Source organism: Malania oleifera, chromosome 5 (assembly GCF_029873635.1).
Source record: "Malania oleifera isolate guangnan ecotype guangnan chromosome 5, ASM2987363v1, whole genome shotgun sequence".
Taxonomy (NCBI): Eukaryota; Viridiplantae; Streptophyta; class Magnoliopsida; order Santalales; family Ximeniaceae; genus Malania; species Malania oleifera.
In genome coordinates, this window is record NC_080421.1 from 100717901 (window position 1) to 100789989 (window position 72089).

Genomic DNA, 72089 nt, shown 5'->3' on the forward strand with positions numbered 1-72089 from the left:
AGAAGGAGGAAGTCAACTTTATCGACGAACGCTTAGTGTTCGTTGACGACATTGCACTTTGGAAGGGATAACCGAGGGGGGGATCATCAGGGCTTTGTTGACGAATACAGGGAATTCGTTGATGAGGGCTTAAGAAAATTCATTGACGAAGACTGAATTTCGTTGACGAAATTAATGAAGGATTCGTCGACGAATGACGTGGCTCGTCGACGAATCTAGTTCTATAAATAGAAAAATCCGAATTTTTAACTTCACAACTAAGTAAACTATCTTCTCTTTCTCTCCCCTTTGGCCCAATCTCTCTCTCTCTCATCAATTTTGGGCTAGAGCTATGTCGGATCAACAATCGGAAGTCACCACGATGCTCCTGGGGAAGTTCTCTCCAAATCTGCCGGAGCGGATCGTTGGTGAAACAAGTTAATAATCATCCCTAAGTTGAGGTAAGACTTTTTAAGCCAAATTTGATATTATGACAGTTATAGGAAATGATGTACACGTGAGAATACTGAAGTTTAATACTGGAAGTTTTGAGTTTCAGGGTATTGATCAGGAAATCCTATGAGAGTTAGGTTAGGATATTTTAGGGGCTTTCTTAATAGTCAGGTAAGGGAATAAACTAAAGCAGTTATTTTCCATGCAAATTACTACTATGTATGAGTAAGTTTATTTTCAGAAAAACATATATTACTTATGAATATTATTGAGAAAATGTATGTTATTGGGACAATACTGCTGTATTACAGGAATGTGATTTTAGAATGAAACGTACGGATTTACTCAGCTTTGTGTGGCATGAATATTATTTTTGCATAAATGTATTATGATATGAAAATTTTACGAGAAAAGCATGTTTTTAGGAATCACGAAATAATGTAGACTTTGAATTGCATGATAATTGATTTATTTTCAGAATATTATATATGATATGTTCAGCATGAGGCCATAATTATGTTATGTTCGGCACGAGGCCATAATTACATTATGTTCGGCACGAGGCCGTAATTATGTTATGTTCGGCACGAGGCCGTAATTATAAAAGATGATATAATATCATGTATTATATGTTATCAGAACCCGGATATTAGTTTAGTTCAGTTCAGGAGCACGATACCGTAGCTTATAGATTAGATGTTTATGATCTAATTAGTGCAAACCACCCCACGAGGGGGTGAGAGAGGGATAGTCGATGTGGCTTTTAGTGTAGAGTTGTAGATGTCCACCTGGTAGTCCGAACCAGGGTGTGGCGGGCCCATTGTACTTACAGACATATTTGACTCGGCAGTGGTCGGCTAGCCATTGTCGGGTTCTGCCTTCAGGCTGCACAACCCGTCATGGGGGATAATACATGATATCAGCTAGTTATTCATCCTGAGTATGTTTTTAGTATTATCAGATATAACATACGATTTATGAATGATATGAGTTACTAGAACAATATGAAAGTATATGATGATTCAGTATGTTTTGACGTATGTTCACTAATATATGAAATATATTGTATATGTATAACTGCGTTATTTATATATATATATATATTCATGTTGCCACACAGCTGTATTTAGTTTATTTTCCCTTACTGAGAAGTATCTCACCCCCGAATATTAAATGATTTTCAAAAAACCCAGAGGGACCGGCGGGTCAAGGCCGCCGTTGAGTGGGTTTAGCTTCCTTACTAGAAGGGTAAGCGTTGCACTAGGATCAGGAGGTTTTTGTTGTATGTTCCTAGTGTTATTTTGACTTTTTGTAGATTGTATATACGTACAGTATTTTGATGATGTAGTAAACTCTGGTATTATGTTCTATGGTTGGATGATTGAGATTTTATTTTTACTGCTGCTTAGGTTTTCACTGTTTATGTTAGACTATCCTCGCTACCCACGAGTTCGAGTTGAGATTGTTATTATTTATGTTTCATTTATGTTAAATTAAGCAGGGCGTTACACTTATATACACAGTAAAAATATTTATTCTCATGCCACACAATTTGAGTAATAATTCATAATATAAAATCTGTATAGGATAACTATATTTTCCTGTTGAAAATAATGGTATAATAAACTCTAGGGTTTTACTTAACCTCATAATACATGTTTCCTAAAAATATAACTATAATAATAATTATCCAAAATTCCTATATACCTAACCATCCAGATAATCACGTAAAACATTTCTACACTTAAAACCTCAATTTTAAACGGTTAAATTTTATAAAATAAGCTGACCTAATTTATTCCCCTTACCTTATTACTGAAATATACTTGTGAGGAACCTAACCCTGTATTCATATACCTAAGTTTAATTAGCTCAACCCCAAAATTATAATTATTTTAACTTTTCCTATGCCCACGTACTCCAATTAACCAGTTATTTTTTAAAACAAAAGACATATTTTGTACTCCTTACATTAGCCTTGGAGTGGTGCCTAGGATCCCAAAATAAAAAAATTGTTCCAATTAACTTGCTAAAGATCGAAGCTAAAACCCTGTGATGGTGTACGATCGTCAATTCGACTGAATATTAGGGAGAAATTAAAGAGAGAGAAAGAGAGAGAGTGAATTTACCTTATCCTATGAGTGGTGTCTATGACGTCCTAGTCAAAATCCACTCCAATTAAAGTGTTGGTAGCTGAGATAGGAACCTAATGGTATTTTCCATTATTCAATCGGCCGAGAATTCACCAAGAAAATGAAGAGAGAGAGAGATGAGAGTGGCAAGGAGAAAAAGAGTCCATCTCTCTGGCGCAGGGCAATTGCAAGATTGCAATTCAATTTTCATGATTGTTTAGGAAGATTGAATTCATTACATATATATATGTGACGCCTCGAACCCGCCAAGTGGGGCTCGGGTGCCACGTGTTCCAATCACCTGTATCTGATACCATAATTAATATGCACGCAGTGGAATATAAATAAATAACCTCAAACAAATACCAGAATTCTATATAATAACCCAAAAACGAACACTACAACATCCAGACATCTGTATCCACAACCAGTATTTAAAACATAACCCAGTACAAATATATCTGTATATATATACACCAGTATCTCACAATACCCAAAAAAAAAAAAAAAAAACCATGAAAAACAATCCCAGCCTAGGCCTTCAAACCTGATCTCCAGAAGAACCTGAAAAATTGTTAATCCACTAGGGTGAGACACTTCTCAGTAAGGGTGGAATAAATTATAACAATGTGTGACAACTAAGTTTTAATATTTACATATCAAAATAAACTGCTTCTCACATAATATCAATAACAACTGAAAAAATGTACCATTAAGAACATCCCCGACATCTAATATCATACACACATCCAATATGCATAAGTACATAATTTTTATGCAAGCGAAAGTCCCCAAGGATAGGGAAGATTACCCGCTCATACAAGTAAGTTCCCTCTGCTCTGGTACCTAAAAGATACTTACCAGAGCACTCACCTTACTCAATAAGCCCTCATGTGGAGAATTATCTCGCCGTCAGTATACACATCTTTATTATTTTAAAGGCAAAGGTTTCCGAGGATTGGGACGTCTACTCACCCATACAAGTAGCATCCCTTTGCACTGATACCAAGAAACTACCTAGCAGAGCACTTGCCTTTCTCAGCAAGCCCCCGATGGTATGTTTACCTCGCCGCATGCACACACATGTATTCACAATATGCTATCCCATTATTTTTATGCTATAATTAAATTCACATGTGCACAACACATCCACACAGGAATCATGCATCTCATACTTCATCTTCCAATGTCCTCAGTATGTGGCCCACACAGAGCAACTGCGTACATGTTAGTACGTGGCCCACACAAGCACTTATGTACTTCTTATCTACACGTGGTCCACACAGGCACCACTACCCACACAGGGTACATAACATGGTCCACACAGGTGCCACCATCCACATAGGATGCATAACTTGATCCACACGGGCGCCATTATCCACTAGTATCAAATCCCCATGACCTATCCGTCGTACATCAGTACAACAAGCTCTTCGACCTGCCAATGTCCTACCCCATATAAATGACAATATGACGAGCTCCTCGACTTGCCAACGTCATATTATGATTTATATCTAGGCAATCTAACAACCTCCTCATGCCAACGTTATATTGAGATGCATACGAATAACCACACCAGTTAGTTCACACAGATGCATCAATACACTACCACACATGTATCCAACATATCAATACATTCCCACATAGGAGTCAAACTTAAAAATTCATTCATCATGTCATAATCATTCTAAACAACCCCTTATGTAAGCCCAAATACCACAGAAATTTATATTTAATTTATTAGAAAGAAATTGTTCTCATGCCACACGGTTTTAATATCATAAGCAATTATTCCCAAAATCATCATTTTTCCAGTAATCAGGCTATTATGAAAATCATATAGATAAATAATAAATTTCATATGTTCGTAAATAACTGGTTCACCTTAATAAAATACTGATATAATTTTATTCCCCCTTACCTGATTTCCTGAACCACGCCTGCAGGGCTCCCAAGATTATACCTCAGCGCTCACCCGAACCCTAATTCAATCAAATTTACCCTAATAAAATATTATTTTAACCTTTCCCCAGTTACAATAATTAAATACCAATTAATTTCTAAATAACCCATTTATTCTAGTTTTGGGGCTATTCCTACAACGATCCCACGAGAAATCCGCTCCGCTAGATTTGTAGAGAATCATCCCTAGATTCTCATGGTGGTGTTCAATCGTCAATTTGACTTAAAATTTAAGAAAAATTAAGGTAAGAAGGAGAATTTGCCTTACCCCAGGAGATATGCCCACATTACTCCTACAACAAATCCACTTTGGTAAATATGTCGGTGGCGGAGAATTGAGTCTAGTGGTGTTTTCGGATTTTCAATTGGGTGAGAATCCGCCGCGAAATCGTAAAAAGAAGAGGAGTGGAGAGTGTGAGCTGAGAGAATTTTTTTTTTACTCTTCTTTTTCCTTTCTGTTCTACGCAGCGTGAGAGGTTCTTTTTTTTTTTTTTCCTTTTCCTGTTTCTGTTTTGTTCCCAGTGGTTCCAGGGGAAGCTAAACACTAATTTTTTTTTTCTTTACTTCTTTCCTTTCCTACTTTGTTCAAGACTTAAGCACTAAGTCTTCCTTTTTTTTTTTTCTTTCCTTTATCCCTTTATACTTTTATATATACTTATATATATATATATAACCACAATCCTCAAATTTCCTAATTTAATTAATTTTCTTAATAATAATAATAATTAATTAATTAATTATTATTATTAGGTTGTTACAATATATATATATATATATATTATAATATCAATTAATTAATTTTTTTTTAATTTTTGGATCACTATATCTAAATATTTTTTTGGGTCGTTATACTTTGGATATTTGATGTTCATTAGTTTTGTTTCGGAATTGCTTTCTGAGTGTGCCGAATTGTGATGCATTGCTAATAATATCCTCTTCCTCATTATACCGCCTCCTCCTTTGCATTTAGCTTCTTCCTCCGCCCTTAACCATCCTCAATGACCATATTTGGTTTTGCTCCATCACATTATTGCACTATTGACGCCCTTTTTTGCCTTTCTCCCACATCACGCCATTGCCTCAACTCTTCCATATTCGTTGTTCTTCATCGGATTCTCCTCTCCCTCTTTATACAAATTTCTCGATTAAATAGTTAATGAGAAAATACTTAAAATTTTAATGATTGTTAATTAAAAGTTTTAAAATCTTTTAAACAAAATTTTTAATTAGAAAAAATATTTAAATGTTAATTAAAAATATTAATTAAAATAAGTTTTATTCAAATTGTAAACTAGAAAAAAAATACTTAAAATTAAAAATAAAATTAAACAATATTAAAAATTTAAATTTAAGATATTATTTATAAAATATTCACTTAATATTTTATTATATATTGTAACATATTAGTTATTGGTGCATTATAAGAAATATAAATTCACACGAGATATTAATAAAATGAATATTCAAACACCACTTATTTTATTAACACTTATAATCAATATTCATTTTTAGATGCAATACTTACAATTTTAGCACTTATTAAGGTTTTGTTTGGTATGGTTTTTGTTTTTTATTTTCAGTTTCTAATTTGCATAGTAAAGAAACAGATGATAAAAACGTGTTTGCTTATATTGTCGGTTTTTTATTTTTATTACGATTTTAAGTAATTTGTAAAAAAAATTAAATTAAATTTTATGATTTTCAATCATTTTGATAACCAATTGTTAGAAATTTTAACATCAAGAAATATTTTTTTTGGATTAAACCATTTATTTTATATACTTTTAAATAAAAATAAAAATAAAATAAATTTAAATATAATTAAAATGAAAATTTACAAAAATTTCAAATAAGAATAATAAAGCCAATCACAAAATATTTTTACTAATTTTAAATTATCTTGTCCAATAAAATATTTATTGTAAATTAAAATTTAAAAGTATTACAATTAAGTAAAATAATTATAATAATTTTTATTTTTATTATAATATTTTTTAATATGTATTATTTGTAATTTTATTATTTTAATCATATTTTTATAATATTACAAAAATACAAAACGACCAACCCGCGGGGTCAAGTTCCCCCAAACTTCGCTTCTGATTGGTCCACGTCGAAACAGGTCACACGGAAGACGAATTAACTTTGACTCCTGCTGAGAAAAAGCTCACTTTGGCTCGCTCATGAGTCACTTTACTCATTTCCAATCACAAACCCGGAATTCCCCGGACCGGAAAAGCACCGAGGCGGGAGAACCTCCGGGCCAAAGCGAAAAGATACTCTTCCTTCCTGTCTATTCTTTCCAGCAGAGACGTCCGAAGAGCAGAGACAGGGGAAGGAGCGAGCGAGGGGTTCGTTAATGGCGTCGAGTCCCACTTCTTCTTGCAGCTCTTCGTACTCGTCGCCATTTTCATCTTCCAAGTTCTCGCATCTTCCCGTGATGGCTCTCAAGGACAAGATTGTAGAGAAGATTCTGGAGAATCGCGTCACCTTGATCGTTGGCGAGACCGGCTGCGGTACCCCTTCTTCTGTGTCTCTTCCTCTGCTTTAATGCTTACTTTTCGAGTTTAATGCTCTACTTGGAGTTAAAATTTTGGTTGCTTTGAGTGTTGGAACAGTGATTCTTTCCGTTTGATTTTTAATTTTAGCGATTCTGTTTGCTGGCCGAGAAAACAGGGAAATGGAAAAGGAATGGGTAATTAGTCTTGCATTTCCGTTGATTTTTTCGAAGAAGGTGGAAAATTGAAGTTGATAGAGATAACGCTTGTCATCTTGTCGGGTTTTACTCGTGGATAATTCAACATTTCAAATTGTTTCATTATGTGCTTTTCTATATGTTGCTTCCACGGAGTGTATCGAGCTAAGGTTTTGATTAGTGTCCTTTTGGTTCCGGAGAACTTATTATATATGAGAGGTGAAAATAATATGGGAGTTTGAAATTTTAGGCTTTTGACCACTTGGAAGGATATATGACCAGAGTTGCACTTAAACGAGTCTCTTACAATCTAATCTCTTTACTGTGGTGATATATTTATATATTTTTTTGCTAAGCATGCTGTGGTGATATTTAGTTATGCATTATATTAATGTGCTTCTGACATGAAGGATTGATTGTATTGATTGGAAGTCTTGACACATATTTGTTTTAACTTGTTTTCTGGAGATGAATATCCAACTTATGTTATCCTTGTTGCATTAATAAGAAGTGGTGCAGTGAAAATGCAAGATTTGTTCTGTAAGAAATTGAAAGATTTGTTGCCCTCTTCTGTCATGCTAGTTTTTATTTGCAGTTGTATGGATGATTATTTGTCTTATTTTGGTGTAAATGCTTTCATTCCCTGTTCTTCAAGTGTTATGTTTGTTTTGATATTTAAGGGAAGAGCTCGCAAATTCCCCAGTTTCTTTTGGAAGAAAATATAGAACCTATACTATGTACACAGCCAAGGAGATTTGCTGTTATTGCTGTTGCTAGAATGGTTGCAAAATCTCGTCAATGTGAAGTGGGGGATGAGGTTGGGTATCATATTGGACATTCAAAGGTTGTGTCAGCAAGGTATGGTCAATACACTGAAAAAATCAAATATTTGCAGGCTTCTTAGTGCTTTAAGTTTTGCAGTTTCATTATTTTGCCCTTCTATCTTTCCCTCGTAATTGAATGCTGCTTCTATCCTGCTGTAGTTGGTGTGATTAGAAAATTGTAGTATTAGTTTTCTTTAAATTTTTATCTTGCCTATTTTGGGTTCAGCCAAATGGAATGATATGACTTACTTTTTCTGGCTACCATTGCTTTCTTAATATTCTTTGTGTTTCATTTTGTTTTTGTTTTTTTAATTATAGGTTTTAATTATGAGGTCTAGGCATGGTATTTTTGTATGTATAACACTTACATAATGAGTAGTGTTTTTTTAGTTTTTTGTGTTTAGCTGAGATTCTGAGCCTTAGACTTTATTTATTTATCCATTTTATTTATGAATTAAAGATGTAGCTCAAGCCAAGAAGAGTGTTCAAGAATGAACTGAGAATTATTTGAAACGGACACTTGGAGATGGAGTGTTTATTTTTTGAACTCTTGCAAAGTAGGTCGAAGGTAGAGCTTAGAGTCAGGTCTTTTAAAATTGGGTGGCAAGAGTATTATTATAATCATTGTTGTTATTATTAGAACTTCTTAGAGGCTGTTTGGTATCACTGTCAAAAATTAGAGAAATGAAAGCCAAAACCTAGAAACAAAAACTAAAAATTAGAAACTAGCAACCTGTTTGGTTAACATTTATAAAACTAGTACACATTAAAAACTTAATTAAAAAATGTTCATTTTCATCTTTAAATCAAAATATTATAAAAATATGATTAAAAAAATAAAATTACAAATAATAAAAATTAAAAAATTACTATAATAAAAATAAATTTATTATAATTATTTTACTTAATTGTTCTACTTTCAAATTTTACTTTATAATAAAAATTTTATTGGACATGACAATTGGAAAAATAGTAAAATTATTTTGTAATTGGCTTTATTATTATTTTTTTTTGGAAATTTATGTATATTTTTCAAGTAATTATATTTAAATTCATATAATCATTTAAATTTGATTTTAATTTAAACATGTATAAAATGAATAATTTAATTAAAAAAAGACATTTATGGATATTAAAATTTCTGGCAACAGGATGCTAGAAAACTAAAAACCATATACAATTGAAAATCATAAATAAAATATGGTTTTCAGTTTTTTGGCAAACAGCTGAAAATCGGCATTAGAAACACAAAAAGTGACAATAGAAACAAACGTGTTTTTATAATTTGTTTTTTTCACCGTGGATAAGTAGAAACAAAAAATAGAAAATAGCAACGGTACCAAACATACTCTTTGTTGTTGGAATAGTATTTCGTAGACATGTCTTTTCCTTTTCAGCAAGAATACACGAGCGTGCGAGCACACACACTCACAGACTCTCTCCCCCCCTTCCCCCATTTCTCTCTCCTTTTCATTGATTTGATTCTTTAACTTAATAAAGCATATCAGGGTTTTTTTTTATATGTTCATTCTATTTCTAATGCTGATTTTGGGAATAATTGCCATTATAATTTTCATCAAGAAGGGTGTTATACAGCTCTCACAATTGTTAGGTCTTTGCGCTCACTTTCTCCATATTATATTGCAGGTCAAAAATTGTTTTCAAAACTGCTGGCGTCTTGTTGGAAGAAATGCGAGAGAAGGGCTTGAATGCACTTAAATACAAAGTTATCATTCTTGATGAAGTACATGAAAGATCTGTAGAGTCTGATCTTGTCCTTGTTTGTGTGAAGCAATTTATGTTGAAAAATAATGACCTGAGGTTGACGATCATCTCTTTTTTACTTTTTCATTATTTCTTTTCTTCTGTATTCTCTGTCATTGTTGTTGTTCATAATATTGTCTAATGTTAGTTGAGTCTTATGAGAATGACAGATCTTTTGTATGTTTCTCATGTTATGAACATTTTTTGAGGTAATTGTTGCTTGTGTTTCTAAAGATGCTATGATTTTTCAGGGTGGTGTTAATGTCTGCTACTGCTGATATTGGAAGATACAGGGATTACTTCAAGGACCTTGGAAGAGGTGAAAGAGTAGAAGTGATAGCAATCTCTAGCTCTGGTCAGCACACCAATTTTCAGCGAAGGGTTTCCTATTTGGAGCAGGTGGTTTATTGCTCGTTTTAGCATAATATCTTAAAAGAAGAAACTTTCTGTTTTAATATATATACCCAGCCCCACATTGCATTAATATTGATCATACATTATGCCTTGCTCTTAGAAAATTTCCAGACATATTGATACAGAACTTTTAACACCCATAGTTCTTTTAGTTGCATTCCTGATTTGGTGCATGTGGATGGCTTATTGTTTACTGAATGTAGTGCTCCCACTGTTATAGTCCCATTAACTTGTGTTGCCATTGATGCATCTCCAAAGGATGATGGTATAGAAACTCAAACCAGGATGTTTCAGATAACCTTGAATTTGAGATTCTGGAAAAAAAAAAGCAATTATATTCAATGTATTCATGCTTATACTTGAAGAAGAAGGAAATAGGTTACCTATGGCATATCAGCTGATACTGTGGCTGCAAGCTATCAAACACTTCTTGATACTTCACGGTTTTGTGGCATAAGTTGTGGGCATCTTAAATTAGATTGTTTAGTAGGGGAAAACCTTGTCATATCTCACGTTTAAAACACAACTTTCTGGGATACAAATTAAGGTCATGTGGAAAGTCATGGTGCACCCAGAGCCAATTTTATGGTTCACTGTGGGGAAAAAAAATGATTTTGACTTTCTCCAACTTCTTTTTTCCCCCCTGCAACTTTGTAATTTCTATATTTTTTGATTTTTTATTGCACTGGAAAATTACCTTGTTTTTCTTATCTTCCGCGTCTAATCTGATGTGTTTGATGATTATTTGAGCTAAATGTTTGCTGAACAGGTAACTGAATTTCTTGGAATTAGTTCTGAGTCATTGTCTGACACATACTGTTCTGGGTCAAGCCCTTCCTTGTCTGATGCTGATATTAAGCCTGAGGTGCACAAACTAATTCATGATTTGGTGTTACACATTCATGATAATGAGCCAGACATTGAGAAAAGCATTTTGGTTTTCCTTCCAACCTACCATTCACTGGAGCAGCAATGGTACCTCTTGAGGCCTTTGTATTCTTCATTCAAAGTTCACATCTTACATTCCAGCATCGACACTGAGCAAGCTCTTATGGCTATGAAAATATGGAAGTCCCATCGTAAGGTATGCATGTGATTGCTCCTCATAATTGCACAAGCATTCCCTGTGTATAAATATTGCTTGATGTTTCTTGACTTCTTTTCTTTTTCGATTTTGGGTTTTTATTTTTTTAACTCCGCTGTTACTTCTTTTCACATGGAGTTGGTCCCAAGTATAGATGAAGGAGGAGGGTTGCATTAGGTAGCTGACAATGTTAAACTTGTTATATTTTTTTACAATGAATTCTCACATATCTTTTGTTGAGCTGTCCCCTAGGAGCGATGCATTGCACTTTCACCACTTGGGCGCAATGAAAATATTTAATGGTGGGCTCAGTTGTTGTGCTGAAGCCATACACTGCTGTGTTGCTCGGTTACAATGTCAAATATGTGGTGGGTTTCTCAGAACCATTTTGGACATGTGTGGGTAAAGAACCTAGTTCATGAGACTAGGGTTAGGATAGCAACTTAGAACATGGAAACCCTTGCAGTAAAATCCTTTTGAAGAAAAATTGACATAATTTGCCTTCAAGAAACTAATTGATAGGGGGAAAATCTAGAGAAATTGAAAAGCTACGGTTTAAACATTGGTACATCAAGAAAGTAATGTAATAATAGGGTAGGCATCATTGTAGACAAAGAGGCTTAAAAGATAGTGTTGTGGATGTTAAAAGAGTAGGGAATAGAATCATAAAAAGTAAGATGATAGGACAAGAGATAATAAAGTCATTAGTTTTTATGCTCCTAGGCTTAGCAAAAATCCACAATTTTGGGCAGACATGGATATTTATACTATATTGGACTGAGAAAACTTTTATAGGAGCACATTTAAATGGTCACATATGGGGCATGGATGTGGGGATAAAAATGTGTCCAATGACATGATTTTAGAGTGTGCTATGTTCTGTGATCTTATAACAGATGCTTTAAGAGAGTGAAGAGCATTTAATAAATTTCAGAAATGAACAAGATAAAATTTAAATGGATTTTTTCTTAACTAGGAGAATAGATCATCTATTATGTAAGGGTTATAAAGTTATATAGGTGAAATTTAACTACGAAATCTAGAGTGTTAGTGCTGGATATAGCAATTGAAAATGGAAGAGAAATGTTAACATGGATCAATGTAAGAGAACTAGGTGTTGGAACCTAAAGGGAGAACATTAAATAAAATTTAAAGATCAAATGATAGAAAGACGATAGACACAAAATTGCAATGTAGCAAAAAAAAAAAAAAAAGTCCTGTAGAAATATGAAGAAGTTTGGGAAGCTAGAGAACTGAGAAAAGATTCAGAAAAAGAATGTTAGTGAAAGCTAAACTTGGAGTCTATAATAATTTGTAGATCAGACTTTAGTAATAAAGATAAGAAAAATGATGTATCCAAAATTTCAAAGGAAGAGCAGAGACCTAAGCAATCAACCGTATATAAGATGCGGATGATAGTATTTTAGTTAAAGAAGAAGATCTATGAGAAAGATGGTGAACTTGTTTTTTTTAATAAGCTGCTTAATTAAAACCAGGCAGAAGGCCTAATTTTGAATTGACACATGAGGAGAAGACAAAAATTGAGATTTATTCGCAAAATTAGAGTACATGAAGTTAAGTTTACATTAAAGAAGATTAAAAATGAAAAAGCTATATAGGTTCAGATATTTGGAAATGCTTAGGAGATAGTAGAGTAATATGGTTAACTAGTTTATTTAGAAAAATTATAAGGACTAAGAAATTGAGAGTGAAGGAAAAACACTATAATGTTTATATACAAAAATAAAACTAGATATTCAAAGCTGTAATAGCTAGAATTGAACTTGTGAGTTGTACAATGAGATTTTTGAAAAGAGTAAATAAAGACTTGGGTGATTTCAGAAATTCAGTTTGGTTTTAAGCTGCACTGTTGGAATTCTTGTTGACCATGCTTGATTTTCATAAATCTAAGAGTGTCTGTTGGTGGTGTTTGGATTGCGGATCATCGAACATCATCACATCAGAGGAAAAGAGCGAGAGTAGAAGTTGTTCCAAAGACTTTTGCCCAAATATATCCCATGCTGACGCTGTCAGAGGAGGTTTAGTGTCAAGGACAGATTCTGGATTGGCAACAATCACAGGGGCTTTGGGGGGTGGGGTTTTCCTATTATGCATTCCATCTCGACACAAGAAAATCAATGGCCCAAGTCATTTGAGCAGAAGAGGACAAAAGATGTATGGGTCATTAAAAATAACGGCCCAGATGCTAAGAGCTCAACTTCAGAATTGCAGCAGACAAGACCTGGTTTTGAGATGGAGAAGGGCTGACCTCAACAAGGGAAACTAGAAGAGTTGGTCAGGACAGTCCATTTTTTTTTTTAATATAATAAATTTTAGGAAAACCTGTGGCAGAGTGCTCTGTTAAAGAAGTTTTCACTATCAGCAAAAGCCTTGAAGCTAACGGCAAATGAGTTGATCATTAACAGCAGCTCATGTAGAGAAGACGAACATGATTTGATAAGGGGATATGGAAGATGATTCGATGTATGATTCAGATGAAGATTTGGGTAGCATTGGCGAGTTTGAGAAGGAGCTTCTGGTTGATAAGATGAGAGCTGAATTTGATGAAGATGGATTGAATTAGTCATTTGAAGCTCCCGACAGAGATCTTGAAGAGGATGAGGTAGATAAGGAGGAAATTTTGGAATCAAATTCGCTGCAAATGGAAAGTGATAGTCTTCACTTGAATTCAGATCTTGCTCAAGCAGGTATGAATTCTTCTTAGCGTAATTGTGACTAGGTAAAAGCTTTAAATATTGCGAGAACTTTGCCTTCGACCTTGGTTGTGGGATGATTCCCTCCCTTTTATCTAAGTCAGTTGTTCCTTTATGTGGTGTTAGGGGAGATCATACTAGTTTCTTTTGGGGAGACCCTTGCACTTTTAAAAGCAGTAAAGACATTCTTCCCATCCCTATCCAACCTACGCCTTCTCTATAACTCTTTGTCATAGGGATGACTTTTCTAAGGGGGAGGGCTGTGATCATAGCTCTAATGGCAGTGAGAGAGACTGCCTAGACCCACAACAACTCCTCATTAGACATGGGTTTGGACTTGGTAGATCTGGTTGGGAAAGTGGTATGGTTGGGTTCAAGTCCGAGGATGCATGAGAGAAGGAAGAAGAAGGAAGTCCAGAAGGAGCTAAAAAATTTAGTGTCATTAATTAATTATGGGTTAGATTTTGAAGATAATCAGTTGGAATGTGAGAGGTTTAGGTAGCTTGAGGAGAGAACGAGTAGCTTGATTAAGGAGGTTTTGGATAAGAATTCCCTCGATATCATCCTTACCTAGGAAAAAAAAATTTGAATCAATAGATGGGGGCATAGTGAAGACTATTTTTTTTTGCCTTTGCGAGGTGCTTTAGGGGGTATTCTTGTCTTATGGGATTCATTCTATTTTAAAAATTGATACTTTGGTGGGGTTTTATTCTCGGTTTGTGTCATTCGTAGTGGGAGGGAGGGGGCAGTGGTGGGTATCTTTAGTTTACAGACCTTCTAGACTTACCTTGAGGAACTTTATTTGGATAGAGCTTTGCTCTATATTTGGCTTTTGTTCCCCTAGGTGGATCACGGGAAGTGATTTTTATCGTGGTTAGATTTTTTAGAGAGAAGGAAGTGGGGGGTAGACCTACCGCGAGCATGCTTAGGTGTGATTCATAATTAGGGATTTCGGCAAGTTTGATTCATTTAGTAGGGGTTGCGGGTTGAAAAATCTCTCTTTGGGAATGCTTCATTCACTTGGTTTGTATGCGGGCTATAGCAGTGGCAAGTAGATTGGATACTTTTCTGTTTTGTAGTGAGCGAGTGGTTGTGTTTCCCAACCTCTCTCATACCATTCTTCATAGGACTACTGCTGATCTCTTCCTTATTCTGTTGGAGTCTAGTAAGATGTCGTGGGGTCCTACCCCTTTCAAGTTTGAGAACATGTGGCTGTACCATGCGACTTTTAAACCTCTGGTTAGGATTCTTGGAGAGAGGAAGTGTAGAGAGGCTGGGGAGGGTTAAGATTCATGAGGAAATTAAAACGACTGAAGGAGAAATTGAAAACTAGGAATAAGGGGGAGTTTGGTGATGTTAGACTTAGAAAATCTAGTCCTTTAGGCAAGTTGGCAGTTTGGATAGAAAGGAGGAGGAGATAATGTTGTCCAAAAGCGAGGAGGCAAGAAGAGTATAAAAAATGAGTTGAAAGAGGTGATTTTTAAGGAAATGAGGAGTTGGAGGCAAAAGACCAAATTTAAATAGGTGAAAGATGGTGATTGTAATTTCGCTTTTTCCCACAGGTTAGCTAACAGTAATAGAAGGAAAAATTTGATTAGGGAGCTGGATTTGGGGGTTGGGAGGTGTAATGATCAACGTTCAATCGCATCTATTATTACTGTTTTCTTTCATGATTTGTATTCAAAGTAAATTCATAATAGACTGATGATTGAGGGTTTCATTCGGAATCCTATCTCCATTGATAAGATGTGTTGGGATGGATTGAGATAAGGCTCCAGGTCTGGACTGTTTTAACATGACTTTCTTTCAAGATTGTTGGGAGATTTTTGAGGCTGATTTGATGAAAATTTTCACTAACTTCTATGGGAATGGGATTTTGAGCAAGAGTATCAATTCCAATTTCATAGCCTTGGTGCCTAAGAAAGCTAGATCTTCTAAGGTTGAGGACTTTAGATCTATTAGTCTTGTCTCTTGTGTGTATGAGATCATCATTGAAGTCCTAGCTAATACGTTGAATGAGGTGCTCAATGACACTACTTCAATGGCCAAACTTTTTTTTTTTGGGGGGGTGGGTGACAAATGGTGGATACTATTTTGGTGGGAAATGAGGTGGCGGAGGACATCTGTAGGAATAAGAAGAGGGGGTTTATTTTCAAAGTAGATTTTGAGAAAACTTATAATAAAGGGAGGTGGAATTTCCTAGATTAGGTCTTTGTAAAAAAGGGTTTTGAGGAGCGTTGGTGTAGGTGGATTAGGGGTTGTTTGTCTAATGTGTGGTTTTTGGTTATTGGTAATGGTGAACCTAAATCTTGGTTTACTGCTTCGAGAGGCATTAAACAAGGAGACCCGTTATCTCCCTTTTTGTTCGTCCTTGTGGCTTATGTCTTAAGTAGGATGGTGGATAGGGTAATTGGTTGAGGGTTGGTTAAAGGGTTAGCTGTGGGGAATGAAGGGGTGGTGGTTTCTTATCTTCAATTTGCTAATGATACCATTTTTTTCTTTGATGATCATAACTTTATGTTTGGAAGAATTTTGGGTATTATACAGGTCTTTGAGAGGGTTACTAGGCTTAAAATTAATATGTGGAAGAGTGGTTTAGTAGCCTTAAATGGATTCATTGAGAGAATTAGTGATTGGGCTGTAGACATTGGGTGTGATTTATTGGATTGGCCCCAACTTATTTAGGGGTTCCATTAGGAGGGAATCCTAGAAGGGCAGATTTTTGGGATCCAATACAGGAAAGGGTAACGAAGAGTTTAGATGTTTGGAAGGGTGCCCTTTTTTCTCTTGGGGCAGAATTGCGCTTATGCAGGCTTGTCTTTCTAGCATCCCACTTTATTTTTTATTTGTTCTTAAAATTCCTATAGAGATCGCCAGCAAGCTTGAGAGAATCATGAGAGATTCCTTGTGGTCTAGTGAGGGTAGTTGTAGGGACCATTGAGTGAGCTGGGTGGAGGTTTGTAGGTCTAAAATGGAGAGTGGGGTTGGTAACTTGGTGTCTAAAAACACCACTCTTTAGCTAAATGGTTGTGGCGCTTCCCCTTTAGAAGATAATTACTTGTGGCATAGAGCTACATGTAGTAAGTTTGTGTTGGATGAGAATGGTTGGGATACCAATGCTGGTTTAAGATGTTCTTTGGGGAGGTCGTGGTGGTATATTTCCCAGATTTACTCTATTTTCACCCCTCACTAAATTTGAAATGGGGAGGGGTTCTCGGATTCGTTTTTGGACAGACCCATGGCTAGGGAAGGTTTCTTTTCCACATCTTTTCCTTGTCTTTTTAGATTGTGCTTTGAGCTGCACAAAGTTATTTATTTATTTATTTTTTGTGTGGACAATGTGAATAGCTTTCTAGTCTTTTGGAATCTTTTTATTTTAGGAGACCTCTAAATGATAGGGAGATGGTGGAGTTGTCTTCCTTGTTGTTTGTATTGAACAATTGCAGCCTATCTTTGGGAAGGGATGTTTGTTCTTGGTGTCTGGATCATTTGGGGGTGTCTTTTTGTAAATCATTCTTTGAATTTTTTACCTTTTCAAAATTTTCTTCTCCTCTTTATCCTGTTTCTTGGAAGGTTAAAGTTTCCTAAAATGTACAAGTGCTTACTTGGTTGGTTGTGCTTAACAAAATTAATACCAATAACTTGCTGCAGATTAGGAGACCTTTTAAGGCGCTCTCTCTCTAGATGTTGCATGCTCTGTTATAGGTAGGGGTGTAATCGGCTTTATTCGATTTGATTTTGCCCAAGACCAAAAATCGAATTGAATTTATCAGTTTTTAACTTTACAAACCGAAATCAAACCAAAATCCAACGGTTTAAAAAAATTGGAAACCAACTACTATTGGTTTGCTTCAGTTTTTAATCAATTTTTAATTTAGTTTAAAAAAGCCCAATGCAGGAGGGTGTAATTTAAAACTTTTAAAACTAAGGCCCAATGCAAAGGGCATGTTTTGAACAAGGTCCAATGCACAGGCCAAATAATCCAAGCCCATTAAATAAAGGCTTCATAAATGGCCAATTGCAAAAAATTCACCCTGGGCCCAACCTCCAGTGGCTTTAATAGCACAAATAAGTTGGGTAGCGAGTTGGATATATAAAAGGGGAGGAAGGGTCTTTCCTTCTTCCCTTAGTAGATGTGGGACAAAATACAAATTATTCCCACTTCCCAATAGCCACTACTCACGTTTCAAAGCAGAGCAAGCCTCGTTCACATTTCAAAGCAAAACAAGCCTTGTTCACTCTTTCCTAATCCCACATCGGAAAGGAGTAAAATCAAGGACCCTCCCCTTCTGTATAAAACTTCCTACCCTGTTGATTTTAGTCCATTTCAACAATTGATCTTATAATAATTGTATGATTACATTTATATTATAAATAATTATAATTATTATTTACATATAATATCTGACAAATTTATAACATTACTTTTAAGATTTTTAAAAGTAAAAATATAAGTAATTGGATTTTCAATTTTTTCGGTTAGGTTTTTTTTGTCAAACTAACAGAAACTAAAAATTGGTTTTTTATAAAACTAAAACCAAAACCGAAAATCAAAACCAGGAAAAATGAAACCAGAATGTTAAATGCTTCGGTTTTGGTCTGTTTTTCGGTTTCTTGGTAATTTTTGTACACCCCTAGTTATAGGAATTCCGAAGTAGCCTCCCATCTCTTTTTGCATTGTTACTTTGCGTGGAGGATTTGGAATAGATTGTTTGGTATTATGGGAGAGAGTTGGGTTTGCTCTTCTTCAGTGGAAGACTTGTTAGTCATCTCTTTCATTGGCTTCGTAAGAAGGAAGTGTAGCTAGTATGCAGTTTTATGGGGTTTATGGTTGGAATGTAACGCGTGGTTTTTTTCTAAGAAGAAGTTGAATTCATATTTGGTGTGGGAAAAGATTCAGTTTTTGACTTCTTTAAGGTGTGTTGGTTTTGGAATTTTCAAGCTAGTTTTCAAGATTTAAATAGGGATTGGAGGAATTGGTTGGCTTGATTTTTGTTGTTTTAGTTTTTATTTGGTTTGCACCAGATTTTTTTGGGGAGATCCCTTATTCTCACTCCTTGTAAATTCTTTCCTTATTGGTGAATTTTTTTTTTTTGCTATAAAAAAAAATTAATGGAAAGTTAGGAAAAAGAAGAGAGCTTGCACATGGTTTTTGTTACCCCACACAAAGCTTATGATATGGTACCAGGAAATTGTAGTGGTTTTTAGAAAAAGAAAATTAGGAAAGAGAGTAGGTAGTAGGTATATAGACGTCATTTGGGATATGTATAGTAAGATAGGGACTAGTGCTAAAATTCTAATCAAGGTTTTCCTTGAGTAGTTTGTTTGTTTGTTGTCTTGTTTTGTTTTTTTTTTTTTTATGGAGGAATTTACTTGACATATCCAAAATGAGGTTCCGTAATGCATGTTGTTTGTACATTATATTCTATTAGTTGATGTATTTAGAAATGGAGTTGAGTTTGAGCTGGAATTGTGGACAAAAGGTTTAGAATCTAGAGGTTTCAAGATAATTAGAAGCAAGACAAAGCACTTCAAATGAAATTTTGGTCATTCTAAAGGGGGATAGTAGGGAAAATGTTAAACTTGATGGTCAAGAAATTCCAAGTAGCGGTTTCGGTACTGTGTTATGGAAGTTAAGGGAGAATACATGTAGGTAAAATGGAGAAGTGTTTTGGATGTGTTGTGTGATTGTAGAATACCTTTAATGAAAGGGAAATTCTATGAGAAAGTCATAAGACCAGCCATATTATATGGATTAGCATGTTGGGCAGCTAAGAAACAAGATATCTAAGAATTAAAGCATGTAGAAATAAGAACGCTAAGATGGATGAGTGGTATACTTTTATGGCAAAAGATGCTGCCTTCTCCTGAGAGGTTTGGTAAAAAGACAAGGACCTCCCCTCAGGTTTCAAAAATCCACAAACCTCCCCTAACATTTCAAAAATCCCAGAGACTGCACCTAACATTTAACTGTTGGGACACTTATATCCCTAATTGAATTTGTCTTTTTGCCCCCTGTAAGGAGAGAACTGTGTCCTTTTGGCAACCTCAAGGGAGGTTTTTGAAAATTTTGAAATCTTAGGGGAGGTGTTGTATATTTTCGAATAAATTATTTCTTCTTTACTTTGGAAATGTTCAAGGGGGAATTAGATTCTAGAACTGTTTCTTTGTGAAACATGTTCATATAAATTTGATTCCAAATATCCAAGTAGTATGGGATATGTTAAATATGTAGAATGTATATTGGTTTTTTTATTTATCCTATGAATGTTCGCATGGTTTCTCACTCCTGTGCCATGAGCATGCATTCAAACACACTTTCTTCTGCATTTGGTGATTTTGACTCTTCTAAAAAAAAAAATTATAATTTGCACAGGTGATACTAGCCACAAATATTGCAGAATCATCAGTGACAATTCCCAAAGTAGCATTTGTCATTGATTCATGCCGTTCTTTACAAGTTTTTTGGGACAGTAATCGGAAAAAGGATTCTGCTCAGCTTGTCTGGGTTTCTAAATCTCAGGTATTGAGGGCATCCTGATTACTGGTTGAGTTTAAAGTTTTCCATACATTTGACAATTTCAATTCAATACTATGATGTAGGCTGAGCAGCGCAGAGGAAGAACTGGTCGAACTTGTGATGGCCAGGTCTATCGATTGATTACTGGATCATTTTTTAATCAGCTGCAGGATTTTGAATGTCCTGCTATACAGAAGTTGTCATTGAGGCTGCAAGTACTCCTGCTGTGCTGTGCAGAATCTAAAGCCATAAATGATCCCAAAGGTGTGGTGGTCTGATTCTGATTGTCATTACTTTATTTTCTGTTCCTTTTGTTGCTTATCAAAGAGCAAGCTGAAATTTCTTTTGATCTAACTAGTCTGGAGAACGCGCTTTGCATATAAATTAGTAAAATATGTGCTTCAAGATTGTTAAAATTATTTATTTAAAATTTTCTATTGAACAAATTATTATACATGCGCTCGGTAGAATAAAATTAATTCTAAAAAAGAAGTAAAATGGTATTGATTCATTGAATCAATGTTTTAAAAGGCGAAGGCGTAAGGCGAGGCGTTTTACCCTCTGGGAGGCGAGGCGTAAGCCTCAAGGCGTTGAGGTGTCAGCATTTTGGTACTCTATTTTTTAAAATAATTAATAAATAAAAAAATTTATATATAGTATAAAATTTATTTTAATTTTAAATATTTATCTAACAAATTGTTAAAAACATATATTTGCTACATTTCTTATATAAATGTTGAAACAACTGTAGAGTCAATTATTATTTTATAATTTAACAGAATTAAAAATTAAAATAAGAATTATTTTCTACAACATGCCTCAAGATTTTTAGTTGTAAAAAAAAATAATTTATATTTTGATTCCAATTTGTAATACAAAATATCACATCCTTTACAATTTCTTATATCTATATATACATTTAAAAGATATTTTCTTTTAAATTTGCTTTATATATGTTGGAAAGATAAAAAGTGAAATAGTAAAGGTAGGTAGTCGATGAAGCTAGCCAAGCTCTCTTGATGAAGCTTGGACGAATCATTGGAGGCAGTTGTTCGAGAGGGAGAAGAAGTTTCTCTGAGAGAGGAATCGTTGAGAGAGGATAATACATCGCTGGAGTAATCGTCAAGAGAGCAGAAGCTTCGTTGAGAGAGCTGAAGCTTCGTCTAGAGGAATCGTTGAGAGAGGAGAAGATTGGAGGCTTTGTCAAGAGAGCAAAAGCTATTGTCGAGGAGAAGACGTCGCTGGAGGCTTCGTTGAGAGAGGAGGCTTCGTTGAGAGAAGAAGCTTCGACGAAGAGAGGGAGGAAAGGGTTTTAGATTCATTTTGGGTTTTTTTTTTTTTTTTCAAATATATATATATTTTTAAATTTATGTTTTAAATCAAGCAGCCCAAAATCGTACGCCTTTACATTTGAGGCGTAAAAGGCGAGTATTTACACTTGAGGCATACGTCTTATCCCCTGAGGCGTACGCTTTTTGGATTTGCGCTAAGGCGTACGCCTTTTTGGATTTGCGCATTTCCACTTACGCCTTAGGGCGTTTTAAGCCCAAATCGCCTCAAGGCGTGCCTCAATAATGCCTTTTAAAACACTGCATTGAATTATACAAAAAACTTCAAAAAACCACAGAGAAAATCTCCAAAGTAAATCCTCGACATTTTTCAGAGATTGAGGAATTAACATGTATTTTCATCTTCATGTTTCACACTTAGATATCAGATTGCATGTGTAGACTCCTTGCCCCTTGCCCCCGCCACCCTTTTCTGAAGTATTGTATCTTCGTTGAACTGAAAACCTGCGATGATAGTGATGGTGATGGGAGACATTGCAGCATACTTGCACTCGAATTGCTTTAATGCTCACTAGTGTGTGATGTGAACAACTAGCAATTCTAATATCTTAGGCTCTCCTCCGGCATCAAAAGCTCCAAAAGTAATTGAGTGATTAGATGGCCAATGCTTTATTAAAAGGAGTATATTGGATTAGCATTCAACCATGCATACTGTTTTTTAATGAATTATTTCTTTATGATAATGTTTCTTTTCTTTGTTTTTCTTTTCCTTTTGATAAATAATTCACGGTTTGAGGTGTGGAAACAGTCTCTTGCAAAAATTTAAGGTAATGCTGCGTACTATGAACCCATCGTGGTCTGCCCCTTTCTTGGACCCCGCATACAGGGGAGCTTTGCGCACCGGGCTGCCTTTTTTATTTTTATTATTATTATTTTTTATTTTTATTTTTAATTTTTACATACTTTAATATTTGGCAATTGCCAGTTGACATAAATCAAGGCTTCTAAGCCATTTACCATAATGTCCAAGAATGAGATAAGTTAGGTTTAACTGTCTATATTCAAGTCCAAGTAAGAAACACACCCTAGTTTATAACAAATTACAGGCAAATAAATTTTCAATATATTTAGTTGGTATTCAAATTCCAGACTTTGGATGTCCTATTTGATAAGTTCTTCAGTCTTATAATATAAAATGCTTAAAAATAGGACTAAATATGCTTTAGTATAAATTAATGGATATTACTCCCCATCAAAATCAATTATAAAGCAATTCACAAATAATCAAATCAACTATTTTATTATTAAAACTAGGACTTCTACTAGTTCAATCTTGAATCAACTCCAAACAATGAATTGGCTTGTTGAAGCAAAGCATTATATAGAGGACTGCTAAGAACGGTTGCTCTATGCAGCCTCTTTGTACACTCTCGCTATGAGGCCACTTGGCATTTATTCCAAAAAACAATTGGTTACCTAGCTGAATTTCTCTTGTTTTGGGCTTCCAATCCCCATCTGCTTGTTCAATTTCTATTTTTATTTATTCTAAATGAAAGCATTTAAAATGATTGTTGGATATTATGCTTTGAGAAAATAGCAAGTGGCCCTCGGAGAGTGTATAAAGATATTGTATGGAGTAGTTGCTTCTAGCAGTCCCTACACACACATTTATATATGTACCTAGGTTAGTTTTTGAATTGTAATACACTCCGTGATAAAAGTCAAGGGACATCAAGTACATGTATCTTTGCCAATTAACCAATTTCTAAATGCTGGTGTATGTGTGGATTGGTATGCTGCCACATCATTCATTATTGAACTCTATGTGCAATTTCATCAATAAATTGCAAGTTAGAGAGGCTAGAGAGTCATAAGGGAAGGGATGTTCTTATCCACCACTGTTAAAGTGATTTCTTTTTCATGAAACAAATATTTACAATAGGTTTGCTATGATCAAAGACACAACTTTTAAAAAAGGTAATAGCATTTGAGAGGAGAATGGCAAGGAATTTAGTCCGTAGGAGTAAAAAGAGGAAAAAGTATTTGGAAGCATGAACATTTTTGGCTCCTGAAAAGCTAATTTTATCTTTGTGGCCTTAATCTGATGGTCGTCATTAAATCAAAGCCACTCTCTAGCAGCTCCATTGTCATGCTTAGGAGGACGTCCATGGCATGGCCATTGCCTCAAGCTGCTGGTGTTACGGTGTTGCTGATGGGAGCACCTTTGGAATTGAGCCTCACCATTTTCAGATCAGTGATGATGATCACACTGGACAATATAGACGATATAAGTTCAAGAATATTGAAGATAATGCAAATGGAAAGAAACCAACCATCCCTTTGGCCATGGGGACCAATGTTGGGATAAAATGTTAAAAACAAAAAATTATAGAAAAGTGACCAATGCTTGGATAAAATGTCAAGTTGTAGTGCAAGCATGATGTTGATGGTCTGGTTTTAGGTAATCATCATGCTAGAAAACATGGTAATGAAAGAGGCATGAGAATCAAAGGTACACGTGGAGTATGGAAGGGTGAAGAGTGATGAAAGAGATGCTAGTTTTCTTCTTTTATGTGGGTTAGCTCACATACTTGTGTGTGAGTGTGTGTGTGTGTTTTGAGAAAGAGGTGGTTTGCCTCTCCATGTTCCATTCTATTTGGACGATCAATTTGTTTTTTTCTCTGTCTCTCCATTACTCTATTAATTTCTCTAGATGCTCCATTTTCTTGTGTAGATTTCTTGATCTCTTCTAATCCCCATTCTCTTTCTCCCACCATCAAATAAAAAACGCGTGAATGACAGTATGCAAGCAAAATTTAGAAGTTTGTTTTTAAGGGTATTTTTGTCATCTTGCAATTTTTATTAGCAACTATTAAAAGGTATTATTATCTCCAAAATGCTGTTCACACTTTCACAAAATAAATAAATAAATTTGAATCCTCTTTTAGTAGTAGAATGTGTTCCATCTTTTTTGAATCTTGGAATCTAAATTCATAATTTGAAGAGATGCTCGAGTTAAAAGGCAAATGACTAAATAGTCTATTTTGACACGAATTGAGTGGTGATGATTGGAAGGTATTGACTGTTTTGGAGGCTTGGACCAACTTGGAGGCCTGGACTGAGTTGGAGGTTGTACATATTATTCAAGAATATATCTATATATATATATATATATTGATATGGAGATCTAGATTTTAAATTGGTTTTATGATTTAATTTTGAATTGATTATGATTTAGTTTGGGAAATAATTCTTTATAGCAAGTTAGGAAACTGATTTTTTTTTTTTTTTAATATATTGTGAGTCGTAAAGCCTTCGAGGACAGGTTGATTGTTGGATAAAAATTGGTTGTGTTTTCGGGTTGGCACCAGGAGAGTGTGTGCTTCTTAAGTGTGCCGTCCAACATGAACTTGGTATCAGAGCCAACCTATGTGTTGTATTCCCACTATGTGTCTTCCACCAAGGACATTGCTTCATCAATGAACAGTGGAACTCATCTACTTTTCATCGTCCTTTCGAGGACAACTATCATCATCGTCATTGTGATTCACGAAAGAACCCTCCAATAGTGCAGCCTCTGTTAGTGTGCTTCACTAGTGTTAGCCTCATAGTCACCTTTGCTCTATTAGCACACAACCTAAGCCCCAATTTGATTGTACGTACAAAACCATGGTGATGAAGGACTAGTTTGAGCCTGTGTGTCACTAGCCAAGCTTGTTTAGGGCATAGCCTGTGACTGCTTCTCTTGTACCTGAGATGGGTAATCATCATATAAATAATAGTATAAGTTTATTTTTTGTGTAGGAGAATGCCTTAGTCAGAAAATGGAGTATGACTCCTTGGTCAGTTTAATGTTTCCTAATAGCAGAGCTAGAATAACATAGAAAGCTCTTTAGGGGAAGGGTGAGTGCTCATCAATCATTGTAAAACTCACTAGCTATTGTAAACGTATTTAGCCTACTTGCCTCCCTTGCTAAAAGTGCGTTGCTCGCGGAGGTGTAAATAATGAATTGCATTGCTTTATGATTTATCACTTGACTCATATCTACATGCATGCTTGTTTGCTGGCCCTATTTAACTTTGTTTTCAATGGTTGTAAATTTATTCACATGGTGAGATAGAGTGTACTTTTGGCTGACTAGTTAAGCTAGTGTGTCATAAGCCCTTTACAAGGTGTGAAGTGTTTGAATTGTGACAATTGGTATTAGAGGTTGGTTAATTGCTTTATGATTTAGTTGTCTTTGAATTGTGGGATTGTGTGAAGCATTGGTAAGAGAACCATGCCACGCAAGAATACCAAGGGAATTGATGCTCTAGAGGCACATGTTGAGATAGCCAACAATATGGCCATAGAGATGCCCTGACTTGCGGAACGTGTTGTTGTATTGAAGAGATCCCAAAAACAGTATTAAGTTTGTGCTACAAATCCATTTATTGAGCTTATTACCAAGATGAACCTGATGGCTTGTGCTATCGGAAATTCCAATTCTATAGGGGTAGAATATGAAAGATCAAGGGTCCAAGAACCTAGAGTGTATGGGGGTGCCCATGATGATTAGAAGTTGGGGAACTTATTTGAGATGGAACAATACTTTTGTGTGTTAAGGACAATTTGTAGGAGGCAAAAGTATCCATGACAACAATATACTTGAGTGGAGATGCTAAGCTGTGGTTGCGTACAAAGTACGATGAGATTTAGAATGGACGGTGTGTAATTGGTAGTTGGACAAATTTGAAGAGAGCCTCAAGGCGCAATTCTTTTCTGAAAATGTTTAGTACAATATGCTCAATTCTTTTTTGAAAACTCCGATATCTTAACCATACTAGTTCACTAAAGGAGTGTGAAACAATTCTCTGATTTGATGTTGGATATCCAAGATATGTTAGAGAAAGACAAGCTGTTCGATTTCCTTGAAGAATTGAAATTGTGAGCAAGGTCTGAACTTCATTGACAAAAAGGTCAAGACTTGCCTGCTGCACAAGTTGTTGTGGAATGCTTTGACTACTTGTGCTGGAAAGAGTTCCACCACGTTCAAAGAAAGTGGTGCATTGAGTGGGAGTAATGGAAAGTCTTTCAAATGGGGCAAACCCGTATATGAGGGAGCCGACACCAAGGCATCGACTTCAAAGGTAGCTTCATTGTCTCAGTCTTCAAACACATCTAATGGTAAAAATAATTTGACGTGTTTCTTATGTCAAGGTCCTTATAGAGTTGTTGATTGCCCTTATAAGTCAATGCTTAATGCCTTGCAAGCTTCCATGCGAAGGGGACACAAGGACAAGATGATGATGATGAGGATACTCCGAGGATGGGTGCAAAGAGGTTACTTAATGCATTGGAAAGGAAGACAAAAGAATTAAAAGTTACCCATAGTAAAGGGTTAATGTTTGTGAGTTTACGGATCATGGGAAGTGCACCCTTACTATGGTGGATGCTAGGGCTACCCATAACTTTGCCTTATCGGGGAAGTGTTGAGGCTTAACTTTAACTTGGAGAAGGATTTAGGACACATTGAAGTGGTTAATTCTGCAGCTCAATCTTTTGGGAGTAGCCAAGCAAGTGACTGTGAATCTTGTACAACGGACAGGACATGCGAATCTCATAACAGTTTTGATGGATGATTTCCAAGTGATACTTGGAATGGTTTTTGTAAGGGAGATTAAGGCGGTACTAATCTTGTTTGTTGGTTCTTGTTTAGTGGGATGTCATCCTTATGTGGTGCAAGCCCTTGCGAAGAAAGGAGATGACAATAAGTTCCTTTCAGCCATGCAAATCAAGAATGGTCTGAGAAGGGGTAGGCCAACATATCTTGCCTTTTGGTGGTGGATGAAGTAGGACACGAGCGGGTGCTTATTATCATCCAAGATGTTTTGGAATACAAAGTTGTGATATTTGATAACCTACCACATTGCTTACCTTTGTGACAAGGTGTAGAGTACGAGATCGAGTTGTTATCAGGTGTGAAGTCCTCTGCTAAAGAGTCATACGGGATGGTGCCTCCATTATTAGGTGGAACTGGACGAAGGAGTGCTAGGGAGTCTTTGACAACTTGAAGGACGCCATGATGCAAGATGCGGTACTTGCTCTTTTGCATATTATGAAGCTCTTTGAGGTATAGACCAGTGTTTTAAAAGGCTCAATCGAGGCTCACCTCAAGGCAAGGCATGCTTAAAACGCCTTGAGGCTCAATCTAAAATACCAAATTCCAAAAAGGCTAACACATTACATGCTGAGGCTTACGCATTTTTACAAAAAGCACACTTTTTGCGCCTTTTTAGTTGAGGCTTACGCATTTTGGGTGTGTGATTCTCTAGTTATAATTGGTTTGAAAATTTTAACTACATGAAAGTCGTAAACGTAGTGAAAGCTAAGCAGAAGTATGGATCAAGAGGAGGAGAGTCTAGTTGTGGTTCATTATGTACACCTGTGGTAGCTTTACCTAATTGAGTCTAAGTACATGGTGAAAACAAATAACTCAACTATTAGTCATTTCTTTACATTGCCTAAGTTATCCCTCAAGCGGGCCCTTCGGCAAGAACTCTTGGCAAAATCTGATTTTTATTTATTTATTTATTTTTTGAGAAAGTGAGATGGAGGAATCAATTTGCAAATGCACTGAAGAGGTTTGACCTTCTAATTGGTACTTGATGGCAAGTAAGGTTACCACGACAATGCGGGAGTACGTAAGGGGAACCTTGCCAAAGATCCATTTGCCTAAAACCTCATGAAGTTGCTGGAAGAGGGCAAAGTGTAGAGTTTTGGTTAGAGGACAGATTACTATTGACCATGGCTGTTAAAATCATGATCTGGATTGTAGAATCGTACTATGATTCTACGATCCTGATTTACCCAAACGATCCAAGTCACAACAAAAATCGAAATCAAGTAGAATTGGAGTCCTAGAATCGTATGTATCCTATTTTGCTACCTGGATTAGGATTTTTTTTTCTCTTTGGGCTTTGATAATATGGCCCAATACATGTTTTTATTGGCCCAAAAGCCCCAAAAGGTTTATGTTTGGTCCAAAATCTTCAAAAACTGGGGCAAAATAGCCCTCAGCCTCCCATCAATGAACAGATTCAGCAAAATATGCACCTGACTTCCCTGGAGTTCGACACCTTATTCCTCTACTCATTGAAGTTCTGCAACCCAGCTCTTCAATTTCTCTCCTGTTCAACAACCAGAGGGGCCTCCATCTGGTGACTGGTGTTTGATCAGCAGCAGCTAGCAGTCTTGTTGTTTGATCAGCAGTTCTTTGGTCTTCAACAACCAGAGTTCTTGGGGTTTGACAAGAATTCAGTCCTCAGTCTCTTTTCTTCTTTGGTGTTAAAAAAGTACACCTCAGTTCTCTTCAACATATTTCTTGTTTGATCAGCAGCAACCAAGAAAAGAGCCAAGCCAGTAGGCCCAGCAGAGCTGCAGAAGTATGCTTCGTAACAGATCTGCTTCTTGAAAAGGCTCAACAGTGAGCACTGTTTTTCTTCTTCTTTTTCTTTTTTTATTGTTTGAACTTTTTAGTGTATTTTTAACTTCTTATAATTACTAAGTTACTAACCAAGTTTTTAGTTTTAAGACATGCCATAAAGTTCCACATATATAATTTTTTAATATTTATTTTACATTGAAAGTAGAATCTTACGATTCTCGATCCGATGCTACGATTCGGTCTTGTAGACCCCAACAACGATCCCTTTTCGAACCTTGATTCTAACAACCTTGCTATTGACATGCTAATTGATTCTTTGTACCTCGTGACTTAAGAAAGACTATTGCGAGAGTGTCATGATATGGGAGATCACCTAGGATGGTATCAGGCTTTGGCATTGTTCAAGTAGAGGCATTACTAGCCACACATGTGCAATAAGGTGGTTGAATTTATTGGCACCTGTGTTACCTGCTAGGAAGATAAGGTCGAGTGGAAGAAGATTGTGGGACTGTTGGAGCCTCTTCTAGTACCAAAGAGATTGTGGGAGGTGTCTTACTTGAGTTCATCACCAAGTTGCCTAGAGTTGGGGGCACAGGGTCTATATTTATGGTTATGGATAGGTTTTCAAAGTACAATATTTCATACTAACACTTTACTGAAGTACCCTCGGCAAGGATACATCACAAATGTTCTTGATGAAGTATTGGGGTGTTCTCGAGATATTGTCAGTGATGGAGACGTACACAACCTACTTTTTGATAGAACTTTTTACAATGCTCAGTTCACAACTTGACATCTCTTCAAGCCACCCACAAATAATGGGTAGATAAAGAGATTCAACAGGCTACTAGAGGAGTACTTGCACTGTTTCGTCATTGTCGGCAAAAATAATTGGGTGCACCTACTCAATGTGGCTTAGTTATGTTCAACACTCAAAAGAGCTTAATAACTAACTAGAGTCCTTTTGAGCTTGTAACATGCTAGCGATTGCTAACCTCACACAGTGGACAAGTTGTATGGAGGAAAGAGTCCAAGAGTGTACATCTTCACCAAAGTATGGAGACAATGCGAAAATTGCCTGAGTTGGAGAAAGCTTCCAAGCAAGGATGAAGAAGTGGGCAGATCAATGGAGAATACTGTTGCACTTCAACGTGGGTGACTTGGTGCTGGTTAAGCTCCATCTAGAATAGATCAAGTCATTACAAGGTTGAGATAGGAGATTATGCAAATATGAAGGAATAGTGTCCATCTTGGCCAAAATCAAGAAGTTCTCGTATGAGGTTGATCTTCCAACTAGGATGAAGGTGCATCTTGTGTTTCATATCAGCTGCCTCAATGCATTCATCGTAGACATTGAAGATCCAAGTAGAAGTTAATTAGCTAGAGCACCATTGAAGACATTGCAACCTGAGAAGTTGAAGATATCCTTGCATAAAGAGAGTTCACATCATCTAGGAAGAAGCGAGTTGTTAGTGAGGTGTAGGGCCTTGAAGACGGAAAAATCAGCTGGATGTTGGCGAAAGACTTGAAATTGTTTGTGGACAAAGTTAAGGAGTAGTTAGTGTTGAAGTCTAGAAGGACATTGGCCGCATAAAGGGGCTAGAATGTCCTAAGCCAAGCTTGTTGAAGGCATTATGCTTGTCTGTGACTACTTGTCTTATATAGGGATGGGTTTATTCTTTTGAGTTGGATAATGCAGTAGTGAAAGTAGTGCATATTACTCCTTGATCATTTTTATGTTTCCTAGTGACAGAGTAAGTATAGCATAGAAAGCTCTTTAGGGGAAGTGTGAGTGTTTGCCAATCATTGTAAAATTTTACTAGCTATTGTAAACGTGTTTAGCCCACTTCCCTCCCTGGTTGAGCACATGTTGCCTACGGAGGTGTCAATAGCGGATTGCATTGTTTCATAGTTTGCCATGTGACTCATTTACTTTCATGTATGCTTATTGCTTCCGCTTACTTTGTAATTGATGGATGTGAATTTGTTTGTGTGGTGAAATTGTGGTATATTATCGGTTGAGCAGTTAAGCTAGTGTCTCATTTACTTTCATGTTTGCTTATTGCTTCCCTTTACTTTTTAATTGATGGATGTGAATTTGTTTGTGTGGTGAAATTGTGGTATATTTTTGGTTGACCAGTTAGGCTAGTTTGCCATAAATAGTGCTAGGCCCTTCACAAGTTGTGAAGTGTTCAAGCGTCACTATGCAACGTGCAATGAGATTGTGGTCAATTTGAATGATTGGCAAGATCACGCCTATGATCATGACCTCATGTGGTTGTTCAACAAAATAGTAGGGGCATCGTAGGCCTTTGTAGAGACATCAAGGACATAGCCATTCAACTGACCGAAGTGTTGGCTTATTTGGAGGCTTAGATAGGAAAGGGAGCGAGTGAATGGGTGATAGTGGTGGTACCTCTTCTATGGCCGTCTTCACTGATGAGTGAACACTAGAAGTCACTAGAACCCCATGTGGGTAATTTCTCTATGCTTCAACTAAAAAAACAAGGTCACGTTGTCCGATTAAAATGGGAAAGGTGAGCATATGAACTTTATTATTGGTTTAACTAGTTAGAGAACTTCTTGTTTACGGTGGTGTTCGAGCTGAGGATAAGGTCAACCCCACCATAACCTATTTAAAGGATTATACCTGCATTTAGTGAGGTTATATAGAGCCATAGTGTTAGAATTGAATGTGTTGGAATTGAATGAAGGGTGTGATAGCTAGGCGGATTTGGATGGAGATGTTGATTCATAAGTCTGTGCCAATCAATTGTGCTCATGAAATCTAATCTGAATGTGTTCATTCATTCATGGCAAAGATGTTGACACATACACTTCGTAATTTTGTTGCCTCCTTGCCTGACATATATATTTGGTGAGAGTGACCATCAGAAAGTCCTCATGTACATAGGATGACTGCGGTACAACATCCGAATCAAGCTCATAGCCAACATTTTGAATCCTTTTATTTGGATGCATCCTGTGCCAGAGATGTAGATTCATCTTCTTGAAGATCAATTGAAAAAATTAGTCGGACATCGGGGAGCCAAAAGTTGAGGCAAATGAATGCTTTAAAGCTAGTGGAAGCTTGCTGTCCAAAAAGGCCTTTGGTAGAATGCTACGAATGTGGGGAGATGGGTACCATTGTATCTCTGCAGTGGCCTAGAAAGAAGTCCTTATTAGTGGAAGAGAAGAAGTCAAAGGAGACCAATTATCTCTACGAGCATTTGGACCTTCTTGGTGCACACAGTTTTGACAATGAATAGCTTGTGCATGTTTGTTCATTGAGGTGCGTTAAAGCCAAGCTCGAGACTATCTCCTAATTTGAATGAGCTTTTTAGATATGAGGGGTATGTCCAACATGAGGGATCCCGACGACTAGTAAGTGTTGTTGTCAACACATGAGTAGGAGATTAATTTGATAAGTTGATATCCACACATGCGATGTCGAGTTGAGATTACATGTTCTCAAGTTTTACGTAGTGAATGTTTTGTATTTTGAGCATGTTTCAGAAATAGCTTGTCCTCTTGATATTTTTGGGGGAGGGTGGCAAATGATCTTCAAGTTACGATTCTATGTTTGCAATATACTCATTTTTGACATAGTATTTGGGTAGCCTGGGCAATTTATGTATCACATGATCTAATGATGGTTGTGAGAACACTATGAGTGTCTAATGGTTGGAACTATTATGAGTTGCAATTTCAACCATTTTCTAACATGCTAGTGATATATGAAGATATGGAGTCGTCTTAGACTCATCCCCATTCTCCAAGTCCACCTTCTATTAATTTGGGCTCAAGGTCCAACTTTGTGTGGTGGGGGAGAATGATAGTGAGAGGGAGTGTTCATCATGGGGGCTTGGACTGGCTCAAGACCCTACATATCATTCAAGAAAAGAACTATATTTTGATTTGAAGATCCAAAATTTGAATTTATTTTGTGATTTGATTTTGAATTGATCGTATGACTTGATTTTGTGATTTTATTTTGAATCTTTGAGTTTATTTTTTATTAATTATGATTTAATGGCAATAATTCTTATATATTTTGAGTTGTAAGCCTTTGGAGGCAGGTTGATTATTGAATAAAACTTCGTTTTGTGTTTTGGGCTTGGTGACCATAGTGTGTGTGTTTCTTGAGTGTGCCTGCGCAGCATCAGGTATCTTTCCATTGAATTTGGTGGGCCAGAATCTGACTTTAACCAAGCCCAACCTGATAAATTAGTGAGAATGGTTCGAAGTCTTAATGCAATTAGTATTTATTTGAAATTTTTATTCAAGAGAGGCTGGGTGTGGCGCAAGTTGAAATCTTGGGGGTCCTGACATAAGTTGAGCTCCAGCTGATGAATTCTTACACTATTTAGCATGTAAAGTTGTTATATTTGTTGGTATTACTGTATTAATGTTAGATGTTTCAATTTAAAATAAAACTATCTATTTAATAAATATTATATAACAGTCCTCGGTTTTTATTTTAATTAAGTATACGTTAAATTTATATATTAGTTTAATGTTTTTAGAATATTAAGTACTACTTTAGCGGTTTCATATTTATGATGCTGGAAGTATTCTTAATTTTACCTATATAAACTGTGATCTAGCTTCATTTCATGATACATTTTTTTTCTTTAAAAATAATTTTATCTTCTAATCTTTCTTGAGGTTTATATTTTGTTGGGTAGCTAAACGACATTACATCTTCTATTGCTCTGGTGCTTGTGAGTGCTCACAAAACTGAGCCAGCTAAGTAATCTTGGAGGTTGTGCGCTATATGTACCGAGAAATCTTCTCCGTAGGCATAAAATCGTCTTTGATAGTGATCTTTCCACACCTTAAATTCTGATACGTATTTGTATTTTCATTTAATATTAATTTTATTAATAAATATTTTTCCTCCTATTACATTTCCAACAATCTTAAAGCTGGTTTCATTTTAGCACAATGAGAACAAGGCATGTAGTAACAAATTTTTCTTGCACGTGAAATTTACATTTGACCATCTTGTCCTAATTTGTTATGGTTGAGTTTTGGTGCTTTGGTCGGACCCTAAATTTCGTGTTGATCAAGGCAATTTGTTGATTGGTGCAATCATGATTTGCTGAAGTTGGCAAGAAATGTGTGGATCAAGTAGAGTGTCGATAAAGTAATGTGTTTGTTCCTTTGCTTAATACCATGATATAATCACCATCTCTTTCACTATTATTTAACTTAAACTAGCCTGTAGCAGTTTTGATTTTATTTTTGGTTTGAACGATATTACAATCCATTAAATTGATTTTATTTGTATTTGTTAGAAGTTTAAATGATATATTTTTTTTCCCAGTTGTGCGTTGCACAACTTTGGGGGAGCCAAACAGGAACATTGGAAAAATCAATTGCAAATGTTGTCACAAATATTGTAGAAATTTTAGATCATTAATTTGTAAAGCAATTTTAGTAAAATTGCGTTTAGTTTATTTATTTTGTTAAAAATGTTTTAATTTGGTGTTTGTTGGAAAATTTCATTTTATGCAAGTGATTTAGTTAAGCAAGAGTGTTTGACTTCTCCAATTTGCTTCATTGACATGTTCAATTTTTGATTGTTCCATCTCATATGCGTTTCACTCAATTCTTATGAATTGTTAGAACCTTCATACCTATCGTTTGGGTTGATTTATTTGAAAAATACTTGCATGATTTGTAAACCAAATCCAAGTTCATTTATGAAGACTTTCTATGGTAATAATGCTTTGAGAGCATCAAATAATTGTTGGTTATGTAAAAGAATTCCATCTATTACGGAGCATAGAGATAGTAATCCTCAAGCTCAAATATTATTTCCTTCAATGGGTGAAGCATGCATTTCAAGGGGCAGAAAATACGTTTATATAACTCTTGCGAGTTTCTTTACTTTTTTTAAAAAAAATTTCTTTTTGGGACCCTGTTTTTCTTTTTTAAACAGATGGTAAATTTGTTTATAAAATGGGAGAAAAAATTCTTGGGATTGTGAGGTTTTCTCTATAGATCTCAACCTAATTAATAGTGGCCTTCGCAGTAATATAAGAATTTAAGTGCTCCACACTATTTTTATGAATTGTTTTTAAGTGGAGGAAGCATGTGTGCATAAATGAGCTGACATTATTTTTGAATTGATTTTATTACGAATGCTTCAGCCATTTACATGAATAGGATATAGTAAGTAATTTCTTTAGTGATATCTAAATGTAAACCTTTTATTGTGGCATTAGCATTTTCAGTGGATCATTTTCTACTTTTTTGTAGTAGACAATATTGTAATTTTTTGTCTTTCAATTCTATTATATAAAATAGAATATTACCTATTTTTCCAATAATGAAGTGAATGAGTCACACAAATTTATTATCTTTAGCTGCAGGGTGTATCCAATGTGGTTTTTGGTATTCTTGTTCATTCATGAAAATGTGTGATGATGCATAAGCATGCAGATAAACATATGTATCCTCCATGATTGTTATTAATGATTTTATGTCTTTGAGAGGCAAATTAATAGGTGCAAATAAGGCATAGAGGATGAACTTGATTTGCCATAACATGACATGGATAAATTAAAGTGTAAACACACATAGGTGTGTAAATTATTTGTTTTTGTGGTGCATTATCGAAGTGGATAATAGATGCATAGCCATAGTATTAGCATTGGTTAGTGTATTTGTTATATTTGTGGACTAACCTGAACTAATTGAATAGTCAAATTGGGCTATTAATAATGTGATCACAAAAATGTGGGGGTACCTAATATCATTGTGATCAAAATATGATTATTGAGAAACAATTGTTGATTAATGATTTCCTTAACTAAAAGTCTAGCTAAAAAGCTAATAGAAAATAAACATCGAGGGGGGATGTTTCTGAAGCCCTTAACATAAAATGCTAGTGATGGCAACCCAACTTATGTGATTGGAGATTCCATGAATTAGGCTCAATGGGTAATAACAAGTCATTGAGTAGTTTGGTGAGCACTCTTATCTGTTTTGATCATCCCTATACTGTTTTGAATGGTGCAGCTGTAACGATTATGAGGTTGAGTTTATCTTGTAATAAATTCATATCCTTTGTTAGGTAGTGTGTTTAGTTACAATCACACACTTGATGGGTTTAGCTATGTGAGCGTGGAAGTGGGACCGCTTCCTATGAAAGTTTATTGGGCTAAAACTTTCTAGAGTACTCATGAATATCTAGGTATGGTGCATGGTCTATTCGTACCAACCCGCAGGAGTTTTTTGTCTAGAGATGTTATGTGAGTGATGTGTTTACATAGTGTTACGCTAAAAGAATTTGGTTCAAGAATTTTAATATCCACCAAGTTCTTGTAACCTGTAACATTTTTTCTCTAAGTGCAATTTAAACCGAAAGGTATTGTCACCCAATGCATTACATCTCGTAGTTACCCAACACTGGTTTTTTTTTTTTTTTATCTTTCTTCGATTTTTTTTTTTAAAATTTTGAACCATGTGGGGGATTGTTGGTATTACCTTATCAATGTTAGATGTTTCAAATTAAAATAAAACTATCTATTTAATAAATATTATATAACAATCACCAGTTTTTATTTTAATTAAGTACACGTTAAGTTTATATATTAGTTTAACATTTTTAGAATATTAACTACTACTTTAACGGTTTCGTATTTATGATGCTGGAAGTTATGCTTAATTTTACCTATATAAACTGTGATCCAACTTCATTTCAAGATACGGGTTTCTTCTTCAAATAACTTTATCTTCTAATCTTTCTTGAGATTTATATTTTGTTGGGTAACTAAACGACTCTACATCTCCTATTGCTTTGGTGTTTGTGAGTGCACGCAAGACTGAATCAGCCGAGTAATCCTGGAGGTCGTGTGCTATATATACTGAGAAATATTCTCCGTAGGGTGCGCAATCGACTTTAAGGACAGTGGTCTTTCCACGCCAGCTTCTGATAAACATTTGTATTTTTATCTAATATTAATTTTATTAGTAAATATTTTTCCTTCTATTATATTTCCAACAATATTTATATATGTAAGAAGGTGCATTAGCTTGGTCACTTCCTAAGTTCTGTGGAGTTCTCCGTGGTAATTTGCCATCAAACCATAATAATTTCAATTACATGTTAACAAAGTATGGTGAATATATAAATTGCTATAGGTTTGGGCATCACTCATGTTTGGCTTGCATCTTGAACTTGAGATACGTTTTGTTTAGGCATGTGCAGCGTGCTCATTGCTCAGTGTTGGCTAGTTACCAAGTTGCATTTGGTTTTTATTTAGCCAGTTTGTCGTAACTTCAATAATGTTTGTTGTTTAGGCAAATAACAGTTTGTAAAAATTTAAGTTTGATTTTTAATTTCCAAAAAAATTTAACAAGTGTTTTTTTTTTTTTTTTCTTTTATAGCAAAAGAAGGATATCATTAGTAGATTAAGAATGTACAACCAGGATAATAAGACATCTCCTTAGCAAAGTCTGGAAAAATTGAGACAAAAACAGAGAAAAACCCTGAAACTAAAAAGAACAAATAAAACCAGTGCAAACTAACAATTGAAAAAATAATAACAATTGCGCTGAATATCATAAAAGTTCACCCCCTTAAAATTCCCATGACCCACATACCAAAGAGAAGCCAAATAATGTATCTTCTGCCAAACCAGCAAATATGATGACTTCTTCCCTGGAAGAATTCTCATATTATGCTCTATCCACATCTCCCAAAAGACTGCAAAGACAACACATTTCCAGAGTGCTGCCCTTTCCTTTTTCCTGCCAAAAAGCTGACAAAAGAAACTGCCAAGAAGTCCTCCACTGCCTCAGAACTCACCCAAAATTCATTTAAAATACCAAATAACTTATTCCATACCCTCCAAGCATGATCACAATTTAACAAGTGATTTTATTTTATTATCAAAAAAGTCCTGCTGATTGACAATTTTTTTAGTTTTGTTTCATTGATAAGATGATTAGTAAGTGTTTTTGCCTGTTAAAGAGTTTCTTTTGTAAAAATCATGTTCCTGATCGAATGAGAAAATGTAAACCTAGTAGTCTCTTCTAAGATTGAAAAGGTTTGGTGGTTCAACTTACTGTCACCAGATGAGGAGAACTACAAGGTGTTAAACAGCATCTTCCATTTGATAATTTGCTATTTGTGGGGTCTTCATGCTTGCATTGGTTTTGTACATGTTATTACTTTGCAAACTGAAATGGGTTCTTATACATAGAGCTTTTGATGTTAGTCTTGTTGCAGAAGGCTTTGGATCCGCCAGATCCTGAAGTTGTTGAAGACGCATTGAGTTTACTTGTTTACATCCGAGCATTGGAGCAAACATCTGCTAGAGGCCGGTATGAGCCCACATTCTATGGACGACTTATTGCCAGTTTCTCATTGTCTTTTGATGCTTCTGTCCTTATTATTAAGTCTGGAGACATAGGAATGCTACGTGAAGGTATACTGCTTGGCATTTTGATGGACACACAGCCTCTTCCAATTATTCATCCATTTGGGCAAGAAATTTTGGTATCAACTTTCAAGTGTTTAAATCTTACAATTTTACATACTCACGATTGCTTGGACAAATGTTCTTTCTGTTTAATAACTTGTATTCTTCAGTTCACAGAGTACACCGACAGCTACCTTGGTGGATATGGTAACAAGGCCCTTAGTGGCAGAAAAGAGGTGATATTTATGGCGAACCTATCTGCATTTCATTTTTGGCAGCGAGTTTTCAAGGTACGGAAGCCTGTTCTGTGCAAATATACTGAAAGTTGTTCTTTACATTACATTTTTATCTTAATGGTATGTTTATGAATTTATCTAAATGGATTTGATGATTTATATTGTGTTCTTTCTCTGCAGGATAAGCACCGTCTTGAGCATTTGAAACAACTGCTGAATTTTGGTGAGATGAAAGCTACCCGAGCATTGGTCCCTAAGATTGAACAAGAATGGTGCTCCTTCCACAATCTTGTGCAATCATCTCTGCAGCATATCTCTGAAATATGTATGGTTCTTCAACATTATTATTTCAGCACATTATATCCAAATTTTCCTTGAAAGTTCAGGCATCTTCCTTTGCAGATGAGAATATATTAATTTCAGTGCACCGGTTTCGGCCTAAATTTTTGGTTAAATCAGACGGTCTACCTTTTTACTATGATCCTTATGAATTTGAGCATACGTGTCTTCTCAAAAGTGAGCCAAGTGTCGATGCAGACGCAATTGCTACTGATGATGAGAAATTTGAGAGAGTTAGTGGAACAATGAACTGCATTGCTGTGCCATTTGTTGCTTCCAGCCATTTTCGAAACAATGATGTTGCTGAAAATATGGCAACAATTATTAAAGAGGTAATATTTTTTTGCTTCCTTTGCATGTGTTTTCTCTGACATCAAGAATGAAGTTTCTTTCTTTTTGTGTTTGACAGATGAGAGCTCAGTATGCTGAAGACATACCTGGCAATCAGCAGAGTGATGTTAATGATAATGGTTTCGATGTGGTTGGTGAGCGTGCTTTATGTAGATTTTTTCTCAGTGGGTCTTGCAATAGGGGCAGTCAATGCTTATTCTCTCATTCACTTCAGGCCAGAAGACCTGTTTGCAAATTTTTCCTTTCTTTCCAGGTACTTGGTTTTCTGGTTGTTTCTGTTTAAAGTGCTCAACCTTTTTCCATAGGTTGCTGTAAAGTGATACACTATGCTACTTTTTTTGTGGGCTAGCACTCTATATTATGAGAATGTGTATACCTTTAAGAATAATTTCTTATGATTTTACTCTATTAACCAAGAAATATTTCTTCATTTTCTTTACTTATTTGTCGTTAAGCATGAGTATATTTATAATTATCTTATTTTCATTGTTCTAAACAAGAGCTATGCAGGTCTCTTTTTGTGTTCTTTCACATCCTGCTAGAGGATCTTTTGATGTCTCTTATCCTGAATCTCTGCCATGGGGAACATTATTTTTTTAAATTGAAGTAAACATTTTGATCCCCCATTTGCCCTTGTGCTATTTTTAGGAAATTAATCTGTTTTGCATATCTAGTGACATTTTTTAATGGCGGACAAGTTAATGGCATATTGAGTATTTGATGTTTTCTTACTTTGAAGCATTTCCATGCTGTGTAATTTGTTTTGTTTCTGATGACCGTATGTGCCTCTGCAGGGTTGTCGTTATGGAGATTCTTGTTTTTTCCTTCACGATCTAGGTGCATCTGGTTCTTCATATAATGAATCAAGTTTATGTGTGCCAGAAGATGGAGAAGCTGATGCTGCGTCATTTTTAAAATTGCTTCCTACTTCTGATGGATCCGTTCTTGTATTGGATGATACTGATTTGCATTTCTCCTCAAATCTCTCTCGTTATTGTGATCCTTCTAAGATAATCTGCACAACATGTCTGTCAGAAACATCCATATGCGAACCATCATTAACTAACATTAGAATTCTCTGGGGCCTCCATCACCCAGACAACTCAATCATGTCCCAAGGAAGGGAGAATCCAATCCCATGGGATGAAGTCAAATGTGTCTTATGGTTTCCTAACTTTGATAGTTGTGGTGAAAGTTTGGTAGAAAAGAGACGGCTCATGCAGAAATTCTTTGAGTATCTAACAATCCGAATGCTTGCAGATGCCTTATATGAAATGCAAGTTATTGTTACCATGAACAATCTCAGATTTTCACAATTAGAGGTATTAATTATCAGTGTTAAACTTTTCCCGCTGCATTAAGCACTGTTGAAATTATTCATCTAGGAAGCAATTGTCTGCATTGCATCAGATGCATGCCATATCTGTGCACAGATTGGTTAGGCTGTGGGAGATGGTTGTGTTATGCACCATGAACCTTCATTTAGGTTTCCAAGTTGTACCACTTGGGGAAGTTCTAAATATATTGGTAGCAAGGTAGTTGCTCATATTTCCAATTAATAGTAAGCTCTGCCTCTTATGTTGAAATTTAAGTATTATTAATGTGAGTGTATCTTATTGTGGCTTTTAGGAGTTAGTGTGGCTAAAAGGCCTTTATGTCTAGGGCTGCAAATGAGCGCGGCTAAAAGGCCTTTATGTATAGGACTGCAAATGTTCACCTATCAACCCCCAGTGTGATTGGGGCAGGGGAAGGAATAATGAGAAAGGAACACTAAGGCCCTATCTCTTATGGAAAACGATTTTATTTTCAATTCTCAGTGCTTCAAATAATTATGAAAATTACCGTCTTATTTTCTAGTTTTCAAATTTGTATAGGGAAGTTGAGAAACATGTTTTTATCTTTTTCTAGATTTTCTTTAAATCTTGTAAAGCTGGAAAATAAAGTGGCATTTTGTACTTATTTGGAAATTTTGGAAATGGATAACAGGCCATACTTTATGACTCACGTTGTTTTTGGTTATGCATTTAGTTTTAATTAACATGTTACATTCATAATGCCCATATTATTATGTTTTCTAAGTTTATTACGCGGGGATGGGAAAACCAATCTATTATTTATGACCATTGGAAAAGAATGCCACCCAGCCTCGAAATAATTTAAAGAGAGAGTAATGGTTGTTTCTATTATGGTGGCTGTCTTTTTATTATATGCTTGTTCGTTTATTAACTTGTGATTATTGTCTTTTAGGTGGAAAAGCTGGGCAGAGATTGCTTCTTCTACCTGACAGAGTCATTTCCATTTGATGAATCAAACTTGGGGGAGCTGTCGGACACAGTGGAAACTAAAAAACCGATGTTAGCATCAAGAGCTATCTCATATGTTTTTGATTTGCACCCTCCTACTGACATTCAGTTTGGTGATTACACCACCATTTTTCACAAATGCATGCATGCATGATATCCAGTAGGATGCATAGAAGGTTTTTTGGCCTGTGCCTTTGAAGTCATTGTTTATTTATTATGTCTTAAGAAGTACAGGTGTAGATGTTAGTTGTGTCATTTGGAGGACTGCCTTCGGCCTTTTGTCTTTCCCTATGATGAGCATAGGGATTGCTGTCACACACAGTGCGTATTATAGGGATTTGTCTTCATGTGTGACCAATCTAGTGGGTTATTTATTATTATGATTTAGAGCTTTTGATTTGTAAATTTATGTCTTTGTTAATTGTAAGGTGTTTAAATGTCAGGTAGCTGGGTTGTGAAACATTGGGTGGTTGGCTTTTGAATCAAATCAATATTGCCCTTTCCATTTCTTCTCTGCCTACGTCCCTTTTTCCTATCATCTTCCATTTCTCTTCTTCCCTTTCTCGTTCTTTCCTGTTTTCTTCCATCTCCATGCTTGTCCTACATGAAGTTTGGTATTGGGTATTAATTATTCACTCCTACATTCATTCTTGCCTTCGTTCCAATCGGCGCATTCTATCATCTCTTGATAAGAGATTTTGATATTAGTTATGCCCTATTTGAAACTTGGAAAATATGACTGAAAGGAAAGAAAACATAAAGGAATTCAAAATTTTTTTTTTTTCATGTTTGTTTATCAAGGAAATTAAAAAAAATAAAATAAAAAATATATCAAATGAACAAAAATTTGGCTTCACAAACTATTTACATTCAATTTTTTTTTTCTAAATTTTAATTATATTAGAACATATTTTTATTTTTAATAGTATTTGACATAAAGAGAAAATAAAATAAAAAATGAGTTTCCCTCTCATTTTCTGTTTTTTTTACTTCACTTTCTTAATCCAAACGGGTGTTGTCGAAACTATGTTGCGATGAGATTTTTGCGGGAGTCAAAAAGGTTCCTTTTTTTTTTTTTTTTTTTTTTTCTGTTTTTGGTTTTTTGGTTGAGAAATTCAAGTTCTTTCATTGCTTGTTTGAATCAAGAATTTTACTTGGAGAAAGGAAAGGATAAGGAAATAAGAACAAAGTTCATTTCCCACTATATTTTTTTTCTATATCAAATACTTTTTAAAATAAAAAATTAATAAGAATGTGTAAAATTAAAATTTTGTTCATTAATTTAATATATTTTTAATTTTCTTTCTCATATTTCTTAATAACCAAACAAGAGAAAGTAGAATCTTTTTTATTTTCCTTTTCTTTTCTCAATATTTTCTAAATTTCAAAGCAAAACTTGATTAATTTTTAGATGATTAGGAATATTAGTATAATTGTATATGTTCTTGCTTCTAATTATTAAAAAACGTTTTGTCCCTTTTTTGTATAAATATCTTTGATTACTTATTCAACAGCTACTTGATTGTTGCATAATGTACGACCATGACAAATCATTTAAACGTAATCCATTAGTTCATGTATGTTTGCATTTCATGATTTATATTAACTGTAATAAAATGTTTAGCATTCACATATGATGGAAAATTAGGTTCCAATACCATCAAATAAAAGAAAATAGACTCTTTTTTGAGTGACATTGTGACACTATGACGAGATAAAGTTCATTTTACCAAAATAAAAGTTAGTTGAACCAATTCATATTTATGAAAACTCAAAACTTTTTTAGAATGACACTTTCCCCTCAAGACCTTTTAAAAATTGTCAGCGAAATTTTCAAAGGTTTCATTTTATTGAACCTTCTTGTTAACTTTTTGAGTTTGATTCCTGTATTGATACTGACAAAGGATGCTAGTCTTCACACTTATATTAGATATGATGATTGGTCTTGTAAGTTAGTTATTGATGATGGTAATATGAATATTACATTTAAACCTAATTTGATTAGCCTTCTAAATGAATTTCTAAGTTGCCACCTATGCAAAAAATTCAACATGGTAGCCCAAAGTTTCATTAACTTAATTTTGATGATAACAAATTCATCTAAATCTAATGACTATGTTTTTAAGTTGTAATTCAACAAGTTTTAATCCATTAGAATTGGAAGATTGGGAGACCTTGAGGACGTTGTACTTTTCTATTTGTATTTCTCTCAATTGTTTTGTTTTGTACGCTTAATTTTCATGTATTTTTATCACTTTATTGTGCAAAGAAACCTTGTTTTGAAACTCAAATTTATTGAAAAATTGTTTAGTTTTAGGAATGTGAAAGGAGGTAAGAATTAGGTGTCTTGTGTATATTGCTAATGTAGTAACCTGAACCCGGAAAACAAAATAAAAATGGATAAAAGAAAAGGGAAATAAATAAAGGAAAAAGGAAAAGGAAGAGTCAGTGGGGATTCGTCGACGAACCAACTGGCTTCGTCGATGAACATCCTTCTTTGGCCCGTCGACGAAGGTTTATCGAAAGAGGATCCAAAAAATTTTGAAATTTGTCAACGAACTCACGGTTTCGTCGACAAACATTCTTCTTGGGCTCGTCGACGAATCCACGTGTCTCATCGATGATGCCTTGCCTATAAATAGGATTGCTTTCCTTTTAAGCGAAGATTTCTCTCTCCTCACGTCTCTCTCTCTCTACCCTGCGGTTCCCTCACCCTCTCTCTTCGATTCCAGCTCCGTTAAAGCATAGATTGACGATCAAGAACCATCACGAGGTTCCTAAGAAGATTCTCTACAATTTAGGCTGAACAGATTTTCAGTTTGGAGTTCTTGGGCACCACTCCAAAACCAGGGTAAGTAGGATATTTTTAATATTAAATTAAGTATTGGAAGTGTGTGGGCCTAGGAGATGTTAAATGATAAATATCTTGGGGTTAAACTAATTAAGTTGAGATTTTTGGAATACAAGGTTTCGTTTCCTACTTAATTTGGGTAGAATATTCGAGAAGCCGGTAAGGGGAATTAATTATAGCAGATTTTATTAAGTTTAAACCGGTTAAGTTTGATTATATAAATTTATATATTTAGGTATGATTTTCTGAATAGTTAGACATTTGAAAAATGATGATTTTGATATATATAATATATGAGAAAAATTGTGTGGCATGAACATAACTTTTATAAATTAATTGGTTGAGAATACTGATTACTTGTGATTACTATGTGATGAATAATGTGATATATGTAAATGGGTCATTCTGTGTGGTTATTTGTATATATCACAATATAACATTGGTAGGTCTGAGGAGTTTGTTATATTGCCTAGATGTAATCACGATATAATGTTGGCAAGCCTGAGGAGTTCGTTATATTGTCATTATATATTGGGGTAGAGTATTGGCAGACTTGAGGAGGTTGTTCTACAGATATACTATGGATAGGTCATTAAGAAAGTGTGATAGTGAAGGTTGGTGGGGAAGAAATTGTGCAGAATCTTGTGTAGATGTGAGTCCCGTGTGAATAGTATTACCTGTGTGGCTGTGAGGCTTGTGTGGATGGTATTTCTTATGTGGATGTGAGTCCTATGTGGACTGTATTTTCCTGTGTGAAAAATTGACGTGGAATGTGTTTTGATAGAATATATGGAATGTGAATTTAATTGTATGTATATTTATGGTAAAATAAAACTTTCTACCCGAGGGCTTGCTGAGAAAGGTGAGTGCCCTTGTAATTTTCAATCTGGTACTAGAGTAGAGGGAAGTTACTTGTGTGAGTGGGTAATCTTCCCTATTCTCAAAGACTTTGCCTATATACATAGCCCAAATGGCTTACTGAGTAAGGTGAATGCCTTGGTATTAGTATCAGAGCAGAGGGAAGTTATTTGCATAGGCAGGTAATCTTCCCTATTATCGGGAACTATCACAAAAAATAATTATGTATGTGTGAGTGAAATTTGTATATGCTTCCTTTACTGATGTTGAATAGCAAATGATTATATTTTGTATTTATTAAATTCTCTGTCACACACTGTTATGATTTATTCTTCCTTACTGAGATGTGTCTCATCTTAACAAATGATTACATTTTCAGGGCCATCAGGCGATCGAACTTAGAGTAAGGTAGTATTTTTGGTAAATTTTGGGGTGAATGTAAGAATAGTTATGTATAGTTTATGTTTTAAATACTAAGATGTAACATAAACAGATAGATGTTGTTGTTTTATTTTGGATTTAGAGATAGACTTTGGTATTTAAATAAGATATTGTTTATTTATTTCCACTGCATGATTGTAGTTTATGGTATTAGAAACAGGTGAATGAAACACGTAACTTTGGGCCCCACTTGGCGAGTTCGGAGCATTACATTTGGAGTCAGTCAAAGTTGTTAATCTAGAGTAAAGAGGGGGTATTTATAGATTTTCAAGAAAGTATGACCGTTGGGGACATGCTCAGTATTTTGGATAAGTTTAATTAAAATTTAATGACATTTTAGCCCTTTAAAAAACTTTCAACCTAAGAGGTTCGGTCGACCATATAAAGGGTTCGGTCGACCATATTGATGAGTTCGGTCGATTGTGGAACTTTTGAACTACAGGTTTGATCGACCCTCTTAGGGGGGTTCTAAACCCTTTCGTGGGTTCGGTCGACTAAGACAAGGTTCGATTGACCATTCATAGGGTTCGGTCGATTGTGACCAATTTGAACTATACATTTCGTCGGTTGAATAGTTGGGGTGTCAGACACGTGTTGGTTCGGTCGATTAGGGACAATACGTTCAGTTTAAAACGGTCAATCGTAAAGTCAAATGTTGACTTTTGACTGTTTGGTCGATCGTGGCATTTATATTGCCGCATGTTCGGTCGATCGGACTGTTAGCTTTGGTGTATTCCCAAGAGGGGGGTGAATTGGTATTTAAAAAATTTATTCCTAGGTCAACTTGTGATGACCTGCTATATAACTAGGTTTATTTTATTTTATTTTATATATATATATATATATATATATTGTAAAATTTATAAAACTTTGATACCTACTAGATCAAACCAATCCATCAACCTAAGCAGCAAGAAACATAATTCATATAAACACCATCAAGAAAATATACAATACCAGAGTGCTAAAAGGATCCTTAAAATATACATATATGACGGCTTCCCAAAATACCCTCAATTGGCTAGGGCTATACATATATACTCTAAAAAATACTTACTCTACTGGCAGGGCAGTACTGAAGCCTCTCTATTTGCAAGCCTGATCTGCTCGTCTATTTGGATCACCTGAAAAATGTTAAGGTAATGAAATGAGACGACGCTCAGTAAGACAAAATATGCTATTGCTAGTGTGTGGCAAATTAGTTACAATATTGAGAAGATCTGTTTCTATATAAACACATATAACTGAATATGAAAAAATATAGTACAAATAATATAACAACCACCATCCCATGTTGCTTAACATAACTGTATTTTTAGGTTTCTATACATAATACTTCTACTATACATAAGTACGCCCTTTGTTACTGTAAAATTGTATATACGTATAATAATAATTGAAAACATCCTTGGATGACTGTATGTCATGATTTAACCCCTTATAACAGGGTTGTGTGACCCAAAGGCGGGATCTACCCTGGCTGGCCAACCAGGAATAAACTATTATACTCCATCAGTCTGATCAGCCCTCCTCAACCCATATCTGATGGGGAGTCTGTCCGCTCATAGGCATTTGATCGACCTACATACCACATATTATCTGAATAGGTGGTTGCACTCTATACTGAATATCTGTATATAGCAACGGTACTGTACTCTGCTTTCTGATCCATCAGGGTCTAATACTAAATAATACATTACTATATATAATCTATCTATTTTACCATGATTCTGTAATATCTGTATTAACCATGACGCTGTGATAAACTGTATCTGTATAAACTGTATTTCTGAAATGAACTGTAAAACTGTATGTCATGGTACTGAAAATTGTTTAATCATGGAATTCTGTAATTTCTGAAAAATATATTCACTGTCTGTATATTCTATATAACATAACTCTGAAAAATACTATAAAACATGTTTCTATACTATATCTATATTCTCAAGCCACACAATGATTTAAAACATATAATACATAATTAATTAATTGTATAAATTTATGCTGTGAATAATAATCTGGTAAAATATACATTTCATACTGAAAATCATTCTAAAACTGCCTAACAGAGCATATTTCCCTTACCTGATTTCTGCTAAAATCCCCCTATTGTAGCGAGTCTTACACCCGCAGGGTTCTCCATTCAACACCCTGAAAATCATAAATCTCAGATCAAAATATTACCATTTCTACGTCTACGTCATTTCCTACAATTGCCGAAAAGTCTAATTTCAAATAAAAGACTTTACCCTAAATCTGAGATGAAATCCAACTTCGTCCCACCAACGATCTGCTCCGATAGACTTAGAGAGAACTTCCCTAGGAGTGTCGTGGTGGCCTCAGATCGTCGATCCGACGAACGACAGGGCCGAAATCGAAGAGAGATGGAGATGGAGCCGTAGGGGGGGGGGAGAGAGAGAGAGAGAGAGAGAGAGAGAGAGAGAGAGAGGAGAGAGAGAGAGAGAGAGAGAGAGAGAGAGAGAGAGAGAGTGAGTGAGTGAATTTGGCTGAAAAATTATGCATTTAACCTAGATTTGGGCTATTTATATTATGGGATTCATTGATGAGCCACGTCACCTCGTCGACGAGTCTTGTAGAAAATTCGTCGACGAAGTTTGCTGTCTCCTTCTGTTACTGTTTCCATTTTCCTCTTTCTTTATTATTATAATACCATTATTCTTCATGTCGTTACACAACCAATCTAGCAACAGTATTACACAAACCTAGGGTTTTTCTATTTAATCATAAATCCAATTAACACATGTACAACATATACTGAATTAAACAAAATATATACATGTACTTTAAATGAAAGTGCGGAATATAAACTGTGAAAATAAAAAGTACACGCACGATATGTTATCGGGGTTTAGCCAACTGTGCCTACGTCCCCACCTTTAGCTCGCAAGCCCGAGGATTCCACTAAAGCTCACTTAACAGGTGGAGCAGCACTAGTTACAACCAGGCCAATTAGCACAGAGCTGACCTTAACCTTTACAACCAAGTTAATTAGCGGGGCTGACCTCAACATTATCAAGATGGTGCACCTACCTTTCCTAGCCGAGTTTAAGTCAATCCGGGACTATTCCACAGGGCTAGTCTCCCTCTCCAGGCACATGCCTGGAATACAACAAATATGAAAATTTTCGTACAAACAAACGCTTCTTACACAAGCAAATATGTACTACAATACGCACAGTATAATCAATGCACACCAAACATGTAGGAATTATAAGTTCAAGGGTGTATATGTGTGCATACCACACTTAGTACAATGATAATCTCAAGTATGCACAAAGTGTTTAAACAAGCTAATCTTTGAAAGCAAAGTATATCAAATCTAAATATCAGATTAGTGTTTCAAAGATGCTATCAATAATATTCAAACGAACTCAAAATTTTTTTTTCTCAAATTGTATCAAGCACTAGAGTTGTTTAAAATCAAGCTTTGTAAAATATTTTGCACACAAAAATACGGGCTAAGCTACCTTGTAATATTTATGCAAGAACCATAAGCCTCAAAGTCTTCTCACACAAGATTTATGAAATAAAATCAATGGGAGAACTTTAAGCTTTACTCTAAATAATAAAATCAAACAATAAGCACAACAAATGAGAGTATGAGCAAATGAGAATTAAGCACAAGAACTTTAAGCACTCATAACACTTGGATAATCAAATAAATTTAAGTTTTGAAGTGTATGAGAGTAGTATAGGCTAAAATAGAATTTTTGATTTTGAGAGAATTTGGCCTTAATGATTTTTGCTAATGTAAATAAATGAACTTGTATATATAGGCAATGGCCAAATTATGACCGTTAGGGACACCAAGGGTATTATTAAATTTATTTTAAAACCTATTAAGAAAATTAACCCTGTTTAAGCATTTAACCTCGATAAAAAAAATAAACAACCCGAGAGTTTTCAAGTGGCCGAACCTTAGTTCAGTCGCCTGAATAGACTTAGTTAAAAAAGCAGCTTTTGAACGTTTAGGTGCCTGAAACTGGGTTCGGTTGGTTGAACCAAGGCGAAAAACATTCTATCCGCGTTTCGGTTGCCCAGTCTCAAGTTCGGTTTACTAAACTCACGTATTCGGTCGCCCGAGGGTAAAATGAACTGTAGGTTTGGGCGCCCGAGTTGGTGGGAAGGGCCCTAACACATGTTCAGTCGCTCGTGGAAGATACATGCATTTTGGTTCGGTTTTCCAAACTCAGGTTAACCTTGGACCTATCCACGGTTTGGTCGATCGATGCAATTTGTACTGCCAAGTTCAGTCGCTCGACCACTCACAAAATTTGGCCTTTCAGTCCAATTTTTCTCTAATTAATTCCCATGATAAATTATGTGATCTTGGGGACCATTTTACATATAAGTTCTAGGACTTAGGGTCTTTCTAAGGTCCTTTTGAGTTAGTCCCAAAAACCTAGTGTCAGTCGACCTTCCTGAGGTCATTTTAAGGTCTTGAACTTATCAGTTCCTACATGCATGATATGCAGATTATTACAGACCTCGGAATAAATGATTATTACAGACCCAACTGAATGAAAAAATACAACACTTAAAAGCAATAAAGGGACTTCATATTTCTTTGGGTCTTCGAGTGCCATTATATGATATTGTCAATGAAAACTTGCACAACAATTCGGCAGACATTAAGTACCTGAGTATTTGTCATAATCAAAATAGGGTATGACCCGTAAGGTCAACACGGGTAAGTCAAACTTTGACTCAGGGCTGATTCGGTCGACCAAGCTGATTTGTATGAAAGGGTTCGATCGACCGAGGCTTTTGAATTAAACCTAAAAACCTGACGTCGGTCAACCGAAGTTACCTAAGACTGTTTCAAAACCTTTGTTTGATTTTAGTTTTTATGAAAATGGTTTTTGGTTAAACTCTAAGTGCCTTAATGTCAGTCTATGATCATTCTGAGCATTTTATCCATATCATGCATATGCATGCATTATTACATACAAATAATAAAAAACTAAATGCAATACAACTTAAAATGAATGTCTTCGTCTTTTGCTCTTCAGTCTTCATGAAATATGTCGGATAATATGATCTTTATGTTCCTCTAGGCTTCCATGTCCTTTACCTCATATGTGTGCTGAATCATGAACTTATTCAAAATACTAAATACACACATGAGATACTTGTACTTTGTTAACATTAAAATAAGGATTAGACTAAAAAAGTCAACATAAAAAAGGCTTTAGTTAATTTCTACCCTCAAATTGATAAATGCTATTAAAAATTATTTTGATTATCAATTCAATTGAACAAAACTAATAAATAAAAGTCTTTAATTATACTAATTAAAACTATAGAAACTAAAACAAATTTCAGTTATACACTACCATTTTATTCTTTTATTACTACTTTCAATTTTCAAATAATTACAAATACCATATTGTTTTCTAAGTTTCTAAATTTATGTGAATTTGTTTGTATAAATGATTTTGTTTGGAAAAAAATAAAAGGAAAGGAAGGGTAAATAAAGAAAAAAAATTAACTTTTCCATACATTTTCTTTCTTTATTAAATACAATCAAAAATGAAAATTTATTTTAACAAGACTAAAAATTCAGAAAAACTAAATACAAATGACATCAGACTTTTGTTAATGGATTTGGTATATTTTTTTATTTTCTTTCTCACTTTCCTTAATGGTCAAACATGAAAATATGGATTTCTTGATATTTTTTCTTTCTTTTTCTTTCGCTAAGATTTTCAGAGTTCCAAATGGATTGGAAAATATTTTTTATTATTTTTTTAATTTTTAATTTCTTACTTTGTGTTTAGGAATATTAAATTCGAATCGAATCTTGTATTGAATTTGTGTGGATTACGACAAGTCATAAATATAATTTATATTAAATTTATTACAAATCTAAAAAAAATTTAAATTTAAATTTAAATCTCAAAATCTATTATTGCCTTGTATAATTTTTGAAAAAGTGAGAAAAGTTGCCTTTTATAATGATTTAAAAAAAAATATTTTATATCAGTAACCAAACTCTTAATTTTGTACCATTCTTATAAAATATTAAAAACTAAAAATAAATTAAAAATTTTATAATTCAATAGAAATATAAAAAAAATAATTTTCACAATTAAATGGACCTAACTTTTGACATTTAGTTGTTCATAAGAGTAAGAAAAAATATATAAAAAAATTAATAAACAAAGATTTAATTGTGTATATATGTAATATTTAAAATTTGTGATATTTAATTATATTAAAACAAATTTTTATTGTAATAAATTTGAAAAATAACTAAAAGTTTATTCTTCTTTTTATTTGTTCTCATTCCTCAAACAAAAATTTAACACTCAATTCTCTTTAAATTCAGTCATATTGATGATATGATAAAACTTGAATTTATAATAATTTAAAAAAAAAAAATTATTCCTCATAATAAACCATTTTAATTTTTTTATTGGTCATATGAAATTCTTACTTAAATGAAGATTATAAATAAAAAAACATTTTATTATGATAGAGATTTCAACTTTCAAATCAAACCTTTATGGGTGGGGGAAGAATAAAAAATGAAAAAGCAAGAAAAAATAAAAAAATGCCACATGAATTCGGGGAATACGATAACCAAGGGCTCCCAATTACAAATTGTAAATTTGCAATTACTGATTAGTGTTCCCCATAAATCCAGAGCCCTCCAGAAGGCACCATTCATGAACGTGGATGTTCATGGTAGCTTGGCTTTTTTCAACTCCCCCAGTATGCAAGTTCCAGGCTACCCCCCGGCAGTTTCCAGTCCCAACTTGCAGCCAAAATCAGAAATCGAGAACCCTTCCATGATCTCTCAACTTTAGAAATTGACTATCCACAGGGGAGTGCGAAGTTTCCGCGTCCTCGTGAACTTGTTGATCTGCACAATTACTGGTCTTCTGCAGCAATCAAAACCCTAAACCTCAAACTCAATCATCAAAGAGAAGAAGTACTCTCAGAACCCGAAAGGGCAATACCCATGTCGCATAGAACCCTAGATTCGCGCCACTCCATAGATTCTTGCACATTCCAACTGCATAGCTGGAGACCCTTTCAGTTCCCCGGCACACCCAGAACCCTAGAACCCGATCACTACATTTCCAAACCCTACTGCAAAACCACCACTACCTCCTCCAGTGCCACTGGAATTCACAGCAAGAGGCCGTGCCTGGCCGATCGAGCGACGTCGTTCTCGCTCGACAACCTCGACATGTCGAAGCTGAGCTTGTTCGATGACGATCGCTCCTACGCTGCGCCGCACAAGCGGGAGAAGTTCCGGTGGATTGCAAGGAAGAGGCGGCGGTGCGGGTCTCGGTCCGTTTCGGGGCGGAGCAGCGACCGGAGCGGCACACGGCGGTGCTGCTCGGTGGGTGCTTCGGCGGCGTACGCTACGTGCTCGGATTTTCCGGTGGCGCCGGGACCGGGGACGGATTCGAGCGGGGAGTTATTCGTGAACGGGGATGCCAGTTGGGCGTCGGACGTGAGTGAGGCGAAGAATTCGAGGAGGGATAGGGATGTAGCGGATAAGGAAAATTTGGGTTGCGGGTTTGGACAAATTGGGAGTTTTGATGCTCTGGGAAATGAGTCCGGGTATGGGAGCGAACCAGGCTACAGAGGAGATGCAGAATTTGGATATGGCGATGAGGTTGATGAGGAAGAAGATGATCCGCGGCTACAGTTTTGGGGTGAGCGAGTTGGAGGTACATGTTGCTATTCTGCTTCTGCTCGTTGTTTGCTTGCTTCAGCTCGATTATTCATGTGCTTAGTGCTCTTTTTGTGTGCCTGGTGAGCTATTCTCCTTATAAACGCAAGACCAGGGGATATTCTTTTTCTCCTTTGTTTTTTCTAATTGGGAAAGTTTAGTGATTGCGAAATGAAATTTGTTTTTATCTTTTGGCTTCTGGGATGTCATTGGTGAGTTTTCCAAATAGCAAATAGGATATTCTTGGCCTCTTACCTTGCTTAGAGTATGCATTTCTCGAAAGCATTATGGTCTGTTTGGAACTTTGAGAAAAGGAAAGGAAAATAGGAAGCATTTTACTTTTTCATGTTTGGTTATGAAAGGGAATGAGAAAGAAAATAAAATATATATATCAAATTTATAAACAAAATTTTAATTTTACATATCCTTAAAATTTAATTTTTGTTAATTTTTAGTCATATTTAAACAAATTTTCAATTTTAGTTTTATTTGATATAGAAAGAAAATATAATTGAAAATGAATTTCTTTCTTATTTTCCTTTCCTTTCTTTGTTATTTGTTATGGATGGTAATTAATGTTGGATATAGTTACTCCTTTACCCATTTTATTTATTTAGTTTAATATTTCTCTTAGGAGGGATTCTTGAGATAATGGTTTATTTTGGGCTTTTGGGTTTTAGAAAAAAGTGAAACAACTCAAGGGCAAGTTATAACATGGAAATGGTGGATGCAGTTTTGATATACCTCCTGATTGTATCATAATTCAGTTTCAGATATTGTGGCCACCATTATTCCTTCATGTTTTTGAAGTAATTTTTTATTACATGTGTTACAGGATGCAGTAATTCTCTTCCCTATGTCAGTGTACATGAAAATTTCTGATGCTTCAGAGTAATTAAATTCACCCTTTTATTTGTTTGCTAATGATAATTGATAATGCGACTTGAACTTACATGGCATGTCTTTAGTTTCTTTTAGAATTATGAATTATCCATGTAGCGACATATAATGAAGTTTGGAAAGCATATCCATGTAGTGACGAGAAGTTAAGGTCATACTACATTGAGGTTAAATGTAAATTTGGTTACTTATTATTATTATTATTATTTGTTTTTTTTGTTTTTTTTCTATATATATTTGTATGGTAACATGGACAGATGCTGCCTCAACTTCTCACCCTTCCCCCCTCCCAAAAATAAAAGAGAAAAAGAAATCCAACTTCTTTGTGCCAGTCGCCCAAAATTGGTTTTGACAATTCTGCTTCTCAGTTGTTGCCTAAAACAGAGGCAGTCCTTGAATTAGGGAAAAGAGGAAGGTACTAATTTCACTATAAGGACAAAACTGCATGTATCTTCACTGCATGTTGGATCACTGTTGCTTTGATCATGCATACAATTCGATTTTTTGTCAATAAAAATATTATATGTTATAAGTGAAGACAAGGTGCTTCATACGGCATTGAAATTATGCAAATTTTTTGTTAATACTATCTGAAATAATGAGGAAATTTTTAGTCTCCCTCCTCTGTTCCCTTTCTACTTGGTTGGTGGGCTGCATAGAGTATGTGCATACAAAGCAGCATTGATGTAGAGTTAATTGGTGAGTAAGCAATGGGGGTTTGATGTGAACTGGTCGTTGGTATGAAAATTATAGAAGCTAGGTTTTTTGGAAGATAAATGATAAGGAAAAAAATTTCCATAAAATTGCAATTTAATCATTAATTTAAGAAAAAGAGGGAATTTTTTTTTTAAATATATTTTTGTGGAGGGTGGGGGCTTTGAATCAATGGTAAGATGGTTCCATTGTAACTTGTTAGTCACGGGTTTGAGTCAAAGGAAACAGTCTCTCTGCATAAAAGTAGGGGTAATGCTACGAATATTGTGATGACTCTCTCTTTACCCTTGCAAAGCAGGGAGTCTTCTGGTCTAGGGATGCTCTTTTCTTTTTTGGTCGGTGGGGAGTGGGGGGAGGTGTTGGTTGAGAGGAGAATTAAAGAAAGATCATGGGAGGTGAAAATTGCTTTGACAATTAACTATAGCAGGGGGGGACAACTTTCAGTTGGACTAGAGGGGTGTGAATGAAACTGTATAATCTTTGCAATAGAAAATAAAATAGAGTTAACAGCAGTAAATCAAATAATACTTTTGGACTAGGTTACTTGGTCTGGTAAACATTTTTTTGGGGGGGGGGGGACTCTCAGTTGGACTAGAGGGGTGTAAATGGAACTGCTGTAATCTTAGCAATGGAAAATAAAATAGAGTTAACAGCAGGAAATTTAATAATACTTTTGGACTTGAAGAGTACTTGATCCAGTGAACATTTGGGTGTGGTGGTGGATCATGAGAAGGGACATGATGAAAGAGTGATGCATGTGAGGGCTAGATTGTTGCGTAGAACACACAACACATGCAATGTGTCTATACTTGTGTTTACATACTGTAACTTAGTATTTTCCAAGATTGCTAGGCTGTTTGGTTTACATTTTATTTTTTTATTTATTTTTTATTCTTTTGAGGGTTTACTAACTTATATGTTGAAGGAAAGGAATGGGAAACAAAATGTGGATTAAAAGAGTGTTATACCTGTTTGGGATCACGGATTTCAAGGTGGTATGGATTATTGCAGATTTGGACGAAATTCAATACAATTTATATTTCATTTTGTTTAAATCCATACAAATCCAAATTAAAGTTCCAAATCCTAAGCAGACATGTTTGAATTCTGCTCAAATCAGAAAATAGCTAGAGGCTGACCTTCCCATTTGTTTGATTGTTTATTTATGACGTCATGATAAGTTCAAATTTGCTGCCCATTTTCCTTCACTTGATTCAACTGGAGATATGCTCATATGCCCCTACTATGCTTTCTTGCTCTCAATACAGATGCTAAAATGGAGATAGTTGGGGAGAACGCCTTTTCGGAACAAAAGATCCACCACAGAGGCCGGCGGAAGAAACATGATTGGAAAATGGTTGATCCATTGTGGTGACTAATCTCATCGTCCCTTCAACGAAGGCCTTTTTCTTTTATGGTTAGACCCACTCCTCGGTATTTCGTTGATGAGATTCGATATTCAGAGCTCAATGTAATTAAAAGCCACTGCAATATATTTGTGCCTTCAGCAGCCTTCTGCCTTCGTGTTTTATTTCGACCATTTCATATTGTAGCATTATGCTGGAAATTTTAAATGTGTATTTCAACATGTAAGTTATACGCGTTGGATGCTTGATGACCATAAATTTAAGTCTGAGAGTTTTCAATGTTTCAGAGTCTCAGAGACTTTGCTGCCAAAAAATATCATTATGAATGTGTGTCATCTTATAGCATTCAAAACATAATAGGATAAACCCTGTAGCGTGTTTGTTTAAAGATGCAAGGAAACCTGGTAAGTAATGTTGTTTTGCAATTTGGGGTGCTTGTTCTGATTTTCTGCTTTAGGCACCTGTTCTTTTGAATTATGCTTAAAAAATGACACTGGTGTTGTCACATTTAGTTCCTTTGATTCATGCAATAGCAAGATCTCAAAATCAATTAAAATTTATGAGTGCAATATGTGGGTATGCCAAATGTGTTTAGGAATAGACTGGCTATACTCAAAAAGAATTTGATAATTTACCTAAAACAAGTTTATTATGATAAAGTAAATAAGAATGTAAAGATTTTTATGAATTTGTAGTAGTGATATTTTTAAATTTTAACATGGAAATGTCTATTCTTTCATCCTTTCATGTTGAATGTAATGACAAAAAAAAATATCTGTTAAGAGTAATTTAGTTTTAAATTATTATATCACTATACAATTTTTATTATGCTTTTATTGTTATTTCATCCTATTTTTAAGAATAGGTATTCCTTGAATCGAATATACCGTAAGGTAGAATAAAATGAGATGTTGAGCGGGAGAATATATATTGTTTAGTTTGTATTATAATTCCTTTGGGTTGTATATTTTTTAAAATTTTTTTGTTGGTATTTTGTACAGAATAAAATATTTTAAAAAAATATTCATAGTTAAGACATATTTTTAAATAAAGTAATTTTGGTTCCAAATAAATGAAAAAAATTAAAGACATAATTTTTTTTCCCTTGGAAAATGTCCTTAATTAGGCATTTAAAAACTCTGATATATTTTCTATCCAATCTGAGGGAACCATAATGAAAAGTATAAGCTTGCCCATATAATTTTAAGTATACTTTATTTTGATCTTTTCTATTTCTAATTAGTAAAGGTAAGATTTGTATTATTGAATAAAAATAACTTACATTGGGTCATTAGTATACCTTTGTCTCGGAAGTTAGGCTCGGTTTAAGCACACTTATTTAAAGGTAGTGTTTGATAATATAGATTTCGATTGCTAATTTTAGATTTTGTGAATTTGGAAAAGATACTAATATAAATTTGTAGTGTGTTTTATCTTAATTCACATAAATATAAATTTAAGATTCGAATTTCACGTGAAGCAAGCTTACATTTGGTACAACATAACTCTCTAAAAGGCTAAACTTGAAACCTTTATACGACAATCTAGATTAACTGAACTAAAAGATAGAAACAAAAGTAAAAAGAAAAAAAAAATCACGTTTATCCTACCCCACGCCATATGCAAAATACAGCATAAAATAATTATCCTTTCAAATCCAATATAATGTTATTTACTTACAAAATCATAATCTCATCCTCTGGTTGGTATTTGAGAGCATATAAATTTTTGACACTTGACTTTGAGTTCATGTAAATTCAGAAAAAACATAATATAAAATTCCATTAATCCCATTCAAAAACATAAATTTAATCCCTAAAATTTATATTCCTGCACAATTTTATTATATGTTTGGAGGTTTATTTAATTTATATAAATTTAAAATCTGTGTAGATTTTAAATCCCAAAAAGCTGGAAATCAAATGTCCCAAAAACTAGATTAATGTGCCTAGTGGGGGCGAATGAAGACGGGCCTTCTCCTGCGTGAGAGAGAGAGAGAGAGAGAGAGAGAGATGGGGAGCATGGGAATAGAAGCGCTGAGCGCTTACAGATCGCTGTTGCGAGCGACTAGAAAATCGTTTGCGGGGGACACCGTAATGCTGAAGGGATCCGCAGCGGAGATTCGTAAGAAATTTGAGGAGAACCGAAACGTCACCTCCCAAACCGACATCCAGAGGCTCCTCGACGAGGCTCGCGAGGCTTCTCACTTCATCTCAACCATGATCGTCCAGGCCAAGCTCAACTCTCGCGGCGGTTACGGTATAAATATTATATGTTTACTGTCGAATCTCTCTCTCTTCAAATCGAAATCCCATAATTTTTTTTATCAGCTAAATTGATTATTACTGCTGGAATTCGTATTAGAAGCTGCATCCACCATCTGATTGTTCGTTTGCCCCTGTTGGGCTTTTAGCACGCATTCTCAATTTCTGGTTTGGGAAGAGCATGCCCGTGTTTGCTCACAGCTACTGAGATGTCTAGGATCAGCCTCTGCCTATGCACAGTTTCAGAATAAATATTGCACGAATTGTTGTTCTTAAAACCAATATGGTGGTCGTGTTAGGGTTGATGGCTTCAAAATTTGTTCTTAAAACCAATATGGCGGTGGTGTTAGTGTTGATGGCTTCGGAATAGTCTCTCTCTGTCCCGGACATCAAAGATCGTGGTTGAAAATACTTACCAGCTCAACCAGGTCTTGATGACGACTTTCAGCTTCAGGTGTGTCAAACTTGGAATGTGATGAAATGTACCGTGAGTGTATCATAGTAGCCATTGGAATGACAGGGAAGCATTGCATTTTTACTCAGCTTGGGTTGAAAGGAGAATTTAGGCAGGAAAAGGAATGAGGGAAAAGATGAAGGAGAATCTTTTTTTCTTTCATTTGCTAACGAGGATAGTTGAGGAAGAAAAGTAAGTGGATGGAAATAGGAATTTTTTCTGCCCAAAAAATCAATCCCACAAAATAAAACAACAACAACAACAACAACAACAAAACAAAGCCTTAGTCCCATTAGGTGGGGTTGGCTATATGAATCATTTTCCATAGATTTAAGCGATCATGTACCATTTCTTTTGATAGATTTAAGGATATTAAATCCTTACTCACTATCTTCTTCCAAGTCATTTTAGGTTTACCTCTACCCCTTCTACTGCCCCCCACAATAACTAAGTCACTCTTCCTCATAGGTGCACTATGTGGCCTATGTTACAAGTGTCCATACTATTTGAGTCGCCCCTCCCTTATCTTATTTTCTATTGGAGTTACACCTAACTTACTACGAATATGTTCATTCCTTAATTTATCTTTCAATGTTATACTACTCATCCATCTAAACATTCTCATCTCGACAACTTTTACTTTTTAGATATTATGTTTCTTCGTTGCCCAACATTCTAATCCATATAGCATAGCTGGTCTTGTAGCTGTCCTATAAAATTTCTCTTTCAATTTTAAGGGTATTCTAGGATCACAGAGCACACTTGAAACACTTTTCCATTTTATTCAACCTGCTTTAACTCTGTGCATTTCATCATATTCAATTTCTCTTTCAGCTTGCATAATAGATCTAAGGTATCGAAATCTACAAGTGCTATTTATTTCTTCATCATCAAGTTTAACTTTTTCTCCAATATTCTGCTTATCATTATTAAAATTACATTTCATTCTGTCTTATTTCTACTTATCCTAAAGCCTCTAGATTTCAAAGCTTTTTTCCATAATTCTAACTCAGCCTCTACTTCGTCCTTAGTTTCGTCAATTAATACAATATCATCTGCAAACAACATACACCATGAAACCTCCTTTTGAATACTTTTAGTCAATTGGTCCATTACTAAAGCAAAAAGATACGGACCAATCCCACCAAATGTAGGAGGAAAATAACTGAAAAAAAACATGCCCATTAAGTAAAAATTATTTTCTTTCCTTTTGTTTTCCTTCATTATGTGAAAGAACAATAGGAAAAGCAAGGCTCTAATTTTTTCCTTCCGTTTTCCTTTGATCCTTCCTACCTATTGAAGGCATAATTATTATCAGAGGTTCATCATTTGCCATCGGAGGTTGTGTTTGCTCAAGAGTACCATGCTTTCAAAATGGTTGGGAGCTACTTTGATGATGTGATGCTTAATTCTAGAGTTCTAGCCTTCCTTGTTTATGTTCGAATAGCTTGATAAGAAATATTGTAAGTAGCAAGTACTTCCAAGCTAGAAAAATATGCCAGACTTGTTAAATAACTTAAATAAGCAAATGAACTGTCACTATATTTCTTCCGCTTATATTTTAAGATCATTCAATTCTCAAGATTGGTGATTGAGAAACTCTAAGAGAGGTTTTAAACACAACTGGGGGAAAGATCTTTCAACCTTATCAACGAAAAGAGGATTTGGGTACAAAGGTTGAAGCTGAACAAAGGGGCTTAAGCTTCCTTTGACAAAATTTTCTTTGATGCAATGACATTTTATGAATGTGTGACCAGATAGAAGTTCTTTCTAGCTAAAAGGAGGTGAAGGGGCTCAAAGAGGTTTGGAGAAGTGGCAGGGTGTTTGGGTTCTTCATGAGGAGAAGAAGGTAGATTTTGAGGGGTGAAAGTATGAATTCATGCATCCATGGCCATGGTCACTTGACTGTTGACTAAAACGATCAAGGTCACTAAACTTCTTTTTATTTTTTGTGCGCCGAGGTCACTCAACTCCGAGATCGTTGCAATCTCCCTCCTTCCGTCTACTTTAAACGCTTCTCCATTACATATGCTGATGTGGAGAGTTATTTTCGCATGTGTGGCAGCTTGGATCCCACCTTGGCATATGGCACTTCATTACCCAGCTTTTAGACCTACTTGACAACTCTAATTATAACATTTTATTTCTTTTGCTTTCTTTTTTTTTTACTAATGTTCCCACTATGTTCTTTGTCTCTCCAAATGCTGCGTTTGGACATGGAAACTAGAGAGCCCTCGGCGAGGGCCACCACGTAGAACATGGTGACGGCGAAAACCAAGGAAAGGAGTACAGCAATGAGGGAGTGTGCAAGGGTATATATAGGGTGACCAGTTGTAGGCATTGGACGCTGTCTCCCTCTCTCCCCAGCTGGTGCGGGTACAGCCATGGAGGATTTCTTGGTCTTATAGCTGCTGTCAATTGCCATTGTCCATAGTAACTCCGCCACCTTGCCAACGCCACCATTATTGCACTCACTTGATTCTTGGATGAATTCAATTTTTTTTTTCTTCTTTCTTATAATGATCTCCTTAGCCTTTTGTCTCTTGCACCTTCTTCTTCATTTGCTTAGCTTTTTGGAGATAGAGAGAGAAGCAAAGGAACAAATAATGAGAAAGAGGCGGAGAGATATCTAGCAACTTTATTGATATTTCCTTTTTTTCCCTTTCCTTTGAAATTGAATACACAAAAGCCCCATTTTTCGTATTTCTTTTGGGCATTCTTTTCAGTAAATACCGACCTAATCACCCTCCCTTCTCTCTTCACTACAATATTTCCCCTGTTTTTATAGATAAATGATAATCTATATATTTTTCTTCTTTAATTCAGTTTGTTATTGAAGATATTCTAGCGAAGAGAGGGATTTGGAGAGGATGGTGGTGGGTTTGAGCTTACTGAGATGGGTTCGATAGATTTTGAGCCAACAAAGCTATTTTCAAAATAATAAAAGAAAAAAAGTGCAAGTATTTGACGGGACAGGATGTAAGGCATGGAGTGAGTTGGTTCTCTCACTCTCGAGAAGCAACAGATTGATAAGCAGCAGCTTTCTGCCTTTGGCGGTCACAAGCTTTTTTCATCCGTCTTTGGTAAATCCCAAAGATATTGAAATTACTGAACTCCTTCATTTCTGGTCCAATTCACGTTTTTTGTTCTGTAAAGGAACAAAAAATCATCAATGGTTGTGTTTATCTTCATATTCTTATGCCTTTGTGAAGCTTTGCAATAAGATTTACGGACAAAGCTACTTCCTCATTATCTCCTTTTTTCGGTTCTTGTTTTATATTCTCTCTCTCCTCTCTAGCAGGACTTTTTTTTTTTGGGTTGAATTTATTGCTTCCTAATTTTCCTTTTGATATTTTTTGTTTGTAGTTTTTGGATGACTATAGTTTGGCTGATCATCCATCTATTCCTTGGATGTTATGGTCAAGTTTGTGATTTCTGACTGATGTCACCGCCGAAACTCTCAAACCTCTTTGTTTTGATATTCCCGGAGAAGGTTGTTGGAGCTCTGGAATGAGGAGGGGAAGGTGATGCTTTGAAGGAGTCGTGTGATTGTTTTTGATTTTTTATTTTTTTTATATGAAAGAAATTGACAAAAGTTGATCAAGGTGAGACACAGTTGTCACGCTCACAAAAATGACCTTCCACATAAGAATTTTTAACAGATGCTTGTTAGTTTTGGATAGAAAGTGTATTAGATTGAGTAAGAGAAGTTACAATGTAAGGGGAAATAAATCTGCCCCAAAAAAAATATGAAAAAGAAATAAAGAAGAAAAATTGTAAAAATAAAAATAAAACAATAGAGCAAAAAAAAAAAAAAACCCTTTTCAATCCCCTTCCATTGTATTTCACTGGGCACTTAAGATTAGCTAGCTACCTCTGACCCTTCCATTCCTCCAGCATCACACATTTTTAAATCCTATTTATCCAATATCTCTTGGGCTTCCAAATTGTTCATAGGAATCACCTCCACTGCTGTAGGTAAAATTCCATCATTACACTGCATGTTAATACACACTTTGTTGTTTTCAAAAATCGGAAATACATCAGATAGGTCCTCAAGATCATCATAGGAATAAAAAACATAACCATATTGTTCTTGAATCTCATCCTACAACAAACCCCCATCACTCTCAAACTCACTTAAGTCATCACCATCATTATTTGAAAAATCTCCCCATTTCTTTACTTCCTTTCCTTTGCAAACTCATTTACTTCCTACATCCTTAATCTTATCTAGTGCATCTTCACAAGGCCTTACTTCACTGGATTGCTTTCTCTTCTCTTAAAATAATTTCCCCCTTTTTGTATCCATTAGGGCAGCCTTCTGATGAGCGTAAACCTTAGGGCCCTTATATTTTTCAAAATTAAAACATGAAACATCATATTTTGTACCCAATCCATCTTTTATTTTTCTATTTCTCCTAGATAGGTCAGCCTTTAACCCCTTTGCGAAACCCAAGTCAACCACCCCTATTCGTTCGAAAATGAGTTCGATAGAATTAACAAATAAAAGAAAGATCAAAATCGAAATATATTATGTGAGATCAAACATGAAAAAACGTAAAAAGGAAAAAACAATACAAGAGCAACACAGAAGCAGAACTCAATTTCTTCCTGAAAAGGTATTTGCTTTTTCAATTGAGATGGGATGATCCTTTGAATCAAAAAATGATCAATAATATCATCTGATGCTTTTTTTATTATCATCAATTTCTTCTCAACCTATATTCGAAACCATAATAAAATCATCCGATGACACATTGAAGGCTGAATCCCTATATGTTTGTCTTGCAGAACTGAAAATGGAGTTTGGAATTCGTTAACTGGCTCTATATCCACCTCTCCCTTATCTGACTTCTGCGATTGGCTAAGGAATTGGACCAGATTGATGATATGGTTAGGCTTTTTTTTTTGGGGGGGGTGGGTGGGAGACTGGGCGTCCATAACCTTGCATTGGAACTCCTTAGAGGCACGACTTAACTGAGTATTCCCCTGTTGGGGGGATCCTTCTTTAGAAACCAAAGAGAGGCACATAGCTTTATTATTTAAACGTTGGCCATGTCCTATTAAGTGGCCCAAATTTTCTGAAAAAAAAGCACCTTACTCACGTACCTAGACCAAGTCCGAAATGAGAGCTGGCCATCCCAACCTTCTTACCCTCGTCTTGTCCACTTGCAACCCTAGCCGTCTCTTCAACACTTGCGGCGATTATTGAAGACCTGCATACTACCTCCTTATGGATAATCTCCTCCAGACAAGCAGCTAAAGTTGTCACTCTAGACTCCTTCAAACACAAATCTTCCCTACATGAAAAACATAGGTCCTCTGATTTTATACTGCTTACATAGTCTTCACATACATTTCATTCAGAAGCCACCTGCCTCCACAATTTGGGAGTTGACGAGCCTACAACTCTTTCAAGCGTGGGACAAAACTCCGCGAAATCATAAAACACATTCGCAAAGCTTCACCACTCAATGCCATTTACACCTCCAAGAATACACAATAAAAAATTCTTCCCTTTCCCCTTAACCCTTGCTCCAAAAACTTCCCCACCCTTGTCCTTCTAATTGCCATCCAACAAATAAGATTTCCTTTTTGAATATTTCTGGATCCCTGAATGAAAGTTAACATTCCATCAGCAGTCTATAAAGTTGCCTCCTTCGAAAGCTTGACCCACCTATTACGAGAAACATTGTTCTTGAGAATGCACAAAAATGAGGTTTCCCCCTCCTCCATACTTAGCTTGAGGGATTACCTTTGACTTGCACCGAGCACTTTAACATTGTCTATTGCTAGCACATCCATGGTTGATTTTGGTCGAGAGAGTGAGTTGTTTTGCACACGAGCGAGAGAGCTATCTTGGAGCAAAAACCCCAAAATCTCAAGCCTTTGAGAGAGAACTTAGAGTAGAGCTTTGGGTTGAGCCTTTGGTTGAGAATAGGTTGCTTCGACAAAAGATGCTTCAAGCCTAGCTAATGTCGCTGTTAAGCAAGTTAATATTTCCGGCAACAAAGGCGAAGAAGGCTGCGAGACCCCGGGGGGGGGGGGCGGCGTTCGATGGTGGTTGTGAGTCCTTTTCCAGTTGTCACCTACATTTATATTAACAATACTGGTCAAACAAAAAAAAATATTTCAAGTGCATGGCTGATGGTGGGTTCATGATTTGTTATTGGCAATGGCTTTTGAGAGAGGTGGAATTGTGGGGGTTCAACATTATCCCGGAGATGTTCTCGCTGTGTCCAAAAATAAAATAAAATAAATTTTTTCTGACCCTTGTTCTGTACATTTCAGGCAGTTGGGTAGGTGTCAATGTCCGGTGTGTGTCAAACACCCACACTTCAAGCTTCCTGAAGTATTCTTTCCTAGGACATGGACATTCTGTGTAGATTCGTGGGCATTCTATAAAACAAACCAAATAAAAATTATTTTTATGTGATATGCATTTTATTTTCATAAATCTCATTCTAGTGGGACATTTGACATTTCTCAAACCCAACGCAACCTAAGTTCTTCCATAGGGTAGCCAAAGCTCACAGAGAGCTAATTACATAGGCAAAATTGGCATTAAAGGCGAGGTGTAATGTTGAAGAGCAGATTGCTGTGGAGATTGTTAATTTTTACATAAATCTCTATAAAGAGACTACTTCTTGAGACCTTTGTTGAATGGCATGGAGTTCTCGGTGACTAGGGAGAGGACAGGGCTTGGTTGAAGAGGCCTTTCTTGGAAAAAGATGTGGTGGTAGATCTCTAATCTTGTGGTGTGGAGAAGGCTTCATGGCCAGACGGAATGATCATGGAATTTTTCAAACAGTGTCGTGGAGCAATCAAGAATAAGGGTCTTACAACTTTCTATGAATTTTTACAAACATGGGAAAGTGGATTCTCAAAGACAAATCTCGGATGCAGCACTTTGTGGCTAACGAGTATGCGGATTGCAGGATTAGAAAGTTTGAGCTAATTTGATTTGCAAGATGGATAATCAAAAGCTTCTATTGTAGGATGATCTCTTATCCTTCTGTGTGTACAATCTTATTGTTTAATATCTTCTCTTTTTCTATGAAAAAGGACGGATATTTAGAAAAGCTTACGACCATTTGAACTGGGATTTTCTCCTTTATATGTTAGAAGACTTGGTTGAGGCAAAATGTTTTGGGTGGATTGAAATTTTTTTTCCCTCAATATCTCTACTGCAAAGTTTTGAGTCATGGTAATAGATCTCCTAAGGCTTCTTTTATAATTCAGGAGGCCTCAGGCAAGGGGACCCCTATTTATTTATCCTTGTTAGGCCTTGTCATTACTTCATGGGAGAGCTATGCAAGGGGGCTTCATCAGAGGTTTCGAAGTGGGGATTTTTATGAGAGGAAGATTGCTGGTGGCTACGTAATCTATGCAGATGATTGGATCATTTTTTGCGAGGCAGATGAGGATCAATCAAGGTATGTTGGAAGTTAGATGCATTTTTCTTTAGTTTGATGCTATTTTAATCCAAAGAATGATTCTACGAGAGATTGATATTATCCTAGTGGGAAATTTCAGGGAAGTGAACCGGTTGCCAGTCTTGTTGAGCTGCGAGATTGGTAAATTACCATCAATTTATCTAGAGATGCCACTTGGTGCTCAGTTAAAACAAAGCCTGTGTGGAATAGCGTGGCAGAGAAGTTTGAAAGAAGGTTGGCAGGGTGGAAAAGGCAATATTTATCAAAAGGGGAAGGCAAAGTCTAATCAAGAGTACTCTCTCCCGCTTGCAAACATATTTTTTTTCTCTGCTCACCATCTATATGGCAGTGGTAAGCAGGTTGGAAAAGCTTCAAAGAGACTTCTTGCGGGTAAGTGATTCTGGAAGAAGAAAATACAACTTGGTCAAGTAGGAAAGTGTGTTCACCAGTCTTGTTTGGTGGGTTGGGTACTTCGATGCTTCAGACTTGCAATTAGACCTTGTTAGTAAAACTTGTCTTCAGAGACTTGCTGCAGAGAGAATCCTTCTAAAAGAAGTTTGTTCAAGCCAAGTACTGCAGCTCAGTAGGTGCTGGTTTTCCAATGAGATTAGCCACTCCTGTGGGGGATACTTTGTGCAAAAGGCATCATGAAAGGTAAGGAAGAGTTCTCAAAGTTTATTGGATTTAAAGTTTGGGATATTGGTAGAATTAGTTGTTTTGGACCATGGTGCAATGACACATCTCTAAAAGATAGTTTTCCACTTCTCTGAGATGGTTGAGTTCCCCAAGAGTCGTGGAATTTCATTTGGCAGTGGTTTGATGTTCAGTTGCTCATGCCAGAGTGTGAAATCAGTTTTGGAGCCCTTGAATTTCGGCGACATTTCTGGAGGAAGAAAGGAACAGTGGGGTGTGCAGGTTTTGGTGTTTATGGAGATAGGGATGATGTGGCTTTTGATGGGATAGAGATATTAGCTCCGAAATTGGAGTATATATTTAGCCAAACTGTCTTACTGGAATGCGAGAAATTTATGGCATGACCCTTTATCCTGTATGGAATTTTTTGACATATGATTGCCTTGTATAGCTCCTTTTTGTTCTTCAGCTGGCGCCACTCTGCTGCTCTTTGATGGGTCTTTAAAAAAAAGAAAAATATCCAAAAGTGGTCAATATTGAACTGTCGGTTTTACATTAACTTGTCTCTTAGAAAAAAAGGAAAAGTTAAGGGTCTCTTTGGTATCGTTGCTGTTTTTTGTTTCTGTTTTTGCCTAATGAAGAAATGTATGATAACATGTTTGTTTTATGTTGCCAGTTTTCTGTTTCTATTGCCTATTTTTGGATGTTTACAAAAAAATTGAAAACCAAATTTTTATGCTTTTTAGTCGTTTTGACAACTTGTTGCTAGAAATTTTAATATCCATAAATAATTTTTTGAATTAAATTATTTATTTTATACACACTTTTTGATTACAATTAAAATAAAATGATCATATAAATTTAAATATAATTAAAATAAAATGGTCATATGAATTTAAATAAATATATATAAATTTCAAATACAAAATCTTTATATTATTTTTCAATTGTGATGTACAATAAGATTGTTATTGTAAAGTGAATTTTGAAAATATAGCAATTAAGTAGAATAATTAAAATAATTTTATTTTTTATTATAGTATTTTTCATTTGTATTATTTTGTATTTTTTATTATTTTAATCATATTTTTATAATATTATTTGATCTAAAATAAAAAAATGAGCATTTTTTTAATTAAGTTATAAATTTATTTTAACTTTTCAAACATTAATCAAATAAGTCGCTGGTTTTTGATTTTTGGTTTTGTTTTTCTTATTTTTGACAGCCAAATGACCCGAAGTGTTGAATATCAAACTTTGGTTATATGTTAACTGGTCCCATTGGAATTGTATTGGTAGCTTATTTTATATCATTCAGTGACCAGAAATTGACCTATATGCTTCAGCACTTCGCTGCTAAAAAACGCACTTCGCTGCTAAAAAACGATTGTCCATCTACATACAAACTGCATTTAATGAATCCAACTTGCTGACATTGCCCTGCTAGATGGGACGTGAAGTAATGTTTGTGGCTTTCTATTGATGCCCTTAATTTGTACTGCCTTCATGTTGTCTCCATGCAGACTTTCTTAGAAATTATTTTGCAACTTCAATAATTGGCTGCACACGCACATCTTGGATTTATTTTTTTGTAGATCAAATTTAAACACTTTCTTGTGGACTAAACTAAATCCATGTACCACAATATCAAATGCACATGGCCATGGATTTCCCAAAGGAGCTTTTCTTTTTTTCTTTTTTAGTCTGAAGGCTTGACTGTTGGTTGATGACGCGTGTTATTCCTTCTGATGTTGGTCATACACTGCTTCAATTTTCTAAGATCGTCTCTTAATTGCACATGCCGATGCTATTGGTTGTTGCAGAATTGAAGCCAAGTAAAGAACATGCTGGAGCAACACTTGAAATACCTTCTGAGGAACTTCTGAAAAAATCTATTTAGGGTTAAGTGGGCAGGTTAAGATTGTATGGGAGCAGCACTTGAACTATACTTTCTTAAAGAAATTCTTAAGAGACAGCCGGTTTAAAGGGGGAATGGACTATTCAGGAGGCAATAGGTCATCTGTGGCTCAAAATACTTCAACTGTGCCATCCAATTCAATGGCAGTTGATCCAACCTAGTTTCTTTGAGGCAACTAGAGCGGGATTTTTTTGTCTTCTGAATGTTTAAGCAATGCTATTTGTTTAGTTAGCATTTTACCAGTTTTGCTATAAATACAGTTTAGTAGTTTCAGGCTCATATGCTTGTACATCACATTTTTGTACTTCTTGAAAATTTCATGCACCCTCTTCCCTACCATTATGATTTTCTTGGCAGAGCTAGACTATGTTTAGATGAGAGATCTCTATTCTAATCTGCAAGTTTTTCCCCTCATTAAGGCCCCATTTGGAGCTTAGAAAATATTAGGAAAAGGAAAGAAAAATATGAAGGAATCCACATTTTTATATTTGGCTATCAAGGAAAGTAAAAAATAAAATAAAAAATATACCAAATCTATGATTAAAATTTAATTTCATCATTAATATTTATTTTTTTTTAATTTAGTCATATATTAAAACAAACCTCTATTTTTGATAGTATTTTATATAGAAGGAAGATATAAGGGTAAATAAGTTTTCTCCTTATTTTCCTTTCCTTTTCTCGAATAAAATTCTTGATCCAAACGGATTCTAATTGAAGGGCTAGAATGCACGAAAAGCTCGTGCATTTTGGATAAAAACATGATTGGGTAAGTTTTGAAACCCTCTGATCATTGAAGGAATTCCAATATGCATCCTGTAGGAGATTTAACAAAGGCCAGGCCAGGTCTTCCTCTCCCTCTTCAATCTAAGCTTCATTCCTTCTTGTCGGAAAGACAATTTTTTTTTCTGTCCGAACATTTCATTATTATAATCTTTTTGGGCAAATTAATTCCCTTTTATGGTTTGCTCCTTTTCCGAATCCTGCATACACATGTGTTTTGTACATCGGACTTGCCTTTTAATTTTTGTTGCGGCCCGAGCTGATTGGTGCTATATTAAATATTATTTCATGAAATGGGGTCTTATGATCGAAGAAGAGAAGCTATAACTGGTTGGTTTAAGCTAAAAGGATCCATCTTTTACTTCTTACTCGAAAAGATGAACTGGATTGATAGAAGATTTGTTTGGAGTTTAAAATAAATAAATAAATAAAAATAAAAATGGAAATTAAAGAAAAAAGAAAGGAAGAAAGAAAAGAATGAATGGATTTTCAATGGGTTCCTCTTACTCATATGTTTATTTTTTATTTCTACTACTGCAATAAAAAAGTAATATTATTATTTAGGGGTTTAAAAAAATCTTTCTTTTTGCTTAGATTGGTATTTGAATTTCACACCCCTTTGCAATTGCAAAAACACTTTATCTTAGATTAGTGGTGGGATCCACCCAAAACAATTCTTTAAAAACAAGATTTAAAGGTTTGGTTCATTTTCATTCTTGCAAATTGATTCTTGCATATCAAATTTGACCTAATTTTAGGCAACCCATGGGCGGGTCCACTCCCATAAGCATACTTTTTATAAACACAAGTGGGCTGGCCTCAACCAAACAGCCCCTACATCTTTTATACTGCACCCAAAATAACCATTACTGCCCAAACTATAAGCATCACTTCATACTCACATTAGTCTTTTTTTTTTTTGTTCAACATTATGATCCACTGTTTACGATTAAAAAAGGAAAAACCCAATCACTGACAGCCCATTATTGGGAAAAATGTCAAACACAATCACTGGGATTTCAGCCTTATCTCATCAGAAAAAAATGGGAATTGTGAATCCAAACAATGCACTAGTGGGATGAAGCTAATAGAGGGACAAGGTGGTTGCCTAATGTGCGTTGGAGAGATTAGTCAATGCCGTGGAGGGGCAGAGTGATGTTTTACCCACTGGCAGTATATGGAAGAGGGAAAGCAAGTTGATGCAGCTAATTCAAGGGGTACTCTTTGTTTGTTTGTTTGTTTGGTTTTTGGTTTTTGGTTTTTGGTTTTTTTTTTTTTTCAACTGATGATCACAGCAAGGGTCGTAATTGGAGGACTAACAAGTGGTCCTCTTTCTCTATGTTATATGGGTGGTGGAGTTTTTACTCGCCTATGTCCATTCATTCATGAGGTTCTACCACTTCATGACATTGGCTCTGAATTGACCATATAATTTAATTTTAGTAATAAATCTTAAGGGATGGGACTCTTAGCACTCAACCCCACTTTGAAAGGTAAAAAAGCCTATAGTTAATTAGGGCAAAAGAAGATCTTTTGTATACAATGAATCCTGCATAATCGTGAGTTTTGTTATTACTACGACCAAATTATACAAAGCAAGCAAAGGTTCCTAGATTCATAGACATATAGAACATTCTTATGTTTGCATGTCTATCATTTGAGTCTAGAACAATTACTCCAATAATTACATATAGGGTGATTTATTGATCATCTACTATGTTATACAAGGGCACGAGTTCAACTTTGTTGTGAAAAACAAATTGTACAGTGGAATATATGATCATACAAACACAACACTCAATGGTAAACTATATAGAAACAATTCACAACAAT

At 35.3% G+C, this 72089-nt stretch overlaps 3 protein-coding genes and 1 long non-coding RNA gene across 8 annotated transcripts; all 4 read left to right on the forward strand.

The window, feature by feature from the left end:
- Nucleotides 1–6706: 6706 nt before the first annotated feature.
- Nucleotides 6707–42437, forward strand: LOC131155021 (DExH-box ATP-dependent RNA helicase DExH8). 2 transcript variants are annotated; one of them, XM_058107903.1, is made up of 14 exons: nt 6739–7042; nt 7902–8079; nt 9693–9866; nt 10061–10208; nt 10993–11307; nt 20398–20544; nt 20625–20805; nt 38491–38771; nt 38865–38984; nt 39111–39255; nt 39390–39601; nt 39679–39873; nt 40415–40942; nt 41868–42437. In XM_058107903.1, the coding sequence occupies exons 1-14, from the start codon at nt 6886–6888 to the stop codon at nt 42075–42077; spliced, it is 2991 nt and encodes a 996-aa protein (XP_057963886.1). In that variant the 5' UTR covers nt 6739–6885; the 3' UTR covers nt 42078–42437. The 2 variants fall into 2 exon arrangements, with proteins under 2 accessions (XP_057963885.1, XP_057963886.1); XM_058107902.1 differs by having other exon boundaries at nt 6707–7042; nt 38491–38984; nt 39333–39601.
- A 10113-nt stretch (nt 42438–52550) lies between these two features.
- On the forward strand, nt 52551–57044 carry LOC131155022 (uncharacterized). 4 transcript variants are annotated; one of them, XM_058107907.1, is made up of 2 exons: nt 52551–53867; nt 56667–57044. In XM_058107907.1, coding segments are annotated over exons 1-2 (807 nt in total). In that variant the 5' UTR covers nt 52551–53061; the 3' UTR covers nt 56668–57044. The 4 variants fall into 4 exon arrangements, with proteins under 4 accessions (XP_057963890.1, XP_057963887.1, XP_057963889.1 ...); XM_058107904.1 differs by having other exon boundaries at nt 52551–53782; XM_058107906.1 differs by having other exon boundaries at nt 52551–53767.
- A 1523-nt stretch (nt 57045–58567) lies between these two features.
- On the forward strand, nt 58568–69812 carry LOC131155024 (mitochondrial zinc maintenance protein 1, mitochondrial). Its single transcript, XM_058107908.1, has 2 exons — nt 58568–59024; nt 69379–69812. Exons 1-2 carry the CDS (start codon nt 58727–58729, stop codon nt 69453–69455), a joined length of 375 nt encoding a protein of 124 aa, XP_057963891.1. The 5' UTR covers nt 58568–58726; the 3' UTR covers nt 69456–69812.
- LOC131155025 (uncharacterized) lies at nt 66734–68193 on the forward strand. Its single transcript, XR_009136739.1, has 2 exons — nt 66734–66922; nt 67010–68193. It is a non-coding gene; the product is annotated as an uncharacterized LOC131155025 (long non-coding RNA).
- Nucleotides 69813–72089: the final 2277 nt, after the last annotated feature.

What these genes read in the sequence shown, in the direction of transcription:
- LOC131155021 (XM_058107902.1), top strand. Translation starts at nt 6,886, where the DNA reads ATGGCGTCGAGTCCCACTTCTTCTTGCAGCTCTTCGTACTCGTCGCCA. An exon ending in CGTTGGCGAGACCGGCTGCG is followed by an intron (nt 7,043 to 7,901) that starts GTACCCCTTCTT and finishes TTGATATTTAAG; the next exon opens with GGAAGAGCTCGCAAATTCCC. An exon ending in TCTGGGTTTCTAAATCTCAG is followed by an intron (nt 20,545 to 20,624) that starts GTATTGAGGGCA and finishes ACTATGATGTAG; the next exon opens with GCTGAGCAGCGCAGAGGAAG.
- LOC131155022 (XM_058107904.1), top strand. Translation starts at nt 53,062, where the DNA reads ATGTCGCATAGAACCCTAGATTCGCGCCACTCCATAGATTCTTGCACA. An exon ending in TTGGGGTGAGCGAGTTGGAG is followed by an intron (nt 53,783 to 56,666) that starts GTACATGTTGCT and finishes CTCTCAATACAG; the next exon opens with ATGCTAAAATGGAGATAGTT.
- LOC131155024 (XM_058107908.1), top strand. Translation starts at nt 58,727, where the DNA reads ATGAAGACGGGCCTTCTCCTGCGTGAGAGAGAGAGAGAGAGAGAGAGA. An exon ending in CAACTCTCGCGGCGGTTACG is followed by an intron (nt 59,025 to 69,378) that starts GTATAAATATTA and finishes TGGTTGTTGCAG; the next exon opens with AATTGAAGCCAAGTAAAGAA.